This window comes from Tachypleus tridentatus, chromosome 10 (assembly GCF_004210375.1).
Source record: "Tachypleus tridentatus isolate NWPU-2018 chromosome 10, ASM421037v1, whole genome shotgun sequence".
Classification (NCBI taxonomy): domain Eukaryota; kingdom Metazoa; phylum Arthropoda; class Merostomata; order Xiphosura; family Limulidae; genus Tachypleus; species Tachypleus tridentatus.
Window position 1 is genome coordinate 23510875 of NC_134834.1, and position 57743 is coordinate 23568617.

The 57743-nt window shown below is 34.2% G+C and overlaps 2 protein-coding genes across 2 annotated transcripts; both read left to right on the forward strand.

Moving 5' to 3' along the window:
• The first annotated feature begins 2148 nt into the window (after nucleotides 1-2148).
• LOC143228883 (DENN domain-containing protein 1A-like) lies at nucleotides 2149-33301 on the forward strand. The gene is made up of 10 exons (XM_076460306.1): nucleotides 2149-2160; nucleotides 6518-6568; nucleotides 7262-7307; nucleotides 9102-9203; nucleotides 9809-10033; nucleotides 19810-19947; nucleotides 20651-20689; nucleotides 31685-31750; nucleotides 32179-32279; nucleotides 33224-33301. Exons 1-10 carry the CDS (start codon nucleotides 2153-2155, stop codon nucleotides 33225-33227), a joined length of 780 nt encoding a protein of 259 aa, XP_076316421.1. The 5' UTR covers nucleotides 2149-2152; the 3' UTR covers nucleotides 33228-33301.
• Nucleotides 33302-37320: 4019 nt separating this feature from the next.
• On the forward strand, nucleotides 37321-41642 carry LOC143228311 (uncharacterized). Its single transcript, XM_076459584.1, has 3 exons — nucleotides 37321-37326; nucleotides 41021-41158; nucleotides 41415-41642. Exons 1-3 carry the CDS (start codon nucleotides 37321-37323, stop codon nucleotides 41640-41642), a joined length of 372 nt encoding a protein of 123 aa, XP_076315699.1.
• Nucleotides 41643-57743: the final 16101 nt, after the last annotated feature.

Consider the following 57743-nt stretch of genomic DNA (forward strand, 5'->3'; position numbering starts at 1 on the left):
TTTAGTGGATTAGAAAGGGAAGTCATAATACGTAGTTTTAGTGGATTCAGAAAGGGGAAGTCATAATATGTAGTTTGAGTGGATTAGAAAGGGGAAGTCATAATACGTAGCCTTAGTGGATCAGAAAGGGAAGTCATAATATGTAGTTTTAGTGATTAGAAAGGGTCATACGTAGTCTTAGTATCACATGTAGTCTTTAGTGATCAGAAAGGAAGTCATAATACGTAGTTTTAGGGATCAGAAAGGAAGTCATAATACGTAGCCTTTAGTGGATCAGAAAGGGAAGTCACATCATGTGGTTTAGTGGATTCAGGGGAAGTCATAACATGTGGCCTTAGGGATCAGAGGGAAGTCATAATATGTGGTTTTAGTGGATTAGAAAGGGGAAGTCATAATATGTGGTTTTAGTGGATTAGAAAGGGGAAGTCATAATATGTGGTTTTAGTGGATTAGGGAAGTCATACATGTGGTTTTAGTGGATAAGGGAGTCATGTGGTTTTAGTAGATTAGAAAGGGAAGTCATATGTGGTTTTAGTGGATTAGAAAGGGGAAGTCATAATATGTGGTTTTAGTTTAATATGTCTTATGTGTTTTTTTTTTGTTTGCTTGAATAAGTTTTTATTTATAGCTCAGGTGCTTCTGTTATTGTTGAAAGATTTTGTGCAGCTCTGACTCAGCAATAAGTTCGACTTATAACAATAAAATCCAGCACAGATAACCCATTGCATAATTTTGTACTTATCAAGAAACAAACAAACAGCAGTTCTGCATTTTTTTTTGTAATATAATAAAAGATTAGACACTTAATTTTGGTGAAGTTCATGTTGTGTTAAAATCAGTAAATTAGGTTCTGCAATTGTTTTCACATAAGCCTTGTGTCAACTGCTGTATTGGCTTACCTAGTATGGAACCCTTGAAGAACTCCCAGTTACTTTTATTTGCATTTTTTTTCTCAGTAAATTCAAAACAAAACTAAGTGATAATACAGAAGGAGTGAAAAACCTATTAACTTGCTATAAATACTAGGCCTTCATTGCACAGCTTTTGGAAACTTTTCATTTTTTTCTGTACAGAATTAAAAAAATAAAAATTTATTTCTATGAATAGTGAGATTAATCTCTCTACAAAACTCACTAATAAGTACCTGACCATATTAAAACATTTTAAAAATTACCAAAAGTCAAAACACGCGAAGTCGAGACATTTAATGCACACAAAATTCTTGCACAAACATAGGCCAAAACTTTGGTCATCTTCAGGTGCAAGTAATTACAACACGAGGTGAGAAAAAAAAAACAGTTTTATGTCCCAAATAATAGCCTTACCAAGCTAGCCAGTTGATTTAGTTCAAGTTTGAAATTAACCAATTTTGTAATCAAAAACTGTTTCTAAATCCCAACTGGATCACAAGTTGTTGATGCACCAAACGTAATGCTCTGTGGATTAAATAAATGAATAATGGCTGCTTCTGATAGTGTTGAGTACCTGACCTAGTGCATAGACTGCTGTACCCATAACACTGATATCTGTAGGTTACATTTAAGTGGTTAAGTACCAATCTTTCACAGAATTTATTAATTAATTCTCACATTTTACTTAAAAATGCATGTTCAGTATACATTTCAATATCTTCACTTTGAGTTAATGTAAGTCAGTGGATAACAGTATAATACAAGCCATTCTTTTCACCTGATTTTTAAGAAGCTTCAAAATAGGTGGAAAACATAACTAACAATTTATCAACTAAATTATTGTGGTAAACTTTTAAGCATAATTTTCTTAATACTGTCTACTTGTTGATACAAAATACATCTGGTAAAGACTAACAGAGCACAATGCTCACATGTATTTTGTGAAAAATGCTATCAAAGATGAATCTGTAGGATTTTAGTAAACATCAGGTTGAAACTTCTGTTTTTTTTCCTGTTTTTGTTTAGTGCCATAACAATCAAAAACTGTAGAAGTATTTTTATGTATTTTATAACCTTTTTGCTTATGAATATGTTCCTATAGCTGGTGAATATTAGTAACTTCATTGTTCTGTTTCTGTTTCATATTCTAGCTTGCTCCATGAAAGGAGAATAGTTATAACATCCAAACGGCTGAGTCGCTTAAGTGCTTGTGTTCAGGCTGCTAATGTTCTTTATACCCAATGCAATGGTGAGTTTTCATATGTTTTGTACAATGGAAAATTGATACTTTCTTAGTTTAAGAGCATGGGAACAGTAAATATAAAATATGTTCTATGTATTTTAGGTGTTTCTTATTCAAATATAAAATATTTTCTGTATTGTTTAGATGTCTTTTACTCAAAGATAAAATACATTTTATCTGTTTTAGGTGTTTCTTATTTAAAGATAAAATATGTTCTGTGTGTTTGTGGTTGAAGGAATGTATATGTATAATTTTCCATGTTGGACTACAGCAGTGGCTTCCATCAATTTTGGCCCAACATTTGTACATCATGCACACTGTAAAATTTCCCAAAATTTCCTCCCCTGCATTATGTATACACGTATATTTTATTTCCAAACCAAGCCTTAACAACTACAACAGAACCATTGCATATGTTAAAAACATCACCAAGGCAAAGACTGTAATATGGGATACAAGATGTACCCTGAGTTTCAAAGTGACTCTTTAAATAGGATCCACAGAGCAGTAGCGTCATACCACCTATCAGTCTTGACATCTGTTTGCTGGTCTCACATGTAAAAGAAAAAAGAATAAACATAACATGAGTGGGGAGAATAAGAATAAATTGGGAATGCAAGGTGTGGGTGTTCACACTCACAATATCCCACATCTGTAGGAGAGCAAGGTGTGGTTGTTAACACTCGCAATATCCCACATCTGTAGGAGTGCAAGGTGTGGGTGTTCACATTAGCAATTTCCCACATCTGTAGGAGAGCAAGGTGTGGGTGTTCACACTCGCAATATCCTACATCTGTGGGAGTGCAAGGTGTGGGTGTTCACATTAGCAATTTCCCACATCTGTAGGAGAGCAAGGTGTGGGTGTTCACACTCGCAATATCCTACATCTGTGGGAGTGCAAGGTGTGGGTGTTCACACTCACAATATCCCACATCTGTAAGAGAGCAAGGTGTGTGTGTTCACACTCACAATATCCCACATCTGTAGGAGAGCAAGGTGTGTGTGTTCACACTCACAATATCCTACATCTGTGGGAGTGCAAGGTGTGTTCACACTCACAATATCCCACATCTGTAGGAGAGCAAGGTGTGGTTGTTAACACTTGCAATATCCCACATCTGTGGGAGTGCAAGGTGTGGGTGTTCACACTCGCAATATCCCACATCTGTGGGAGTGCAAGGTGTGGGTGTTCACACTCACAATATCCCACATCTGTAGGAGAGCAAGGTGTGTGTGTTCACACTCACAATATCCCACATCTGTAAGAGAGCAAGGTGTGTGTGTTCACACTCACAATATCCCACATCTGTAGGAGAGCAAGGTGTGTGTGTTCACACTCACAATATCCCACATCTGTAGGAGAGCAAGGTGTGTGTGTTCACACTCACAATATCCTACATCTGTGGGAGTGCAAGGTGTGTTCACACTCACAATATCCCACATCTGTAGGAGAGCAAGGTGTGGTTGTTAACACTTGCAATATCCCACATCTGTGGGAGTGCAAGGTGTGGGTGTTCACACTCGCAATATCCCACATCTGTGGGAGTGCAAGGTGTGGGTGTTCACACTCGCAATATCCTACATCTGTGGGAGTGCAAGGTATGGGTGTTCACACTCGCAATATTCCACATCTGTGGAGAGCAAGGTGTGGGTGTTCACACTGCAATATCCTACATCTGTGGGAGTGCAAGGTGTGGGTGTTCACACTGCAAATATCCTACATCTGTGGGAGTGCAAGGTGTGGGTGTTCACACTCGCAATATTCCACATCTGTAGGAGAGCAAGGTGTGGGTGTTCACACTCGTAATATCCCATCCCACATCTGTAGGAGAGCAAGGTGTGTGTGTTCACACTCACAATATCCTACATCTGTGGGAGTGCAAGGTGTGTTCACACTCACAATATCCCACATCTGTAGGAGAGCAAGGTGTGGTTGTTAACATGCAATATCCCACATCTGTGGGAGTGCAAGGTGGGGTGTTCACACTGCAATATCCCACATCTGTGGGAGTGCAAGGTGTGAGTGTTCACACTGCAATATCCCACATCTGTGGGAGTGCAAGGTGTGGGTGTTCACACTCGCAATATCCTACATCTGTGGGAGTGCAAGGTGTGGGTGTTCACACTCGTAATATCCCACATCTGTAGGAGAGGAAGGTGTGGGTGTTCACACTCGCAATATCCTGCATCTGTGGGAGTGCAAGGTGTGGGTGTTCACACTGCAATATTCCACATCTGTAGGAGAGCAAGGTGTGGTGTTCACCCTCAATATCCTACATCTGTGGGAGTGCAAGGTGTGGGTGTTCACACTCGCAATATCCCACATCTGTGGGAGTGCAAGGTGTGGGTGTTCACACTCGCAATATCCTACATCTGTGGGAGTGCAAGGTGTGGGTGTTCACACTCGCAATATCCCACATCTGTAGGAGAGCAAGGTGTGGGTGTTCACACTCGCAATATTCCACATCTGTAGGAGAGCAAGGTGTGGGTGTTCACCCTCGCAATATCCTACATCTGTGGGAGTGCAAGGTGTGGGTGTTCACACTCGCAATATCCTACATCTGTGGGAGTGCAAGGTGTGGGTGTTCACACTCGCAATATTCCACATCTGTAGGAGAGCAAGGTGTGGGTGTTCACACTCGCAATATCCCACATCTGTGGGAGTGCAAGGTGTGGGTGTTCACACTCGTAATATCCCATCCCACATCTGTAGGAGAGCAAGGTGTGGGTGTTCACACTCACAATATCCCATCCCACATCTGTAGGAGAGCAAGGTGTGGGTGTTCACACTCACAATATCCCACATCTGTAGGAGAGCAAGGTGTGTGTGTTCACACTCACAATATCCTACATCTGTGGGAGAGCAAGGTGTGTGTGTTCACACTCACAATATCCTACATCTGTGGGAGTGCAAGGTGTGTTCACACTCACAATATCCCACATCTGTGGGAGAGCAAGGTGTGGTTGTTAACACTTGCAATATCCCACATCTGTGGGAGTGCAAGGTGTGGGTGTTCACACTCGCAATATTCCACATCTGTAGGAGAGCAAGGTGTGGGTGTTCACACTCGCAATATCCTACATCTGTGGGAGTGCAAGGTGTGGGTGTTCACACTCGCAATATTCCACATCTGTAGGAGAGCAAGGTGTGGGTGTTCACACTCGCAATATTCCACATCTGTAGGAGAGCAAGGTGTGTGTGTTCACACTCACAATATCCCACATCTGTGGGAGTGCAAGGTGTGGGTGTTCACACTCGCAATATCATACATCTGTGGGAGTGCAAGGTGTGGGTGTTCACACTCGCAATATCATACATCTGTGGGAGTGCAAGGTGTGTGTGTTCACACTGCAATATCCTACATCTGTGGGAGTGCAAGGTGTGTGTGTTCACACTCGCAATATCCTACATCTGTGGGAGTGCAAGGTGTGGGTGTTCACACTCGCAATATTCCACATCTGTAGGAGAGCAAGGTGTGGGTGTTCACACTGCAATATCCTACATCTGTGGGAGTGCAAGGTGTGGTGTTCACACTGCAATATTCCACATCTGTAGGAGAGCAAGGTGTGGGTGTTCACACCCAATATCCTACATCTGTGGGAGTGCAAGGTGTGGGTGTTCACACTGCAATATCCCACATCTGTGGGAGTGCAAGGTGTGGATGTTCACACTCAATATCCTACATCTGTGGGAGTGCAAGGTGTGGGTGTTCACACTCGCAATATCCTACATCTGTGGGAGTGCAAGGTGTGGGTGTTCACACTCGCAATATTCCACATCTGTAGGAGAGCAAGGTGTGGGTGTTCATACATCTGTGCAATCTTTCACTGCCTACATAATGTCGCTCTCCAAAAATATGTTCCATTTTTTTCGTTATAGGTTTGGTCTTGCTCTTTTCAATACACCCCTTAATTTTTATGTTAATAGTTACCTAATAGTTGAAATAATTATTTTACACATACACATAGTTACATTTCATTTTCTTGTTGAAATTCGTTAAGATATTTTTATTGAAGCTAAAATAAATAAGATTAGTTTTTGTAGGTTAACAACACGTTATTCTAAAACAAATTATGTGAAGGGCTTTGAAGCTAGTTTATTATTTTGAAATCACATTCCATTTTATTTATTTATTCGAGCGTGGGTTTGATACAATTATAGATTTTGTAGCTAATGAACCAGATTTAAATATGTGCAATATCCAAAAGTATTCAACACACTTTAAGCTGTAAGTACATTATAAAAGGAGTTGTCAATCTCTTAAGATTTTTTAAGTGGTCAGTGTCCATTAATATTTATTGAAAACAGAATATTTTTAAAACAAATCAAACATTGAGCATCCTTTCACATTTTAAATTTCAGGCAGCATATAATTATTCCAGTGTTACCAGTGCGTCTACTCGATTACTTAAGGTAAGGCAGTGAAAGGTATTTAAGTGTTATATTTCAAACGTACAGTGTAGTAAGTATCTGGTATGAACTATGTTCTAATGTAGTAAGCTGTGTAAATATTGAAATATATTTAATCTGGTAATCCTTTCTAAAGTAAAATGTTAATACATTTGTTTGAAATATTTTTTTTCTATAGTCCTTGTAACTGTAATAAAGCACTGTGTGAGCCATATGAATAAATGTATTGATAATTACTCAATTTTAGTGATTTTTATTAAAAAATATTCAGAAATTTGGTTATCATATATACCAGGAAACAGTCTTTTTCTTTATTCCAGTTGACTTAAACAAAAGGCTGGATAGTAAACAAAATACATATAGTGAGCATGTTTAGTATTAAATTTGAATGTCTTAAGTGATTTCTTAAGCTATTTGTTGTTTTTATACTGTGTATAATATTGTTTTTGAACTTTAGACAGTTTTCTTTTGTCTGTACACATAATCCTCTAAACCATAACTTCTAATGTTTCTTTAATTACTTGTGTATTTTGATATACATTAAATGATCATAGCTCCATCAAAGCTTGTCTTTTAATTTGATTCTAATGTCTGTATTTTTTTGTTGAATCTTTCCATAGCTGATGTAATTGGAATAAGAACTGCTTGTGTTATCTTATGATTAGGCATCTAATATGTCTCTTATTTGTTCTCTAGTGCTCCAATGCCTTTTTTAATTGGTGTGTCAGAACCAACAATGTCGGTACGTGTTTGTAGTGTTTTGTCTTTTCAACACTCAGTTATACCTTTCGTGAATGTATTACAGAGTTTTTATTTTGCTAACCTCTAGTAGAGAAATGTAACTGTACTGTGAGACACGTGAAGTTTTTCCTGTTGGGCTATTTAGAGTAATCAAAGGTACACATAACACTAAAAAATATGACTAACAATGAAGACATTGGCTGATTATTTTGTGTAAGCCGTTATTTCTTCTTGTTAGTTTTCTGTATATATGTACAAGTCACTTGTATTAACTGATGCTTATTCTATATCAAAGTTATTTCAATTATGAGGTATAGAGTTGCTTACCTTGATGAGAATATCTTAATAATTGGGATCCATAAAATATCTTTGCATAGAGAAAAACTAGAAAAGTAGTAAGTAATAACATTAAGTACTGTTTTCTTTATGTGATTCACTCTGATAGTCATCAGAAAACATACAGTAATAAGAAGTTACATCAAGGATAGTGTTACAACACTTTACTAAAATTACATGGGCCTGAGAATGTAAACTTCATACAAGTTGTTTTGGTTTTAATAACTGATTTTCCATAATTCAGTTGTGCAGATTTCCAAAACAATATTCATTTTCTTTTTATCACGTAAGGATTTCTGACAAATTTGGAACTAAAAATAAAAACTTACTTAGATTAAATTATTATTTTGTTTACTGCAATTAACTTTTTTTTATCATGTTTGTTAACAAAAGTACAAACAAACTGAAGAACATTGATATCAAATAAATATGCATCCTGATTTCTTTTGTATCTTTTAGTCTCAAAACTGTGCATTATTATTTTTCTTTAAGTATTTGTGATGTGACATTTTGTGAAAAGTCTTTATGTGATGGAAAAAAATGGATATTATGTTTGGATTCAATGTACATGAAGTTACCAAAGAAATGTAAAAATTTGAAGACAATAAAACCACCACAGGCCTGTGTTATCAGTATTATCTTCACTTATGATCCTGTTTCTTTAGTTATAAATTCACACATAAAACTATAAGAGAATTTCATGTAGACTATTATTCTAGTTGAATACTGTGACTTTTTACAATATTATTTCTTGAAACTGTAAATGGAATTTATTATTGAAAAAAACACCAAAAAAGAAAAAACTTTCCTCATCAGTTATCATCGCCAGGTCCACAGTTTTGAGTGTTTGAACTAGTTTCTAGCATAAGGACATCATCATACAGCAATTTATGATGTATCAAAATATCTAAGTGATTAAAGTTGAGGATAATTTGAAATAATGATGTAATTCTGTTTTATGTGAAAGTTGTGAACTTTTGAATAACTGAGTTTTTTTTTTACCTATTTTTCATCATTAGTAAAACTACATTATTGGCAAATAAAAAAATAAGATGTACAACTTAATCACTTTTGAAAGATAGACCATTTTTCATCAGGAATAAAATCAGTAAATTAAAAAAAGGTTTTTTTTTCCTTGATGTGTTTGTAATTTATTTCGGTTTACTATTTGTAGGGCACTTTTAAGAATGTGTTAAAATACCTTTTTTAAGTCATTTTTTCTGATATTAAAAGTACTGTTTACATACATTATGTTTCTTTGGTCTTTCTGTTATGTTTTTATGTAATCCGCTGAATAATGACCTTTTCTTTCATGCATTTAATCAGATGCATTCTGATGAAGTGCATTCTGGTGCAATCTTCATGGAATAAAAAAAAAACTTGTTGTGTTAGTATTTAAGGCAATAATAACTTGTGTTATTGGAATCCCAAAAATATATAAAAGTCATTGACCCTGCAGCAGGTCGACCAGACTGAACTGGGAGATGTTGTACTCTTGGATGCCGATGCAAACAAAATTTCCACTCCTTTTGATGACCTCCAGACACTGCCTAGTGAAATAGTAAGTCTAAGGGCAAGTTAGGGTTAATATAGCAAGTGTTTTCAACTGTTCGTGTGAAACTTGTTAAAAATACTGCCAAATTTTAAAACTTGATCTCATTGGTCAAATAGATAAAAAAAACAGTTATTGTTCTTGAAATGTGCAATATGTCAAATAATAGTCAACCTAAAAAACGTTGTACAAAGTGAAAGAATTTCTAGATAAATAAGCTAATTAATATATATATTAATAGAAAACAAAGTAATCATGGTATTAAAAAGAAGGATTTCAATACTCATTCAGTGACTTTAAAGTGATAATGTTACGTTACGGATGTTTGTTATGAAATACTGCTTTAAACAAGTTTCCATTTTATTTGATAAATATTTTTACTTTGATTTCAAACTATATTTGCCATTTAAAATGTGATTCAAAAATTTATATTTACATACATTTGTTACTTAAGTTCACCAAAAACAATTGTTACATTAGTTGTTTATTCTAAGCACAAATAAAATTTTCTTTCTTTTATAAATTTTTAAAGAAATAATTTTTTATCCAAGTCTTAAGGTAAAAAATATTTTAAAAATATATATATATTTTTTTGTCCACCATCTACACCAAAGATTACTTCTTTGAAAAAGAACCTGAAGAATCCAAATGCCATGCTAGGAGACGGAGTAGCTCGTGCCTTTTTACGTGCTATGGTCCAGTTGATTGGAGGTTATAGAGTTGCTCTGAAATTGCAATTAGGAGAAAAAATCAGCTTTGATCCACAAAAATTTATCCAGTCGAGGCCTTCTATGCAAACATTTTTAGAAAAAATATTAAATCTTCAGTTGTTTCAACAGGTAATGATTTAATATCATAGAATATTTTAATGTACTCTAAGGACACAACATCAGTTATTCACTGACTGCATGCATGTTGATTTAATATACACATTGAAAAAGGCTTAGGAATAATTAAATAAACCTATACATATGCTAATACTTTGACATTTGGGGGGATTTAGTTAAATGGGAAGTTTAATAAGAAAAAAATGTAAATTCTAGAAAGAATTAAAATCAAAATATGTTGTTTGTTTTAATTTGATGATTCTAACAGATAGAAATGGGATTTTCTATCTTGTATCTTGGATATTAGTTAATTAGGGTTAAAAAGTATCAATTTAACAAGTAAGCATTGGTCTGCAAACTTGTGACATCATAAAATTTGAATTAAAAATTAAACTTAGAATTCACTTTGTAAAAAGTAGGCTCAAATTGTTATTTAAAAAGAAAAATGCTTTAGAAGAAACAAAATTGTTTGAAACTGCAAATAAACAAAAACAAAACACCAAAATAATGATGAAATTGGAAACCATGAGGTTTTTTGGGTCAGCTGAACTGTTTTTAAAATGTGGGTCACAGTTATAAAGAAATTCCAAAGGAAGTCATAGTGGAAGCAGAAAAATGTAACAGATCTCTCTTTTTTGTGGTATTTATGTGAATACTAATGTATTAAAAAAGATATATGTAATCTTCTCAACTTCTTCACAATCTGTCTTGGTTTTTCTTGTTATCTTTCCATAAAGATTGTATGCTCATAACTGTCTCTTAAGTCTGAGTTGATAGATCTTAGAATAAGCGTGTTATTCAATAACACCTTCATATGTCCCTTGTGCTTCTCTTGTATGATTTAAAAATGGGATTTGATTGTCATTGTTATAGTACACAAACAATTCCAAGGTACAGAGTGCATATTTGCAGAAATGGGACACAAGCTATGACTTCATATTCACTATCCGGGCATGAGAACCACACATTTTGTGATCAAAAGTTTAAAGTTATAGGAGGACATAAGATAATGTTAAAATCTTTGTATAGATCTGTGTTATTATACTAGCAATTTTTGTTTTTATAATGGTTCTAATCATTTTTATTTTTTGTTATCTCAGATATGTGAGAGTTCTTGAGTGTACCCCCTTCCTTACAAACCATTACGATTTGAGTGTAATCATTACGATTTTGGTGTATACATTACGACTATACGCTCATACAGACCAATATTACGACTTGTTGCAACTCCCAAATTATTATATATTATATAGGCCTATACAATAAAGTGATAAATTGTTCCCTCAGGACTTGAAAGGGGTGAAAAGAAAATTTCTAGTGAGATACAAACAAATTTTGATAATAAATAAAAGACATAGTCCAAATGGCTACTTGTGATAATCATGTTTGTGCTTGAAATAATAAAAAATATTTGTATCTCCGACATCTACCAGTAGTTTGAGGGAGGTGCTTCTCCATACTGGATACGTGGGGGAATCCATAGTTACGTCATCAGTGCTTGTCAGCCAGTCAACACTCGCGTAGATGGATATTTCTCGTTTTCTAAGCGGCATAGAAACACCAATGCGATCGTTCACAAGATGGAAAAAAAGAGGCCTCGTTCACCAGATTGTCTTGTTTCTGGCAAATCTAAAAGGACCAAAACTGTGAAAGGGCTCTGTCTACAATCATTACGATCAGTCATTTGAAATAGTTGGCATATCTGCAGAAGGAGGTTTCAGCTACTGAACTGAAAAGAAAATTGAGAATTACCACTTAAGATTATCTTAATTGTATAAAAACAGGTGTGGGAGTTTTCCATCTTGGGAATTCCAGGGGAATCTATAAAATATAAGAAAAACATTTCTTGTATTACTGCTCATTTAAACTGTATGAAACAAATTTTTGTACTTTTTTTAATGTGCCTCAAGGTTTTGAATATATTTCTGTTAATTTTCGTGTATTGACCTATTTATTATGCTTATTGTTTTTTATTGTATGACTGTATGATGTGCATTTCATTTTGCCAGTTTTCTTGAAACAGAAATGACATGGCACTTAGTGATATATCTGTGAAAAACAAATAGTTAGCAGTGGTGTGAAGAAAGATATTATTCAAATACTCTATGGACAGTGGGTACAGAAAATTAACATATTCCAACACTGTCTTCATATTGTCTATAATTGCTATCTGAATGATAGAAGCAAAGACCTTTCATAATCACCAAAGGAAAAAACGATTTGTATAACAATTTATTTTCAGCATGAGTAAGTAACCAAACTCCACAATATCTACAAGTACAGTCATGAAAGCTTGCCTAAGGAAAAAATAAGGCAAAGAAAGAAACTACAGACAATTGCTTCAGCCCCCCCAGTGGCACAGCGGTATGTCTGCAGACTTACACACTAAAATCCGGGTTTAGATACCCGTGGTGGGCATTGTGTAGGTTTGTGCTTAATTCTAAACAAACAAACAATTACTTTAACAGTAAGATTCCAAGCAGAAAATTGATGAAAGTCTGTCAATAACCAATAAGAAACAAGACTTGCTGATGTCCTAAAACAAAAGTAACGGAAACGTGCAAGAGAAAAGGATCTCATCAGAACACTGTCAGCTTGTGAACTACCTAAGACAGAAGTGCAAGTGAGAAACCAGGTGAAAAATGCATTAACTGAGGAGGTTACCTTGGTATTGTGGAAGTTACCAGTTAGTTCATTGAAGTCCAAGAAGTCGAGAATGACCTCAGTTAAGGACTGGACTAAGACCACGAAGTATTAACATAAAGAAGACTACAACTTCAACCAATTTCATTGGTTTGTTGGTTAATTTCAAAATCCAATTAATCTATTTCTTGATGAATTCTAAAGACAGCTTCAACAGCATGATTGGACAGTTTTGTTCCAGACACTCGTTTCTCTTTGTTTAAAGAAATGCCTCTTGTTATTGGTCCGAAATGTACCTGTATCTAATTTTCAAATGGCTTTAATAGTGACTTTTTGTTTAATGGTAATAGAAGAAGGAGGTTCTTACTTATAGCACGTGTTTTGGTTTTGGTAATTTCTGCACTGTTTTTGTACAATTAAGTTTTTTTTTGTTTGTTTGCAATTATTATGCATATATGCTTATTTGTTGAATATTTCTAGTGAAACTATTGAGATATAAAACTGCTAAGAATTTCTTACTCTGCTTAGCAGCTTGCAGTTATATGTAAAGATATCTTTATAATGACCACCACTGATCAAACATACTACTTGTCTGAGTTAGAGCTGGGTGATTAGTGGAACTGGGATAATTAAGTAATTGTCAAGCTTGTTAATCAGTTACATTCACCTGACTGATTATTCTTGGGAGACTTGAGTACTTAAGTTAAATTTCAAGTAGCTTATAATTTGCATAAGTATAACATTAATCAAGTAACCTGAACCACATTTAATTCATCAAAAATAATGGTGAGTAATTGGCATTTCAGTCACTTGCATAGTTTGAATAGTTTAAATTAGAATAATAGATAACACTAGTTTTGATTAATCAATTATTTTATGTAACACTAACTGAAGTTATCAGCTAACTAAACTAATTGACCACTTTTAGTCTTAGCTCATACGTGATGTGCTCCTAAAACACATGTTCTCATTACCTAGTTTATTGATGTTCCTGAAACACATGTTCTCAATATCTAGTTTATTGATGTTCCTGAAACACATGTTCTCAATATCTAGTTTATTGATGTTCATGAAACACATGTTCTCAATATCTAGTTTATTGATGTTCATAAAACACATGTTCTCAATATCTAGTTTATTGATGTTCATGAAACACATGTTCTCAATGTCTAGTTTATTGATGTTCCTGAAACACATGTTCTCATTACCTAGTTTATTGATGTTCCTGAAACACATGTTCTCATTACCTAGTTTATTGATGTTCCTGAAACACATGTTCTCATTACCTAGTTTATTGATGTTCCTGAAACACATGTTCTCATTACCTAGTTTATTGATGTTCCTGAAACACATGTTCTCATTACCTAGTTTATTGATGTTCCTGAAACACGTTCTCATTACCTAGTTTATTGATGTTCCTGAAACACGTTCTCATTACCTAGTTTATTGATGTTCCTGAAACACATGTTCTCATTACCTAGTTTATTGATGTTCCTGAAACACATGTTCTCATTACCTAGTTTATTGATGTTCCTGAAACACATGTTCTCATTACCTAGTTTATTGATGTTCCTGAAACACATGTTCTCATTACCTAGTTTATTGATGTTCCTGAAACACATGTTCTCATTACCTAGTTTATTGATGTTCCTGAAACACATGTTCTCATTACCTAGTTTATTGATGTTCCTGAAACACATGTTCTCATTACCTAGTTTATTGATGTTCCTGAAACACATGTTCTCATTACCTAGTTTATTGATGTTCCTGAAACACGTTCTCATTACCTAGTTTATTGATGTTCCTGAAACACGTTCTCATTACCTAGTTTATTGATGTTCATGAAACACGTTCTCATTACCTAGTTTATTGATGTTCATGAAACACGTTCTCATTACCTAGTTTATTGATGTTCATGAAACACATGTTCTCATTACCTAGTGTATTGATGTTCATGAAACACATGTTCTCATTACCTAGTGTATTGATGTTCCTGAAACACATGTTCTCATTACCTAGTTTATTGATGTTCCTGAAACACATGTTCTCATTATCTAGTTTATTGATGTTCCTGAAACACATGTTCTCATTATCTAGTTTATTGATGTTCCTGAAACACATGTTCTCCTGATTATCTAGTTTATTGATGTTCCTGAAACACATGTTCTCATTATCTAGTTTATTGATGTTCCTGAAACACATGTTCTCATTATCTAGTTTATTGATGTTCCTGAAACACATGTTCTCATTATCTAGTTTATTGATGTTCCTGAAACACATGTTCTCATTATCTAGTTTATTGATGTTCCTGAAACACATGTTCTCATTATCTAGTTTATTGATGTTCCTGAAACACATGTTCTCATTATCTAGTTTATTGATGTTCCTGAAACACATGTTCTCATTATCTAGTTTATTGATGTTCCTGAAACACATGTTCTCATTATCTAGTTTATTGATGTTCCTGAAACACATGTTCTCATTATCTAGTTTATTGATGTTCCTGAAACACATGTTCTCATTATCTAGTTTATTGATGTTCCTGAAACACATGTTCTCATTATCTAGTTTATTGATGTTCCTGAAACACATGTTCTCATTATCTAGTTTATTGATGTTCCTGAAACACGTTCTCATTACCTAGTTTATTGATGTTCCTGAAACACGTTCTCATTACCTAGTTTATTGATGTTCCTGAAACACATGTTCTCATTATCTAGTTTATTGATGTTCCTGAAACACATGTTCTCATTATCTAGTTTATTGATGTTCCTGAAACACATGTTCTCATTATCTAGTTTATTGATGTTCCTGAAACACATGTTCTCATTATCTAGTTCATTGATGTTCCTGAAACACGTTCTCATTATCTAGTTTATTGATGCTCCTGAAACACATGTTCTCATTATCTAGTTTCTTGATGCTCATGAAACACATGTTCTCAATATCTAGTTTGTTGATGTTCATGAAACACATGTTCTCATTATCTAGTTTATTGATGTTCCTGAAACACATGTTCTCATTATCCAGTTTATTGATGTTCATGAAACACATTCTCATTATCTAGTTTATTGATGTTCATGAAACACGTTCTCATTATCTAGTTTATTGATGTTCATGAAACACGTTCTCATTATCTAGTTTATTGATGTTCATGAAACACGTTCTCATTATCTAGTTTATTGATGTTCATGAAACACGTTCTCATTATCTAGTTTATTGATGTTCCTGAAACACATGTTCTCATTATCTAGTTTATTGATGTTCATGAAACACATGTTCTCATTATCTAGTTTATTGATGTTCATGAAACACATGTTCTCATTATCTAGTTTATTGATGTTCATGAAACACATGTTCTCATTATCTAGTTTATTGATGTTCATGAAACACATGTTCTCATTATCTAGTTTGTTGATGTTCATGAAACACATGTTCTCATTATCTAGTTTATTGATGTTCCTGAAACACATGTTCTCATTATCCAGTTTATTGATGTTCATGAAACACGTTCTCATTATCTAGTTTATTGATGTTCATGAAACACGTTCTCATTATCTAGTTTATTGATGTTCATGAAACACGTTCTCATTACCTAGTTTATTGATGTTCCTGAAACACATGTTCTCATTATCTAGTTTATTGATGTTCCTGAAACACATGTTCTCATTATCTAGTTTATTGATGTTCCTGAAACACATGTTCTCATTATCTAGTTTATTGATGCTCATGAAACACATGTTCTCATTATCTAGTTTATTGATGCTCATGAAACACATGTTCTCAATATCTAGTTTGTTGATGTTCATGAAACACATGTTCTCATTATCTAGTTTATTGATGTTCATGAAACACGTTCTCATTATCTAGTTTATTGATGTTTCTGAAACACATGTTCTCATTACCTAGTTTATTGATGTTCCTGAAACACATGTTCTCATTATCTAGTTTATTGATGTTCCTGAAACACATGTTCTCATTATCTAGTTTATTGATGTTCCTGAAACACGTTCTCATTATCTAGTTTATTGATGTTCCTGAAACACATGTTCTCATTATCTAGTTTATTGATGTTCCTGAAACACATGTTCTCATTATCTAGTTTATTGATGTTCCTGAAACACATGTTCTCATTATCTAGTTTATTGATGTTCCTGAAACACATGTTCTCATTATCTAGTTTATTGATGTTCCTGAAACACATGTTCTCATTATCTAGTTTATTGATGTTCCTGAAACACATGTTCTCATTATCTAGTTTATTGATGTTCCTGAAACACATGTTCTCATTATCTAGTTTATTGATGTTCCTGAAACACATGTTCTCATTATCTAGTTTATTGATGTTCCTGAAACACATGTTCTCATTATCTAGTTTATTGATGTTCCTGAAACACGTTCTCATTACCTAGTTTATTGATGTTCCTGAAACACGTTCTCATTACCTAGTTTATTGATGTTCCTGAAACACATGTTCTCATTATCTAGTTTATTGATGTTCCTGAAACACATGTTCTCATTATCTAGTTTATTGATGTTCCTGAAACACATGTTCTCATTATCTAGTTCATTGATGTTCCTGAAACACATGTTCTCATTATCTAGTTCATTGATGTTCCTGAAACACATGTTCTCATTATCTAGTTTATTGATGCTCCTGAAACACATGTTCTCATTATCTAGTTTCTTGATGCTCATGAAACACGTTCTCAATATCTAGTTTGTTGATGTTCATGAAACACATGTTCTCATTATCTAGTTTATTGATGTTCCTGAAACACATGTTCTCATTATCCAGTTTATTGATGTTCATGAAACACGTTCTCATTATCTAGTTTATTGATGTTCATGAAACACGTTCTCATTATCTAGTTTATTGATGTTCATGAAACACGTTCTCATTATCTAGTTTATTGATGTTCCTGAAACACATGTTCTCATTATCTAGTTTATTGATGTTCCTGAAACACATGTTCTCATTATCTAGTTTATTGATGTTCATGAAACACATGTTCTCATTATCTAGTTTATTGATGTTCATGAAACACATGTTCTCATTATCTAGTTTGTTGATGTTCATGAAACACATGTTCTCATTATCTAGTTTATTGATGTTCCTGAAACACATGTTCTCATTATCCAGTTTATTGATGTTCATGAAACACGTTCTCATTATCTAGTTTATTGATGTTCATGAAACACGTTCTCATTACCTAGTTTATTGATGTTCCTGAAACACACGTTCTCATTACCTAGTTTATTGATGTTCCTGAAACACACGTTCTCATTACCTAGTTTATTGATGTTCCTGAAACACATGTTCTCATTACCTAGTTTATTGATGCTCCTGAAACACATGTTCTCATTACCTAGTTTATTGATGCTCCTGAAACACATGTTCTCATTACCTAGTTTATTGATGTTCCTGAAACACATGTTCTCATTACCTAGTTTATTGATGCTCCTGAAACACATGTTCTCATTACCTAGTTTATTGATGTTCCTGAAACACATGTTCTCATTACCTAGTTTATTGATGCTCCTGAAACACATGTTCTCATTACCTAGTTTATTGATGCTCCTGAAACACATGTTCTCATTACCTAGTTTATTGATGCTCCTGAAACACATGTTCTCATTACCTAGTTTATTGATGCTCCTGAAACACATGTTCTCATTATCTAGTTTATTGATGTTCCTGAAACACATGTTCTCATTATCTAGTTTATTGATGTTCCTGAAACACGTTCTCATTATCTAGTTTATTGATGTTCCTGAAACACGTTCTCATTATCTAGTTTATTGATGTTCCTGAAACACGTTCTCATTATCTAGTTTATTGATGTTCCTGAAACACGTTCTCATTATCTAGTTTATTGATGTTTTTGAAACACGTTCTCATTATCTAGTTTATTGATGTTCCTGAAACACGTTCTCATTATCTAGTTTATTGATGTTCCTGAAACACGTTCTCATTATCTTGTTTATTGATGTTCCTGAAACACATGTTCTCATTACCTAGTTTATTGATGTTCCTGAAACACATGTTTACATTACCTAGTTTATTGATGTTCCTGAAACACATGTTCTCATTATCTAGTTTATTGATGTTCATGAAACACATGTTCTCATTACCTAGTTTATTGATGTTCCTGAAACACATGTTCTCATTACCTAGTTTATTGATGTTCATGAAACACGTTCTCATTATCTAGTTTATTGATGTTCATGAAACACTTTCTCATTATCTAGTTTATTGATGTTCATGAAACACGTTCTCATTACCTAGTTTATTGATGTTCCTGAAACACACGTTCTCATTACCTAGTTTATTGATGTTCCTGAAACACACGTTCTCATTACCTAGTTTATTGATGTTCCTGAAACACACGTTCTCATTACCTAGTTTATTGATGTTCCTGAAACACACGTTCTCATTACCTAGTTTATTGATGTTCCTGAAACACATGTTCTCATTACCTAGTTTATTGATGTTCCTGAAACACATGTTCTCATTACCTAGTTTATTGATGTTCCTGAAACACATGTTCTCATTACCTAGTTTATTGATGCTCCTGAAACACATGTTCTCATTACCTAGTTTATTGATGTTCCTGAAACACATGTTCTCATTACCTAGTTTATTGATGTTCATGAAACACGTTCTCATTATCTAGTTTATTGATGTTCCTGAAACACATGTTCTCATTATCTAGTTTATTGATGTTCCTGAAACACATGTTCTCATTATCTAGTTTATTGATGTTCCTGAAACACATGTTCTCATTACCTAGTTTATTGATGTTCCTGAAACACATGTTCTCATTATCTAGTTTATTGATGCTCCTGAAACACATGTTCTCATTATCTAGTTTATTGATGTTCCTGAAACACATGTTCTCATTACCTAGTTTATTGATGTTCCTGAAACACATGTTCTCATTACCTAGTTTATTGATGTTCCTGAAACACATGTTCTCATTACCTAGTTTATTGATGTTCCTGAAACACATGTTCTCATTACCTAGTTTATTGATGTTCCTGAAACACATGTTCTCATTACCTAGTTTATTGATGTTCCTGAAACACATGTTCTCATTATCTAGTTTATTGATGTTCCTGAAACACATGTTCTCATTATCTAGTTTATTGAAGAGCGTCTTGAATTACTGAATTCTGGAAAAGGATTTCAAGATGAGTTTGAATTTGAGGTCAACAGTTATGAAGATAAAAACACTAGCGGACTAACAACTCAGTACAAAGAATGGTTGTTTACCATGAAGGTTAGTGTAATATGTGTTTGTAGCTGTGGAGGCTTAATGTATTTTATCTTTAAATTGCAGTTTATTGTAATTTAGCTATCGTAAGTTGTATCCACCCATTACAGGTTTTCTTACGGAAGAGTACATTATCTTTTTAACATTTCAGTGGAGACTGATTCCAATAAGGTTGTTTTAGTTGAAAATTAAATGCACACATATATATTAACTTGTATGTAGCTAATATAAATTTTCCCCAAAGATGATGAAAATATTGTTATTGTTTTACCATCTTCAGGCTTGTGCCCCATTGTTCCTTTAATGTATGAATATTATATCGACCAGGAGTTAATTTTCACTTAAATGTATAAATTTCCTTAGACAAAGTAAAAATTGTTAGTTTCTATAGTGTCTAGTGAAATTAATGTATCCCTTTAGAGAAATAAACATGCAGTTTAATTGCAATATACAAGATAAAATTAAATAGAAAAATATTTTTTTAGTACTGAACTCTTTGGACAGTTTGTTGTTAAACTAACCACTCAAATTTTTTTGGTTATCCACTCAAACATTTGTTAGTTTAAGTCATTTGAACAAGACTTCATTGATTCATTTCTTATTTTAATAAATTTACATAATTTTATGAAATGACAATTTTGTTGCATTTCATGTAATTGGTTTTTATGACTGAACTCCATAATCTCATTTTAATGGTTTAATTTTTCAGAAAGGTGGTGGTGCATTCTTCAAAAGTGTGAAAAGTAAGGTAAGCCATTGAGAAATGATGATCTATTGAGACATAAGATTAATTTGAGAGAAAAAGTTGCGTGTTTCTTGAGAAGACCTACTTCAAAATTTTTGTTTGCTCCCAGACTAGTTCTTTTAAAATTTTTAATGGCTTGATTTTAAATTGAGATTGGTACTCGTATAATTGATATGTATAGTTTCTGAATATATTTATATAAATGGGTTTTTAAATGCTTTAAAGTTTCAAAGAATTTATCCTACAAGAGTTTGCTCACATATTCATGTTTTTGTAGTTGAATTAAATTTTGTTATGAAAAACTATGTACATAAATAATAATATTACCAATTAAAATTTTAATGTTAACAATTAAATTTTCAGTATAATGCTAACAATGAAATTCTTAATGTAATGCTAACAATGAAATTTTCAATGTAACGCTAACAATGAAATTTTCAATGTAACGATAACAATGAAATTCTTAATGTAACAATAACAATGAAATTTTCAATGTAACGATAACAATGAAATTTTCAATGTAATGCTAACAATGAAATTAATCTAATGATAACAATTATATTCTTAATGTAATGATAACAATTATATTTTTAATGTAATGATAACAATTAAATTCTTAATGTAATGATAACAATTAAATTCTTAATGTAACGATAACAATTAAATTCTTAATGTAACGATAACAATTAAATTCTTAATGTAACGATAACAATTAAATTTTTAATATAACACTAACAATTAAAATTTTAATGTAATGCTAACAATGAAATTCTTAATGTAACGCTAACAATGAAATTTTCAATGTAACGCTAACAATGAAATTTTCAATGTAACGCTAACAATGAAATTTTCAATGTAACGATAACAATTAAATTCTTAATGTAACGATAACAATTAAATTCTTAATGTAACGATAACAATTAAATTCTTAATGTAACGATAACAATTAAATTCTTAATGTATCGATAACAATTAAACTCTTAATGTAACGATAACAATTAAACTTTTAATATAACACTAACAATTAAAATTTTAATGTAATGCTAACAATGAAATTTTTAATGTAACGCTAACAATGAAATTCTTAATGTAACGCTAACAATGAAATTCTTAATGTAACGCTAACAATGAAATTCTTAATGTAACGCTAACAATGAAATTTTCAATGTAACGCTAACAATCAAATTTTCAATGTAACGCTAACAATGAAATTTTCAATGTAACGCTAACAATGAAATTTTCAATGTAACGCTAACAATGAAATTTTCAATGTAACGCTAACAATGAAATTTTCAATGTAACGCTAACAATGAAATTTTCAATGTAACGCTAACAATGAAATTTTCAATGTAACGCTAACAATGAAATTTTCAATGTAACGCTAACAATGAAATTTTCAATGTAACGCTAACAATGAAATTTTCAATGTAATGCAAACAATGAAATTCTTAATGTAACGATAACAATTAAATTTTCAATGTAACGCTAACAATTGAATTTTTAATGTAACGATAACAATTGAATTCTTAATGTAACAATAACAATTAAATGTTTAATTTAACCACAAAAATGTTATCCAAGTTCCTAAAGTTCTTGATGTTTCAGTATGAGCTTGTTCATGTTTATCAGTTAATCCTTTCGTAACAGCATGATAGACTTCACATCACTTAGATTGTAGAAGGACGTTTATGCAACAATACATATGATATCTCTGAAATATCCTCACAAAATCCAGTAATGTTTTGTTAAAAATAATAAGTATCTTGTACGCAAAAGTGACATTATTTTAATTATATCTTTCTAATAAAAATATATTATTTACCTGTTATAGTTATTTAAACTTGAACTATTAATAGTTTGGGTGAAAGTTGATTTTCATTTTAAGCATCAAAATACGTTTCTTTGTCTTTTGGTTTTAGTATTCCATTTGCATGACCTCTAGAACGTAAATAAATATAAAAAGACATAAGGTAAATTTTTATATTCCTCATTTTCTCTGTGATACCACTCGCTCTAGTTGTGATGATCCATGTAAAATGCAATGAAATGATCAACATTAGGAAATAGGAAAAGAAATCAATAAATACATATATTTTAATGTTTTTGTAGAATAGCCTTAAAGATCTTCTGTTTATGTTCATAATTTCAGGTCTTTTCCTTTTCACATACAGTTAATTTTTAATATTTTATTTTACTATCTTGTCCTGTACCATTTCTTATTCCTCTTGTCTCTTGTCATTGGTGCCGTCTGGCAGAGATGCTCAGTCTAATGGCAAAACTTTCTTACACCATAATATTTTAAGCTAAATGTTCATGAAAATACTTTTGAAGTGCCAAAGATATAAGAATACGTTTTTAGACAAATTATTAATTATTTGTCACTCTTTTGATGGATAAGTGACTGAATATTAGTAATAAATTTGATATGAGTAAATATCTTCCTAAGCTTAGGTGTAATAAGAATTCATTGGTGTTATCATCGTGTGCAAACACTTCAATGCAGGATGGTGCAAGATGTAGTGACACAAGAAAGAAAGAATGTATGATGAGGGTTTTATTGAATAAGTTTTACATGGACAGGTAATGAAGATGAACCTAGTGGGTTGTGTGTTGAATGTGGAACATTGTTGAATAACAGTAGTTTGCATCCAGCAAAGTTAAAATGACATCTAGAAGCCAAAAACTCCCAATTAATAAATCCAACTTCCAAGTATTTCAAAAGAAAGTATTTGAAATTAAATGCAAGGAAAGCTACATTTCATTCGTTTGTCCATCAGGACAACGAAGGTGATTTTTTTGCATCATGTCGTGTTAGTTACTACATTGCAAAAGCAGGTAAAGCTCATACAATTGCAGAAGATATGATAAAACCATGTGCAAAAGACTTGATAGAGTGCAAGAAGATGAGAAATTTCTTAAAAACATTAATTCTGTGTCACTTTCTGACAATATGGTTTCTTGAAGAATCAAGGTCATGTCAGCAAATTACTTAATGGAGATAATAAGGCAAGTAAAAGCAAGTACAATTTTTTCCCTTCCGATGGATGAATCAACAGATGTCGTGAGTTATGTGGTGTTGCTTGTGTTTGTTTGCTATATTCATGAAGCTAGTTTTGAAGAAGACATGCTAATTTATAAAACTGCCTACTCAAACAGGTGAAGAAATATTTAAACTAATCCATTTATTTGTGGAAGAACATGAGATTCAATGGCAGCTTTGCTCAAGTATTTGCAGTAAAGGGGGTTGCAGTTATGATTGGAAAATTTCCAAGCGCAATAGCATGCATATAAAAGAGAAACCCAGACATGGAGAGTATCCACTGCTGTCTTTAACGTCATGCACTTGCAATGAAACAAATGCCAGAAGACTTAAACTAGGTTTTGGGTGATGTGAAAAAAATAGTTAATTTTATAAAATCAAGACCACTCAATGCAAGGATTATTAGTTTACTCTGTGAGGATATGGGAAGTTTACATGAAAATTTGCTGCTTCATACTGAAGTCCAATGGTTTTTGCAGGGAAAAGTGTTTGCTCAGTTTTACAAGCTGTGTGAGGAGATAGGCTATTTTCATCTGAATATCATTTTGAACTTGCATACAAATAAAGGGACGAATGCTGGATACAAAAAGTGGCTTACATTTCGGATGTATTTGTCTATTTAAATGAAGTGAATGCTACAATGCAGGGTACCAGGGTAATAGGAACCTCTTCAATGTATGCTAAAACTTTGGGGTGAATGTATACTGATGGAATAACTTGATTGCTTCAAAAATCTCAGTGGTTCTTTTACTTATGAATAAAATTTCCTTAAGTGAAGATACAAAGGTTTCAGCCTTGCAGCATGCATCTGATTTGTGTAAAACTACTGGGGAAGTACTTTACTCCTCATTTAGAAAAATTGCTGTGGATTCAGAATCTCTTTGTTGACTCTACAAATACCAACAATTTGCCTTTGAAAGAAAAAGAATAGCTTATAGAAATTTCAACTGATAACACCCTAAAAACAAAACTTCAGCAGGAAGAAATTATTCAATTTTGGATTCAAATGGTCATAGAATACCCTGAAATAAGTAACAGAACTTTGAAAATTTTAATGTATTTTCCAACTACTTATTTTTGCAAACAAACGTTTTCAATGTATACATCTACAAAGACCAAATTTAGAAACAGGCTAAATACTGAAGATGATTTATGCTTACAAGTAACAACCATAACTCCAAATATTGGACAATTTTGTGAACAAAAACAAATCCATCCAAGCAACTAATAAATAAGTACACTACTTTTTCTGATATAAATTTTGCAAGCAGAAATTTTTGAAGAAGTAAGCAGAAATAAAAATTTGTCTTTAAATATTGATATTTTTAATAAATTTATATTCTGAAAGCTTGAAGTAAACTTTATCTTGTGCTAGTGAACAATTGTTTCTATTTTTAATGTATTTTTTGTGTTGATGCTCCAGAATGATCTTTCTTTCTGATGTGAAGCTCTCCAGGTCCAAAAGGTTTGGGGACCCCTGCTATAGATGATCATGCAGCCAACAATACTGTAGATAGTTGCATAACATAATGTTTAGGGACAACAAGTGGCATGTTGGTCCATCCCATCCTTTAAGCCAAACTGAAACTATTAAATAAATTTTAAAAAAATAAGCTAGCCTTTATTATTCATGTAACTATCAAGCTTTCTTTTAAACTCATTCATATTTACTGCCTTCACAACATAAGAAGGCAGCCTATTCCAGAGGCCACCCACCCTATTTGAAAAGTAAAATTGTCTCAGCTGAAATGGCTTCAACCTTGCCTTAATCTATATTTGTGTCCTCTAGTTCTGTAATTCTCACTGTTAAGTATGAAAACTGTTAATACATCAACATTATCAATTCTTCTTACAAACTTCAATCAGATCCCCCTCTAACCCTTTTTTTCAAGAGAAAACAATTTTAAAAATTTTAATCTCTCCTCATATGACAACCCCTCCATCCCAAGTACCATTCTAGTAATCCTCCTCTGAACTGTCTGCAACAGCTCAGTGTCTTTTTTAAGGTAACAATACTCTAAATGTGGCCTATACAATAAAATTATTGCCTCTTTAGGCTTGTATTCAATATTTCTTTAGATATAACCTAAAATCCTATTTGCCCTACAACTAGCAGCAGCACACTGCTTGGATGGCTTAAGAGACTGATAAACCATTACACCAAGATCCTTTTTTTTTTATGACACTGTTAAGGTTATTCCCATCCATATTATGATAATCTATATGCATTGTCTTACATTTATCACAGTTAAAACCCATCTGTCATTTATTTGTCCAACTTACTAAATGATCCAAATCATTTTGTAAAGCAGGTGCATTTTCTTTGTAGCCAGTAACACCTAAGACGTTTTTCATAAGCAATTTATTGACCATTCTTTGAAAAAGAGCAGTGGTCCTAAAACTAAGCCCTAAGGTACATCACTTGCAACATTAATCCAGTTTGACTGAACACCACTTATAACAATACTCAGCTTTCTTCAGTCAATCCAGTTAGTTAAACCTATAAAGAGAAGCTTCTCTCCAAGTCTTTTATCTGGCACTTTATCAAATGTGCTCTGAAACTCCAGGTACACACACTTACCCTCATTTATGTATGCCATAACATTTTTAAAGCATGTCACAAATTTGTAGAGGAAGATTTTTACCCTAATGAAACTATGTTAACTATCAAATAAAATAGTAAACTTTGTTAAATGACTTTACAAAGTATTTTTTATTAGACTATACAAAACTTTTCCCACAGCTGATATAAGACTAATAAGCCAATAATTACTGGAACAATTGTTTTATCTCCCTTGACAGGAGTAACATTAACTAACCTCCAATCTATTGGTACTTGTCCACGATTCAGAGACTCGCATATATAATCCTTGACCTCTTTTAAAATCCTTGGGGAAATATTATCTGGTACAGGAACCTTATCATTCTTTAAACATCTTAATTTTATTGTAAGAATTTTTAAATTATTGTGTTCATCCTTGTTTTAATCTATCAATTGTTCATGATGAGAAATACTGCTTAAGTCTTCATTAGTAAAAACTGAAGACAAAAGCAGGATTTAATAACCTAATCATTTCATAACCATCAGATAGTTGCCTTCTTTATCATCCCTTAAGGGTCCTCTCCTCATCCTAATGTTTTGTTTACTCCTAATGTACTTTTAACCCTTTCATCGTGGTTGGTGACCACAGTTGACTTGAAGGCTCAGCTCGGCAGGTGACCTTCCTTTTTTCCTGTTATTCTTATGTATTGAATTTAACATGTATAGTATTGGGTACAATCACTGAATATTTCAGGGACTTTTGTTGAGTTATTGCCGAGATATCATGCTGTTAGTACTGATACTGTAATTAGTTGAAGTATCAAACATATATATTCAGCACCATGCCAAACATTAAAAGTTGTTATTCAGTGCCGAAAAGGTTTAAAAAATCCTTAATGTCAGTTTATATGCTTTCAGCCAAATGTTTTCTTGCATCCTTTTGGATGTCTTAATTTTCTATCTAGCAAACTTTCTTGATCTTCAGTAATCTTCTAAATCATCAGTACCCCTCTGCATGGATTCCTGTATGTGGTGAGGGGACCTCTCAGGCAAGGTTCTGTTCTTTTAGTTTACCTCCTCTGGGATCTAAACATCCATAATCGTGTTTGCTATACGTGGGTACCCCTGAAGGGGAGGAGAGGATCCTGGTGGTTTAGGGGTCCAACCCTAACACACCACTTTGGCCTTGAATTTCTGTAGACAGGAAACCTTGGGGTAACCCCCCCCCCACATAGGGTCAGTCAGTTGCTCCTCTTGAGCTAGAGTCAACCAAGTACCAGTATTGGATGTTTTCAGCAGATGTTGTGGGCATTGATGCTGGTGTTTGGGTATAGTGCTCACGAAACCCTGGCATTGCTGCAGTGTCTTTGTTTGGCAATGTAGTTTGTCCCCCCTTAGGGCTCCATGGTGAGTGGTGGGGTCAGTGGTTACAGAAATTTTTTTTATTATGGATCCTTCAAGTAAAAACTTAAATAGTGAAAAAACAGTTCATAGGTAAACGATTGCATCTTGAAGATTCTGAGCAGCAATATTCAACATCTGTAACACATGTACCTCATTTTCATATATTACATTCTCTCTCAGATAAACCTTTAGGGCAAATGTCTCCCTTTTTCATTCAGAAGGGATTAAAGGGACTTGCTGGCTCTCCAAAGTTAGTCAAAAAGCTTTGCTCTGGCAGCATATTGGTGGAAACATTCACATCTAAACACAGTGATCTCCTTTTACATTTAAAGATGATTAGGAATATACCTATTGAGGTTATGCCCCATGCACAAGTTCACAACCAGCATATCTTATTTCACCAGTTCCAAAGTCATATGGGACAAGATTCAAAAGATCAGTGGGCAGTATAATTCTGCCCCCTCTTGATCTAGCTCTCTGATGGCCAGGTAATAGTTGATACCTGGACTATTGCTGATATTCTAGGTGAAAGCTTTTACCAGATATCTAGCACTTCTATTTCATCCTCCATCTTCTTAGCCATCAAGACTCAGGCAGAGCAATAGTCTCTTTCCTTTTGAGCTGATTGTCTCTATGACTATAATTGCCCCTTTACACTGGAACTCAAACTGGCCCTTCATCAATCTGACAGTACATCAATTGGACTTGATTATGTACACTACAAGATGCTGTGCCATCTATATCCTTCTTCTCTTACTATTCTTCTGATTGTATTTAACTGGATCTGGCAGGAGAATGTTTTTCCTGATGCCTTGTGCCAGACATATAGTCCTACCTTTCTCTAAGCCTGGGAAGGATCCCAAGATTCCTTCAAACTACCATCCAGTTACTTTGATGAGCTCTCTATGTAAGACCTTAGAGAGGATAGTTAATGCTTGTTGATTCTGATGACAGTGCTCCACCAAGGACCATCTGATTTGACTTGAAATGTCAATCAGGTTGTTTCTTAAACAACCACATCTTGTATCAATATTCTTTGACATTGAGAAGGCTTATGATACTACATGGAAGTATGGCATTTTGCAAGACCTCCATTTGTATTGGTTACATAGTCATTTGCCCATTTTTATTGACAGTGGACAGGAGATTCCAAGTTTGTGTGGGTTTGACACTTTTCCGTTCTTTCCTGCAGGCACTTGGAGGCCCTCAGAGCTGTGTTTTGAGTGTCACACTTTTCAATATAAATATTAATGCCATCACTGAACAACTCCCTCTTACTGTTGGGAAATGGACTCTATGTCAACAACTTTCACATCTCATGTTAGTCATTGGACATTAAGTATATTGAGCAGCACCTTCAGGCTGCCCTCAGTCACTTACTGAAGGTGGACCACAGCAAACAGTTTTAATTTTTCTCTCTAAAATTGTTTGCATGCACTTTTGTTACCAATAGGGTATTCATTCTGATCCTGAACTCTGTATCGGTGAAGTTGTGCTACCTGTGGTCTCTAAAACAAAGTTCTTGGAGCTTATCTTTGTCCATAAACTAACTTTTATATCACACATCAAGCAGCTACGAGTCAAATGTACATTCCTATTTATATGGATGGTTTGAAATCAGGTGACTGTATGGGTTCTGCCATGGTTTGTTATGGTTCAGTGGTTGCACATAGAATCCCCCTCTGCTGTTTCTGTGTTCACTGCTGAACTCTGTGCCATTTCTCTTGCCCTGGATCACATACAAGCTAAGCACTACTCAAATTACAATATTTATACTGACTCGCTTAGTTATCTACTGGCCATGGAATTGTTTCACATTAGTCCTCATCTTGTTCTCACCAATATTCAAATCTGACTGGTCCATTTCTCCTTAACGTCCATTTCTGTCCAGTTTTTCTGGACACCAGGCCACATTGGTATTTGCAGGAACGGGCTCACCAACACCACAGCTAAGTCTGTCTGCTCTTGCACTAATACTGTTGTGTCTATTCCATGCATGTACTGTGGTCCTGTATTCAAGGCTCGGCTCCATGCCAGTTGGCAGTTGAGTTGGAGTGAGAACGTGACAATAAGCTTTTTCATATAGAATCATCTATTAAACTTTGGCCAGCTTTCTTCTGTAAGGATTGGAAAGAGGAAGTTGTCCTCACTAGAATACACATTGGTCAGTTTTTTGGCTCATTGTTTTCTTTTATCTGGGACTGATCCACCAATGTGTTGTCTGTATAACACTCAGGTCACAATAAGCCACATTCTACTGCATTGCCATCATTGCGACTCTCAATGATGGCACCATTTTAAACATTTTATCCCAAGGTTTATCTGTAACATTAGACAGTGTTATTGGCAATGGTGACACTGTCCACCTTACAAATGTTTAGTTTTTTAAAGGCCATTAATCTTTTTAATGCTATTTAAGTTTTTAATTTATAAGTTAGGCTTTTTTTTAATGTGATTCCCTTTTAAAAATTGAAGTACATCTCGCTCAATTTGAAATTAGAAAACAGCTATATTGTCAAATAACTTGAAACCAGGACTGGAAAGGCCAACTTCAGGTGACTAACGCTGATATTTGAACTACCCGTTAGTCATCCTGGTGAGTTATAATAATTAAAATTATGCTACAGAAAGCCTTTTAAAACTTGTATTACTTTACTTTCTGAAAATGACCATAACGGCAAATAACTCGAAACTGGGACTGGAAAGGCCAACTTCAGGTGATTAACACTAAATTTTAACTTACCCGTTAGTCATCCTGGTGAGTTACGATAATTACAATTATGCTACAAAAAGTCATTTACAACTAGTATTACTGTAGTTTCTCTCTTACTGCTGTAAACTAGATGTAAAAATTGGATTGAATGTTATTTATGTTTATAATTTAAAAATTAAACTTTTTGTTTTACCTTAATTTCTATTTATGAATTTTAATAATTTTACTGTAATTTTTTAACATTTCACTGGATGTTTGGCACAGATAGCCTAGCTGCTTTGCACCATGAAACAAGAAGCCAACCATCCAACTAACTAAATCTTCAGTAATACCAGTGAATTTAAATTTCTTAAACTTGGGATTCTTTTCTTTAATTTTATCTCATACTCTTTGTGAGCCAACCTGGTTTTTACTTTCAGCTACTCTTTTCCTTTCTGTAAGGAATATAATTGTTTTGAATATTGAGAAAAATTTTTATTTAAAAATATTCCCCATTTGCTAAGTGTCTCAATACATATTTACTTCCTGAGATGCCAATTTGGATGCTTGTAATAAGACACCGTAGAATAATGGTAATATTCAGTGTACTATTAAAACAGTACTTATAATGTTGTATGTTTCAAACTTTCAGTCATGTAAAATGGAAATACGAATTATATATTTTTATCAAAATCAACCCAAAATTTATTATGCAATAATTAAGTAATTGACTATTGATTACTGATTTTTTGAAAATTGACTTAAAAGGCTAAAACAGATTTTTCAAAATATTACTGATGGAGAAGGAATAGAAAATGACCTGAAAAACAAATATTTAAAAATTAGGAAAAGCAGTAATATTTTGAAGTTTATTCAAAACTTGTCTTTTCACCTTGAAAATAAACAAGTGTTTTCCCCCAGTTAGAAATACTAACTGTATTGATGATAACACAGTAAGCTTCCATTTTTATTCCTGAAATAACTATACAAGGAAACTTTTAAATTGAGAGAACTATCAAGAAAGTTAACTGTCATTGTATCTTTAAGGCTATTGAATATGGCGTTCGAAACACTGAATTATGCCGTGCAAGCCATTTCATCTTGGAAGTAAACAAAACCTTTTAAATATGGAAAGTTTTGTGTAAGTTAATGGGTTTTTTCTTTTCACTGTTCCGTACTTTATACAGTATCTACCAGTTTCATGTGATCATGAAACAGAACCATGATATCATGGTACAGATCAGTTTTTATTAACAGTTTAACATTTTATCCTCTGTGGTTATATAACTAAAATCAATAAAATACATTGTTTTTTGGTAGTTCAAGGATAGAAGCAAACAAGTCTACAAGGATTTCAAAGTGAGAACTCAGGAAAAACATCACAAGGTATTCTAAATAACTATTTTTCCAACTAGTTTTATGACTAGATATTCAGTTGATATGATGGGTTTTTAGGAATAATGTGTATATGTTGTGAGTAAAATTATTAATAACTTTCCTCAACTTCACTTTTGCTTGCTTGCAGTAAATTGGTAGCCGATATATGTTGTCTGACTGAGACAACACGATATAAAAGTACTCACTTATTGCAACAAGAAAAATTTAGAGATAAAAATGTGTCTCCAGATTCCTGGTATGGACATTAAAACTTTTATTAAAATAAAGTAGATAATGTTTTGATCTGAGCATGATGATTTAGTCGAGATTCTATGATGGTTGTGGATTACTGTTGACAAGTGCTTGGGTAATATGACTTGATATGTTTAAATATGTATTGCTTGTGGTAAAGCTAATTTTTTTACAAAACTTTACAGGACAGTCTAAAAATAAAGAACCAAGATGATATGCAACCAAAAAGTGCTCCTTCAAGCCCAACACTTCACATAATCGTCACACAGTACATGCAACTAGTAAGGTATAAATGTTTTGAGGTGACACTCATCAGTAGTTAGACTGGAATGTAATCAACAGTAATATAAATATTTAGTTTACATGTAAACTGTAAATTAATGAACCATATGATGTTTGTAGTAAGATATTCTGATCATAAAACAAAAAGAAAAATTCTTACTTCGAAAATATTTGTTTCAGACATAAACTGAATGAAAGTTTTATTTTACATCTTACCAACTAGGCTTCCAAAATAATATATTTTTTACCTCATATTTTATTCTATGGTTGACCTTATATAAAAAGTATTTAATAAACTGCATGTTCCTTTCTAAAAGGAGTTGTGCATATAGACAAAGAAAGCTGCTTTTTTTTTTTTGTACTGACTTGTAGGAATTAAAATATACAAGCAATTTTTTTTTAAATATTTTCTGACACATATGATTGGTTCACGTTAAGCTTATGTGTTTCTTACAGTTAGATTTTAAATCATTTATATTTCTTATCCTTATTTATTTAGATTTTTCTTAATTTGTTTCTAAGGAAAAATTTTTTTTTTAATTTTTGGAGAGATGTGAGAATTGTCATTGAAAAGTGTGTTTTTTTGTAATTGTGGATCACAGATAAGAATTCTTTTTCCAATCTCCATAGACGTTTTTTCCAAATTTGGTTCAAGTACTTCAAGTTTTAATGTATATTTTATAATGCTGAATAAAATATTTGTGAACTGAGATATATAGAAAAACCTTGATAAAATCCTCATAAAATTGATTTCAGTGTCTGGTATTAAGGAAAAAAATGTAGGCTTAGTTATCATTGGTGGTTTGTAAACTGTTAATGAGCAAAAAATAAAATATTTTTTCTCTGTAGCTGTGTTTCAAGAGAGAAAATATTTATTTTGGCTTCTGCTTAAAAAATTAAATATATTGAGAATTGAGAGTTGTTGTTTTTTTTCTTATTTCTTTCCAGATAAAGTATACTAAGAACACCAGGTTTTCTTCAACGAGGTCAGCTAACGAACTTGTTAAGGAACAAAATTCAAGTACATCTAGGTATATTATTTATATATTGTAACAATTTTGCATAATTATAAAGATTAATGTTAGTGCAAAACATCACATAGTGTTTATTTTTGGTACTAGCTGTCCCATCTGTTACTTATGGTTAACATGTGGATTCTGATTTTATTATTATTATGCTTATTTAATCATTCAAGAGTTTTAAGTATTTAAGTATTGTGACAATTAACATACCTTTATATAACCATTCAAGTTGGAATGAAAGAAGCTGTTTTTTCCTTGTATAAAATACAATACCTGATTTTATTTTCAGTTCAGTTTTTTTCATCATTGTTATACAAACTGAAATTTAATGAAAGTTCTAAATTTTTATGAAAATAAATGAATTTTACCCTTTCCAAACAACAGTCTTGTTTGTTTGTTTGTTAAATTTCATGGAAAGCTACACGAGGACTATCTACACTATCCATCCTTAATTTAGCAATGTAAGACTAGAGGGAAAGAAGCTAGTTGTCACTGCCCATTGCCAACTAGTGCCTAGGTGGTGAGGGGTAATGAAGTTCTCAGTGTAGTAGAGGTCACCTCTCAAACAAAAACTAACACGTCCCCCTCGGTGTGGATTCCTGTACATGGTGAGGGGACTGCCTAGAGAAGGTTCTGTTCTTTCAGTTTACCTTCTCTGGGATCTACACATCCACCCACATGGTTGCCATGCATGGTGACCCATGAAGGGGAGGAGAAGATCCTGGTGGTTGAGGGGTTCAACACTAACACACCACTTTGGCCTTGAATTCCTGTAGACAGGCAGCCTTGGGGTGGCCCCCTTGGGTCAGTCGGCTTGTCCACTCGGGCTAGGGTCAACCAAGTACCAGTGTTGGATGTTCTCAACAGGTGTTGTGGACATTGTATCTGATGCTAGTGTTTAGGTATAGTGCTCACAAAACCGAAACCCTGACATTGCTGCAATGTCCTTGTTTGACATTATAGTGCTTCACCTCTTAGGGTGCCATGGTAGGTGGTGTCAGTGGGCACCGAAATTTCCCTTTCTTTGTTATGGGTACTCCAATTAAAAATCGTAATAAAATAGTGAAAAAACAGTCTATAGGTAAACGACTACGTCTTGAAGATTCTGTACCACCTGTTGTACCTCATTTTCTTATATTGCATTCACTTTCAGACAAATCTTTAGGACAAATGTCTCCCTTTTTCATTCAGAAGGGACTAGAGGGACTAGTCAGTAGAGAAGCTTCAATCTGGTGATATATTGGTGGAAACATCCACATCTCAACACAGTGAACTCCTCTTGCACTCAAAGGCAATGGGGATATACCTGTTGAGGTTACACCTCATGCTACTTTGAATTCATCATGAAGAGTTATTGTTGAGAAGGATTTGAAGAATATCCCAGAGTTGGAGATTCTCGTGGTATCTCCACCCAAGGAGTTTCTGCAGTGAGGCGTATCTCCACTCGCAAAGATGGAATTATGATATTGATCAATGTCCTCATTCTCACATTTATGTCACCACTCCAGCCTATATCTTCAATTTAACATTTACATCACCCTGTCCACCTGCCACCATCAAGGCAGGCTATCTTAATTGCAGAGTATGGCCATACATTCCAAATCTTCTCCGATGTTTCCATTGTCAACAGTTCGGTCACTGGAAGATGTCATTTCGTGGGTCCTTGACGTGTGCTCATTGCAGTGGCAAGGACCATGATGCCTACAAGTGTGAAATGGACCCTCATTGCATCAATTCCAATGGCTCTCACCCATCCTACTTTCGTTCTTGCCCTAAATGGTTGAAAGAAAAAGAGGTGGAGCGTTTGAAAATGATTCATAACATTACTTATCCTGATGGTTGAAAATTGCGGTTTACCACTGCATCTCTGACATATGCTGCTGCACTTCGTTCCACAACTACAGTAGGAGTGCAGATAGATCTCTCTGTGCCTCCAAAATAATTGTTCTCCAAACAAATGAAAAGTCTTTTGACCTCCATGGTTAAAAAAGTTGATGAATCAATTTCAACACCTATCTCTGTCCCTTACATACATTCCAACAAATCCAAGATCCATATCCTTTGTTTCCGGGTACAGGCATTTCCTTGGATACATCTTCTCCCACTCCAAGATGCAAAACAGTCATTCGTTCACATCCTCAGTCACCGGAATCCCCTTCCAACAGCTAAGACCTACCCAATTGACCCAGGGCAGTATCCATGGAGGTTGATAGATCTCCCTCGAATAAGGATAGTAAGAAAAAAAGATGTGGTCATAAACAGAAGGGTTCTCCACCCAATTTGCCTACATGTAAACAAAAATGGCCATCCTGATACAATGGAATTGTTGAGGTTTATGTTCTAATCTGGATGACATCAAAACACTGATTGCTTCCTACCATCCTGTATATCTTTCCTTACAGGAAACATTTCTGAAACCTGCCAATGCAGTCACCTTATGGCAGTTTTCTTTGTACAGAAATGACAGGCTGAGTGATGGACAAGTGCATGGAGGGGTGGCACTGTTGGTTGATCAGCATGTGCCCACCCTGTCTTTGCCACTCGACACATCCTTGAACGCTGTAGCCATCTGTGTTTCCTTGGGTCATACCATCACTGTTTGTTCTCTCTACCTGTCAGCTGGAGAGATATATGATCAATTAGACCTTGATGCTCTCATTGAACAGTTGTCGTCTCCCTTTTTAATCCTGGGGGACTTTAATGGACATCATCCCCTCTGAGAAAGTTCTGATATTGATAGGAGGGGTTGCTCCATAGAGTGTATGCTCTCTGATCACAACCTTTCTTTTTTTCAATACTGGTTCTTCTACTCATTTCCATGCAGCTAGTCAGTCCTCTACTGCTGTTGATCTCTCAATTTGCTCCCCTTCATTATTCTCCCGTTTTTTGTGGAGGGTTGACAATAATCCACGAGGCAGTGATGATTTTCCAATAATTTTGAGAGAGACTAAACGTGATTGATGCCACCTGATCCACGTGCCCCAATGGAAGCTAGATCAGGCAAACTGGCCCTCTTTCACTGCTCTTGCAGAACTTGATCCTGCCATCGTGTGTAAGCCATCAATAGACAACTGTGTGGCAGCAGTAACTGACTGTATTAAATAAGCAGCTGCTCAATGTATTCCTAAACTCTCAACACATTTTCCACTATATCCTTGTCCATTCTGGAATCCTGCCTGCCACATAGCATGGAAGGCTCATAAACGGGCCTGGGATACTTTCCATAGGTATCCCACACTCTCGAACCGCATTGCTTTCCAGCAGGCCCATGCACATGCTTGGTAGGAAAGACATCAAAGCCAGAAGGAATCTTGGATTTAGTTCACAACCGGCATATCTTGTACCACCAGTTCCAAAGTCATATGGGACAAGATTCAAAAGGTCAGTGAGCAATATAATTCTGTACCCTTCTCAATCTTGCTCTCTGATGGCCAGGATGTATTTGATACCTGTAGCATTGCTGGTATTCTAGGTGATAGCTTTTGCCAGATATCTAGCACTTATACTTCATCCTACACCTTCTTAGCCATCAAGACTCAGGCAGAGCAATTGCCTCTTTCTGTTCGAGCTGATTGTCTCTATGACTATAATTGCCCATTTACATTAGTGGAACTCAAACTGGCCCTTCATCAGTCTGATGATGTACACTATGAGATGCTGTGCCATCTATATCCTGCTTCTCTTGCTATTCTTCTGATTGTTTTTAACTGGATCTGGCAGGAGAGTATTTTTCCTGATGCCTGGCATCAGGCTATTGTCCTACCTTTCTCTGAGCCTGGGAAGGATCCCAAGATTCCTTCAAACTACTGTCCAATTGCTTCGAGAAGATATCTCTGTAAGACCTTAGAGAGGATGGTTAATGTTCATCTTGTTTGGTTCCTTGAATCAAACAACCTCCTCGCCCACCCAGTGTGGGTTCCGAGGACAGCTCCACCATGGACCACCTGATTCGGCTTGAAACGTCAATCAGAGAAGACAACATCTTGTATCAATATTCTTTGACATTAAGGCTTATGATAGAACATGAAGGTATGGCATTTTGCGAGATCTCCATATTTATGGGTTACGTGGCTATTTATCCATTTTTATTAAAAATTTTTAAATGGACAGGTGATTCTAAGTTCGTGTGGATTTGACACTTTTCCGTTTTTTTCTACAGAAACTTGGAGTTCGTCAGGGCTGTGTTCTGAGTATCACACTTTTCATTATGAAAATTAATGCCATCAGTGAACAACTCACTGTTGCAAACAGGCTCTATGTCGACAACTTTCACCTCTCCTGTCAGTCGTTGAACATGATACAGTTACAACAGAAAGTGTTAGTACCCCTGTGTCATGAGTAGTTTTTTCCTCATAACTTAAAAAGTATCACAAATAGGATTTTGAAAGTATAGTGTATTATAAATATTTGTTGTTTAATTTACATAAAAATTTATGTAAATGTGTGTTAGTATAATATTTATAATATATCATACTTTTATTAGCCTAATCATGATACGTTTTAAGTTATGAGCAAAACCACGAGGGTACAAACACTTTCTGTTGCAACTGTATATTGAGCAACAGCTACAGTATGCCCTCAATCATTTACTGAAGTGGACCACAGCAAATGGCTTTAACTTCTCTCTGCATGCACTTTTGCTACCAATGGGGTATTCATCCTGATCCTGAACTTTGTATTGGTGAAGTTGTGCTGCCTGTGGTCTCTTAGACAAAGTTCTTGGGGCTTATCTTTGACCATAAGCTGACCTTTATACCATACATCAAGCAGCTACTGAATCAAATGTACAAGAGCACTGAATATTCTCTGTGTCCTCTCTTCCACCATTTGGGAAGTGGATTGACATTCTGTGCTAAAGATATATCATGCTCTTATTCGATCAAAACTTGACTATTGATCACTGGTGTTTGGCTCAGCCAGACCATCAGCCTTAAAGATGCTGGACTCTATTCATCATCAAGTATTTCAGCTCTGCACTGGGGCTTCCCACACTTCCCCCAGTTCAGATCTTATACGTAGAGTCTCATGAACCTTCTTTGCACCTCTGTTGTTTGCAATTGTCTTTACTATATGCTTTGAAACTTCGTTCCTTACTAAAGCATTCCACCTGGGGTTGCTTTCCTGCATCTGTGGGCCATACTTTTTCAGAACAGATGGTCTGCCATTGCTCCTTTTGGCCTTCGTATCCAGGCACAGTGAGATGAATTGGGTCTGTCCTTGGATAACATTACTCTATCCACTGGTCAGCCCATCCCACCATGGCTTCTTACTGCCCCAAATGTGACCTGTCTTTAAATCATCTGAGAAAAGCAGACAGTTCCAATTGGAAATACTGTCTACTTTTTGCTGAACATTTTTCGAACCATCCTTCCATTTCTATTTATACTGATGGTTCGAAATCAGGTAACTATTTGGGCTCTGCCATGGTTTGTTGTGGTTCAGTAGTTGCACACAGAATCCCTTCTACAGCTTCTGTGTTCACTGCTGAACTGTATGCCATTTTTCTTGCCGTGGATCACGTAGAAGCTAAGCAGTTATCAAACTGCACTATTTATACTGACTCGCTTAGTTCTCTACTGGCCCTGGAATAGCTTCACATTGGTTCACACTCTGTTCTTGTCGATATTCAAAAAACTGGCCCATTTCTCTTTAACATCTACCTCTATCCAGTTTTTCTGGATACCGGGCCACATTGGTGTTTGCAGGAACAAGCTCACTGACACTGCAGCTAAGTCTATCTGCTATGGCACTATCACTGCTGTGCCTGTCCCATACATGTACCATGGTTCTGTATTCAAGGCTCAGCTTCATGCCAGCTGGCAGTCGACTTGGAGTGAACATTGCAAAAACAAGCTTTTCCAAATAAAACCCTATATTGGACTTTGGCTGTCTTGCTTCGATAAGGATCAGAAAGAGGAAGTTGTTCTGACTAGACCACGCATTGGTCACAGTTTTTTAACTCATCATTTTCATTTATCTGGAACTGATGCATCTGTGTGTAGTTTGTGTAACACTCAGATCACAATATGACACATTTTACTTTCTTGTTGTCATTACAACTCTCAACAACGGCACCATTTTAAACATGTTCTGTCCCAAGGTTTGTTCATACCGTTAGACAGTTTTATTGGTGATTGTGATACTGTCCACCTTGGTAATGTTTGTTTTTTAAAGGTCATTAATCTTTCTAATGCCATTTAAGTTTTTTAATTTATACATTACACCTTTTTAATGTGGTTCCTTTTTAAAGATCACAGTTCAACTAGTTCGATTTGAAATTAGAAACTGGCCATACCATTAAGTAACTCAAAACAAAAACCGGAAAGGCCAACTTTGGGTGACTAACACTGCTGTTTGAACTACCCATTAGTCATCCTGGTAAGTTATTATTATAATTTAGCTACATGTCTTTTAAAACCTCTTTTTACTTTCCTTTTTGAAAATGGCCATAACGTCAAATAACTTGGAACCAGGACTGGAAAGGCCAACTTCAGGTGACTGACGGTGGTTTTTGTACTTACCTGTCTTCCTGGCGAGTTATGATAATTAAAGTTATGCTACAGAAAGTCCTTTACAACTTGAATTACTGCAGTTTTTCTCTTGAAAAACTTTTCTCTTTGTAGACTAGGTGTAAACATTGGTTTTATGCTATTTATGTTGGGTTTTTTTAACTTTGTTTTGTTTTACCTTAATTTCCTTTTATGAATTTTACTGAATTTACGTATAACTTTATACCGGATGTTTGGTGCAGATAGCCTAGCTGCTTTGTGCCACAAAACACTAAATCAACCAACTAGCATGCCTTCCTCCCATATCCAGAGCCTGTCTGTGCATGTGCTTGGACAGTCACGTGCTCATTCCTTGTGACACTAGGCAGTCTTTTGTCTCTATCCCCTTACATCCCAGGCAAAAATTATACCCTCGTTGAGACAAAATGAGGTCTTTCACAGGTGTGCCACAATAAATCCTCTGCCATTGGCTATCACATTCAGTGAGCTTCTTTCTGGGTACTTTCTGAAGGAAGTCTGTGTAAGATTTGTAAATTTGCAAAGCTAATGGTATGCAAATCTCATAGGCAGATGTGTAAGGAAGATAGCATTTGTATGTGGAGGTATTATGAAAAATACATATCAGAGTAGGTAAACGTTAACTTTCAGTTGGTAAGTTTAATTTTAACAATTTCACTGACCAGAATGTTTAATTAAAGAAGTTAGAAGAGTATTTTCTGTTGTTGTTTGTTTGAATATTTTTAATTTATGTTTGGGACTCCCAGCTGAATGTAGGTTCAAGAAAAAAATATGCATTGTATCACCCTTGGTCACCTTTGCAAATTGAACTCGTAAGAATTGGTGCTATATCATCATTTTTGATGGTTTACTCAGAATCAGTAATAAAAATAGTAGAATATTTTCTTAATGCAATGTATATATAATTATTTATTTTTTAAATTAATATACTTAATTGCAAAATTGTTTTTCCCTTAAGCTGAAATTGCTATAAGGATATATTTATTTATAAATAATTGTATTATTTAAATTCTTACAACATGATGAAATTATGTCGGTATACCTAATTTGTTTCAAGTTTGTTTGTTTTTTTCCAAAGCTGCTGCTAAGTAGCTCATATATAAAATATTTTTGGTAGATTACAGCAGAGCGAAACTGTTAGATGTTAATGAATACATGGAAGGAACAGAAAATTCTATGTCTGACAACGACACTAGTCCTTCTCCAAGTCTTCAAAGAATAAACTTGGACCTCATGGGGACCTTCAAGATCTGATCTTCAGTCGACAAACCCATGGATCTCTGGAGAGTATTGCAGCTTCCTCAGTAACAAGCGACTCCACCTCTGTTGACCTGGTAATCTTTCTTTTGGTTTGCTTGAGACAGTATGGTGTTCGGTAAAGTTTTATCACTGGATTGTTTTTTTCGAAATATGGTTATTACTTAAATATTGTAAACTAACAAATGTCATAAAGTACATGGTGTTGCTGTTATGTTGGTTAAATGTGCCTTGAAAACATTTTGTTTGTGTTTTATTTAAATACAAAGAATAAAGTAATTACTTTGTGTGATTTAACTTTTTTTTTTTGTTTCCATTACTCTGTTCCTGTAGGTTCAAGCATCCTGTAGTATGGAGAAATTTTATATTGATTTTCTTTCTAGCCAGGATGATCTTTCCCACGATAACAGACCAATTCCTCCACCCAGGTCTAAACGTAAAAATCAGTTAAGTTTGGCAACGACGCACCAGTCTTCCAAAAGTCAGCCATTATTAGATAAAGTAAAAAGTAAAAGTACTTCTATTATTCAGCTACAGTCTCTTACTTCTGATAAAAGTTGAACAACCAAATTCCCACAAATTAGCTTCAGGATCCACAATGTCATTAGTGGTTTCTGATAAGTCCACTGCCAACTCTCAGGATCTCTCTGATGCTCTGATGAAAGAGAGACTAAACCGTCCAACAACTTGTCCTGTGAGGCAACAAATAAATCCTGTAACAGTTAAGAGGTTTGACAGTTGTAGTACTCCACAGCATTCCAACCAGTTAAAGGATTCACAGAGTTCTCCACGCACGTTCGAAGGGTGTAATGACGCCACCCCTTCCCTCTTTTCTCTCCAACACCCGCCAATGATATTGAATTGCTCAAAAAATATGGTCTGAACTTTTCATCGATGCCTTTAAAATCTCCAGGAGCCTCTGCTCGTCCTTTCTCTTCTTGTATGCTCTCTCCTTCCTCTAAGTCAACCACGTGGTTTACGTCAGACACTTCTTTACCGACAAAATCATCCATGCTTTTGTCGTCTTCATCGTCACAGTCACATTCTCTTGCTGACCTTGCTATTCAAAGTAGTTCTGATAAATCTATAAAGGAATCTGAAAGTAAAGAAAAACATAAGAAATTATTGAATATTCCTTAAGTTTTGTTTTATATTACGGTTGTAGATAGTAGATATTAAAATTGTATAGATATTTCTTTTTTGAATCTAAGTCATTAATGGTATTGGATATCATCACGAAAAAGCTACTATGTTTGAAGGTTAGTTAACTGCATAGAAATTTCTGGATGGGTGGGTAGTTGGGTTTTAAATAACTATCCTGTATGTGCTTCCAAAAGAAACTGTTCTGTATAGAAAAACTCAAAGACAGTGATATTGTTTGCTTAGAATATAAAGACTTAATTAATATTATCTGAGTATTGAGAAGACCAACACACGTATGGTAAAATTAAAAGTAATGGTAATGGTTACTTTAGGTATAAGGACATAAATAGTAAAATATAAGTTTCAATAAAGCTTCTGTGTAGTGCAAGCAGAATGTAAGGGCGTGGATAACAAAGGTTCCAGAATTCCTATGTTTGTGAATGTTTGGTATTCCTGTAGGAAGATTAGTATTTTCTCAAGGATTTGATCAGTTTGGTTTTATTACTCAAAAAAACTCAGAAAATGATAGTTTTACCATGATATGTAATGTAGTTATTTGGAGAAATAGTCATGGTTCATGTACTGAAGTCAGTTCTGACTGTTTCTATAACATCTATTCAGTAAAACTTTTCAATAATTCATGAGTCATTATAAAGCACAGTAAAATTGTCTTTACCTTTCATGTATGTTACTGTAAATAGTGCTTTTAGATCAGTATTATATATATATACAATTGCTGGAATGATATTTTGAAATTTAGATTCAAAGTGAAATTATTGACTTTGATGTGTTTCTTACAAGCTAGGCTATAGTTTCTAGTGTAGCAATTTTTGAAATAACTTAAGGTTACCTTTAGGATAATATTTATTAGTGTAAACATATTGATTAAAACATTGATCACTTATGAAATCAAAGGCTGATGGGCATTTTGCTTTAGTTAACACATTTAAAATATTTTTAATAAATTAAACTTTAAAATATTTATTCTAGAATAGTTTGTTAACATCTTCATACTGATGTGTTACACAGACTCTGTTTTTCTAGAGAAATGTTAAAAAGCTCCCCTTAAAATAAAATAATCCTTCTATCTAAAGTAGTAATTGTTATTTTATAATATCAGTGCAGATTGGTTTTGTACACTATAGTTACTTTTAACTAACACAAAAAGCATTTAGAAATTGTTTTTAAAACTATATTTTACAGTTCTGAAATTCTTTTGCCTTTCAAACCATTAAATACTCTTTTTCTTAACTGACAAAAAATCTGATCAGTAGAAAATAGTAAAACTTCATCTGTGAAATTCAACCTGCATCATAAGAAAGATTTGTAGCATTATGAATAATACCAAACTTAGAAAATCTCAAAATCCAAAATGGTAGATAATATTGAGGATTTGTTACAAATATTCAAAACAAATTGATTGAGGTTAATTTTCCTGTTCCCATTTTTTTTCTTGGAGGTTCAGTAGTAAATTGAGGATGTGTAGTGTTGAAGACCAGGCTTCGTTACCTGTGGCTGGCAGAGCATAGATCGTCCATTGTATAGCTTTGTGCTTAATAGTAAACAAACAACTTTATATTCCTCAAATAGCTTTTACTCTATATGATATTGCTTCTAATTGAAAAGTCTGAAGGCTTTTAATGTACTAAACAGCATTGCTTATGAAATATTTCTCTTATTAATTAAATGCCTGTAAATATTAAGTTTCTTCCAACAGGTATTCTAGGTCCCAATTTCATTTGAAAGGGCCCAACAGGTGATACATACTAGCATTGCTTCTTATGCTTATCCAGAACATAATTTCATTAGTACTCTTTTTAAAGTTGTGGGTATTGGTTTTGGTTTTTTTTAAATAAAGTAAGAACAGGCATTGAATGCCTAATTTTCCATTAATAATTGATGAAAAATTAAAATATTGTTTTCTAAACGTTTTACCAGTTGTTGGTTGATAAAAGACTGAAGCAGTCTTTGAACATTCATAAAGTATGGTTTGTAAATAAATGTCGTTCAGCTTGCTTCAGTTGTAACATATTAAAGCTTGTTATTTTGCTGTTGCTTTTAGATCAATGTTACAGTTACAACATTGTACACAGAGTTATTTTTAATAAATTGAACTTTTTTTAATATGCAGCTTATATGAAAGTGTTTTATACGTTAAGTTATGAGCTTAGAGTTCAGTATGGTGTGGAAAGATAGTTTGTAACTGATGTGTGAATCAGTACTTTTGTTCTTCCTTGTTGTAGTGAAGTTGAAAGTATATATATATATATCATAGTTGTCTTCTTATATTTGTACTTGTTTTTGGATGTGTGCACTTCGAATTCAAGACAGTACATCATGTATATTATTGGAGATGAATACAAGAAATAATAATTGACTAGTACTAGGACAGATTTTGATGAAATGATATGAAAAAAAACAACAGATTATTACGTTTGTATTCAGTGAGTGTTCCAACAAAATATGGTTTAAAACGTGTAACTATGAAAACTTTCACAAAACACAGTTTCTAACAAAATCGTGCCACTAAGCTATCTAAATTTTACTATTAGAGTTGTCAATAATAGACATCTTGATGGTAAGTTGATATTTGATAAGCTGAGGAAACGTATTCCAAATAACTAATTAATTAAAAGTCATTATTTGTAGTTGGTATTGATGTATAGAAGACATTTCAATCACAGAAATAAATTACCTTATATTTCCAAATTATTTTTCATTAATTGGGCACCATGTTTTGTTTTACAGCCTTGTTTGGAATATTCCACTAACACACATATGGTGTTTAGTGGAACACCTCTGAAGAAACTGTAAAGTGAAAACTTTGTTACCTAATTTAAAAAATAAATAAATTTGAGGTTATAAGGTCATTTGTTTCTTGTATTATAATTTAAAATGTTATTGGACGAATTGAGTTTGAGTAGGTTTATTATGAGAAAAATACTTTTTTACATTAAAATGTTTGTCAAAATTGAGAGAAAAAATAGCAAACACTGAATAATAATAATCTAACAAGAAGACTACAGTTAATGGAAGATATTTATAAAAGCTGTTAGCTCCATACCAGTGTTTAGTTTATTTGTTGGAGTGCTATTATTGTGTTGTTTTGGTTTTAAGTAATGTTTTGATAAAAATTAGATGCAAAAATGTTCAGAAGTTTAAAACTAGTAATTGTCATTTTGTTCTTTTACGGTTCTTATCTCAAATAGACATGTGGGTTTAAAAGTAGGAAGGCAGAATATGCTAATATGAGAACCTAAAGGGTGTTTGAAATAAAAAATTACGAACTGAAGAGGCCTTATAATTATTATTCTAAAATATATTGCAGTTGCAAATTCATTTTACAAGCCCTTGTTTTGCTTTTACAATATGATTTTTAAATTAATGGGTAAAAAACACTATGTGATGAAAAATATTTAAAATATATCTTCAGTGTAAGTTCGATATTATTTTATAAACCGACACGAGCTCAGTGTTACATAAGTTGCCCTAAATTGGCTGTTGTTCTAAATTGTGACTGTTTATTGTTATCTATATTTATTATCTTTTAAATGCTGAGATGGAATGCTATATGACACAAACCATTTCATAACAACGTAGTTGGAGCTTCTTGGGAATGAAACTGTTTTAAACTTTTGTTTTATAAATACGCTTTAGAAAAACGGTCACTAAACCCTAATGGTTCTATTATCACTTTTGAAATAGACTGATAACACATAATGTTTATGATTTAAACTACATTAAAGAAAAGTGGTTGTTGGAGACAAACTTTTATTCGTCATTGAATTTTTAAAATGATAACTTAGTATTTTTGTTTTATGTCAGAAGTTATTTCCCATTCTCTATGGATATTTATGAATATTGGTTTTTACACAAAAAAAAAGGAAAAAGGATGGTTATCATCTGTTGTTCGGTGCATGTTTTATGTCTGATGTTACATTTTGTTTGGTTCTTATACGAGGTAAAAGTAAGCAATCAGTTCAAACTTATTGTTTCAGTAAAGCAAAAATTAACGTACAGTGTCGTATATCTCGACGTAACTACTCGTAGAACAACTGCGGTAGAACAAAATGATTTTTAAAAGATATTTACTGCTTGACACACAATGTTTTTATGAACGTAATTTTAAGGATGTGTGTAGCAATAAATTGTGGCTGAGTTCAGTAAGGATTCTTTGATAAAACTGTGATAAAATATATTTATTTTCATTTTGTTTCCAAGCAATAAAATGTAGCATCACGGTTTCTTTTTCAGTCCACCAAAGTCATGCTTGCAATTTGTGCCACAGAACGTAATGCAGATACAATTTCTTAAAACCCGGTAACAAAGGATGTGTTCATAGTTACCGGTTTTTAAGCCATTTAATTATTTGTATTGTAAATGTCTAGTAGTTTAAAGACTTTGAACGATTACGTTGCGGAACACAATAGCTTGTGATGCATTACAGGTGTGTTCGCATTTCTTCCTTATAAGTTTTTATAGAACGGTGTGTGTACACAAACAAGTTCTTTGTATCAGTATGCAATTCACATTTTCTTTGAGCAGTTACGTAGCCTCATTCAAAACGTACACGAGGTTGCCATCAATGTTTGTTCAGCACACGTACTTGTATATACCTAACATGTATTTGTACACAAATAATTAAATAGCAACTTTTTTCATTTCGTCTTCTTTTGATTAAATGCTGAATATTACTAAGAATTCAACATGGAATCAGTTTTCGAAGATTTAACTTGAATAAGAAATATTTAGAAATCCTAATCAGTAAATCTTTAATAATGCTGTCAAAATGTTAACGTACTTTTCACTTGGGAATACTTTAGTGTTTTCTAAACGATGAAAGTTTCCATTCTGGGATTTTGTTTGATTATTATTCCCATATGATTTGTTATAACATTCGTCATCAATGATGTGTGTATTTTAAACTGCACTTGACGTTCAGATGCCAGTTCCTGTTTCACTGTAACAAATAATTATCTTCTATAGTTTTAATTACCAAAAACCGTAATAAAGAATTATACTGTGTATTAGTTGTTCGATTGTTTATTAAGTTCTTGGTTATTTTATATCGAACTATAATTAATAGTCTTGTTTACTGTTACAAGTATTCAAATCAGTTTTGCAATTTTTTTTTTTGTATATATATATATATATATATATATATATAAAATATTCAGTGCGACGAAAAACGAAATAAAATATATTAATGTAATGATTAAAATAATCGCAAATTTCTTTCCTTCGTAATAAGTTCAAAATTTATTTTCTCAAGGTTTTTTTTTTTTTTTAAGATTATCGTATAGATTTCCTGCTCATAGTATGATATTCTTGTTGCATATAAGGATAAATTCCTATGACATAATGATAGGGGAGTTGTTTTGAGAGAGTCGTGAGTTTCTTTTTTCCTCCTCTTATTTAAAGGCTTGGTTGTGTAAACGATCCTTTAACTATGGATCGTTTGGACAAGCGTTCGACTCGTAATCCGAGGGTCGCGGGTTCGAATCCCGCTCGCACAAAACATGCCCTCCCAGCCGTGGGGGCTTATAATGTGACGGTCAATCCCGCTATTCGTTGGTAAAAGAGTTGGCAGTGGGTGGTGATGACCAGCTGCCTTCCCTCTAGTCTTATACTGTTAAATTAGGGACGGCTAGCGCAGATAGCTTTGCGTGAAATTAAAAATTCGATTGAATTAGTTTAGACAACCAGTGATTATTGAATTACGGATTGATTGTAGTTTATTTGATGATTTAGCTACAATCAGTCCTTAATTCAATAATAACTGGAGCATCCAGAGTTACCAGATCCACAAATATGATCCTTCTATACAATTACACCAACGTTCTTATGTTGACAGACACACTGTTTCCGGATGTTTCAAACAAAATTACTGAAAGAACTTTATCATTCGTCGTGAAAACGGATGTAAATACTTCTTACCGCTAAATGTTGTACATTCTTTAATGTAACATGTGGCCACCTAGTGGTGGACAAACCAGCAGCTAGATATATTTTATTTTATAAATTTACTTTTATCGATATTTATTGAACTGTTTGAGAGAACATGACTATATATTCATAACGATCGAAATAAACTGAAATATTTGCTGGAAAAATATATGTATGTGTTTCTACATTCATGAACATGACCTGAAAAGGGTTCACTCGCGTGTCCGTTAACCTACGAATGAATTGTGGTGTTATAACGGGTTTTCATAGCTACTGGACCGAAAAATATCGGAAAATAATATAGGCCTGCTTTACTATGTCGAAGTTATGAAACAGTACCCAAGGAGGAAGATCCAGGGTGCGCATGATTCTCTCAGGTCAAATAAACATATATTCTCGTGCTCAGTTGAGTTTAATTTTCAGTAACAGCGTTATATAAATCTTATCCGTGCCACTGACATTTGAAAATTTCATTTTTTACAGAAATTTGGAGGTTTGTTTCTTCGTTTTTAATTTCGCGCAAAGCTACTTGAGGGGTATCTGCTCTAGCCGTCTCTAATTTAGCAGTGTAAGGTTAGAGGGAAAGCAGCTACTCATAACCACCCACCGTCAACTTGTTTGTTTGTTTGCTTTGGAATTTCGCACAAAGCTACTCGAGGGCTATCTGTGCTATCCGTCCCTAATTTAGGAGTGTAAGACTAGAGGAAGGCAGTTAGTCATCACCACCCACCGCCAACTCTTGGGCTACTCTTTTACCAACGAATAGTGGGATTGACCGTCACATTATACGCCCCCACGGCTGGGAGGGCGAGCATGTTTAGCGCGACGCGGGCGCGAACCCGCGACCCTCGGATTACGAGTCGCACGCCTTACGCGCTTGGCCATGCCGAGCCTGTTTGATGTGACGGGGATACGAACCAACCTGGCCATACCGGACCAAATTTGGAGGTATTGTAAAACTTCAAAGTTCTTTGCACAGTTGACTGACTTTGTTAAATTTTGGAAACTCAATCAAAACAAAAGGAAACGGTGAATGGGTGAAATGCGGTTGTTCATTGGCAAACCTATATTTAACCACTCTCACCGCATTAAAGTAGTGTGTTGTCTGTAAGTCGGTAGACTTTAAAATTACGTCACATGAAGGACGCCTGAAACTGAAATTTGTGCTGTCGTGACGTTAGTAAAACGTACATATGCTACGAATCACGAATATAATTAATTATGCACTCTCTAATCTACAACACAACATAGCAAATATGAGCTTCAAAGGTAAATAATAAAATATTTGCTACTCCTAATTTTGTCCTATTTACTCTTGAAACAGAACATTTTCAGGGACCTAGCGGAAGTACATCTACTTTAACTGCAAAAAAATTCCTCAGCGACACGTTTGCAGCTTACGACGCTAAAATTGTGGTTCGGATACACCTGGCAGGCAGAACAGAGCACAAATAGGTCATTGTGTTTCTTTGCGTTTAGGAACAACCAAACCAAATTTAGATGTAAAAATCTGAAAAACATACGAAGAGGTTGTTCCGGTTATAAGTTTAAATACACATTTTCCCTTGTTTTTCAGTGACTCCAACTTGGCCAAGTGGGTTAAGGGTTCGTATCAAACACGCTCGCCCTTTCAGGTGTGGGGGCGTTAGAATGTGACGGTCAATCCCAGTATTCGTTGGTAAAAGAGTAGCCCAAGAGTTGGCAGTGGGTGGTAATGACTAGTCTCACACTGCTAAATTAGGGACGGTGAGCGCACATGGCCCTTGTGCAATTTTGCATGAAGTTCAAAACAGGCTGCAAATAAAATTTTACACTTAAAATTTTTCTCTCCAGAATCAGTATCTACCTGTCTGTGAGGTTTGTTTAAGTCTATCAGTCACTTTAGCAGTTAGAGATTGATACTAGGGGCACTGAAAAAAATATTTATCAGTGTTCCTTTTAAAATATCGTGCTTGAATTTATTGAAGGGGATCCCAAATCCCAATTAAATCGGTCAATTTGACCGACCATGTAACTTCTCCATACTCAATCAAAGTCTTTATACTTTTGATACTGCAAACTTTTAATATAGTGTGTATATTTTACAAAATTTAGTAGACTTTCAATTAACATACAAAAATTATACTTTTAGTGAAGTATTTTCAATAAAAAAATAAGACATTCATGAATATTATCGAGTAGATGACCATGCATCGTAATATTTGTTGTCTCTAAGCTCCATCTCTCTCTCATGCACCTTGTACTACAAGAATGGCCCTGTATATTTCTTTCTATGGCAGAAGATCGTTGAAAAATATTAAGAAAACAAAACGAAGTAAAGTTAAAAATTTGTGAAATTTAAAAAAAAACACCCGTGGCTCAAGTAAGGTGGTCGAATGTTTCATGCTGTTCTCTTATTAGGCCTATTTTATTGTTTGTATTCCTTGGCGCTCAGCCACTAGCTGTGACGTCTAACTGGGTGAACTACGTAAAACTGCTTTTTGATGAGATTGTTTAATCTTCGTAATTCTCTGTTCTCGTTTCAACTTCATTATGCAAGATATGAGTCGCTCAAGTTCACAGAACTGAACTTTATTTTTACCGTGTTTAAAATATATATTCGTCAATAAACTTGGGTTTGTGACGTATTTGATGATTTCTCAAAAGTAATGTAAAACCAACTGCATATGAGGACTATTAGCACACTGGTATGTTTGCTCACTGATACTTAGCTTTGTGCTTAACTACAAACAAGGAAACAGCGTTGCAGTCAAATATGAAACCACCATTTTCTACGAGATGTCATTTTTTTATATTTGTATTGTTGTCTGTCTCGAACAGTAATACATTTGAGGGTTTGAATTTTGCTATTTTATCTCTGTGAAGGAGCATGTCCCAATTAGAGAGCTCTGTCCCCTCAGCTGAGAAATTAGGAGTTAGTCTTCAATAGTTTTAAATTATTCCGTTATCCGTCTGCTATTCGGTTGTTAATATGTCTTCAGTAAAAATATATCTCAGGACGGCTGATATGGGTATTAACACTTTTACTAATAATCTAAAGATGATCTAAGAAGATCGAAACATTGTTCTCTGCTTTATTCAAGTGGGTTTCTCGTTATCACAAATCATGGATATCTCTGTAGACTTAGAACGCTAGAAACCGGATTTCGATACCCGTGATGAGAAGAACGTAGATAGCTCATTGTGCAGCTTTGTGCTTAACTACAAAACAAACAAACAGTCAGCGGGACAGGTAATCAAACTATGCACCTTCAAGGGAAAGAAGTATCAGATGGAACGTGGGTGAAGGTTTAATGATAACCAGAAGGACATCAGACGACCACGAAGCTGTGCAAAGAGAGCCTGGTTTTTTGTTATTAACAAAACGAATTGACACTTCTTAAATTAAAAGCGAAAGAAACAGTTTTATTTTGTATGAAATAAAAATTTGACCCTATTTCTACCACTCTAAATAAAAGTCTTAGATATAGCAGGGTAAGATTAGAGGGAAGGCAGCTAGTAATCACCACCCACCGCCAATTCTTGGGATACTTTTTTTACCAACGAATAGTGGGATTGACAGTCACATTATAACACCCCCCAGGGCTGAAAGGGCGAGCGTGTTTGGTGTGACAAGGATTCGAACCCGCGACCCTCGGATTGCGGGTCGAGTGTCTTAACCACCTGACCACGTCGGGCCAGTTTTTCTAGTCACGTATACTGAAATTCCTGAACTTCGTAAATGAAATAATTTCCTTTTACACGCACTGAAAGCTTGGAGTGGAAGTTTAACTTACGTTATAAAAAAATTAAACATTTTGATCTCTGATAACTTAAGTTACGAAACATTTATTCGTACTCCTTCATGTATATACACACACTATGCTATGAAAACGCACTGAGAATTTTTGTTTGCAATAAATATGTAGAAGTAACATGGAAATTAAATATTTTACTACGCATGAGTAGCCATTATTACAATACTGAGGGCTTTTGCTTTCCGTAATAGAGCTAATGACGAAACTACGTGATGTGCGTGCAAGTATATATGTAAACAAATTGTTGAGAATAAGGCATAAGTGGAAGAAACGTTCTTTATAGTGCTCGTTAAAATGCTTAAAGGTGTTGTTTTAAAAAGTATTAAAGCTGCAAGTACCCACTGCATGTATGATCCATTTGCCGATGACGAAGAACAACAAACGCCAGATACCAGACAAAGAAATTCAACGAAACTATCCCCTAAATGATAACACACACGCCATAAACCATAATGACGTGTTGAATTCGAGGGAAGCGAAGACTGCTGACGTGTCAAACAGCGGGAAAGATCCTGACTTCAGCGATGGTGGTTTAAGTTCTCTCTTGAACAGACGAGTTATCGGTGTTGTTGTTTTTTGTGCCCTGCTCTCTGAACTCATAATTAATTGGGCAAGCTATAGCAAGTTATTAAATATATGAGACGAGGGCTTAATCAAATAGCACTCCTCGAAGTTGAGGTGTTAATATGGATTAAACTGATTATACTTAAGTTTATGTCGGTTTAATATATCGGTATTTAATTATCTTTTTTACAATTGTTCGACTAATGCTGATAACATATAAAGTGATATTGTATGATGTACAATTATTATTCCATAACCGCATGCCTTGTCTGAAGAATATTGAATTTGAAGTTTGAAAAGTGGCTTATGGAAGGTTTAAGTGTATCACATGTGTAAAACTATATTTTCTTATGGTGATTTTTCCCCCGATGTATACTTTGTAGTTAAATTTGTATTTTTATAAATGGCTGCTTATTCATGACTAGTTTATTGATTAATAATAGTAGTGGATAAATAGTGATGTATTTCAAGTGCTATTGTGTCATGTGAAAAATGTTTAGACATAAGTAAGACTATTAAAATTTCAGACCATAAAAGGAAAATAAGTGAAGTATTTCAAATTCTATTGTGTATAACTTACGGTGTGATATGTCATCGTCAGAATTTTTTTAAAAATAAACTATCAAAGTTCCACTAATTTATATTCCCTTTTACCAAACAAGCGTTGATAAATAATTGTCTATTCTGTTCTCAGTTCATTTCGATACTATATTTCTTTGCCAGTGTGGTGCATATTTATATAAACTTCCATTTTCTGTGTAATTTTTCAAATTATTATGTATTTTTAAATTCTAACCAGGTAACAATTATTATTATTTAGTCATTGGTTAAAGTTTTAACGAATAAGCAACTATGTACTCAATACTGGTAGGTGTCCATAACGCACATCTTGTTGTTGTTCAGCCTGTACCAAGTTCACATATTTTGCTTAAATAATAATAATTTTGATACGCAAAAGAAACAGTTTTCATATTTAAAATTGATATACTAATAATTAATAAACAAATTAAAGTTCGATTCTCCACTTGTCACAGAGTTAAAACCAATTTCGGAGAATTCGACTTCTATCACTAACCCCAAGCAATAGCAAATTGGAAGAACACAATTAGACTTTTTATACTAATGGGATGTCTTTTTATATATCTTTTGGTTCATTGTGGTAAATAAAAGACAACTAAAAAACTCCATACATATGCTGTACTAAATTTTTATTTTAAAAAACGTTCTTACTGCTATAATCATCTATTTCTTTTCATTTTGAGTAATATGACAAAACAATATATAAACAAACACAACTTGGAAAATATTTTAGTGGTGCTTGGTCGTTTTCGGTGCAGTTATGACGTTGATATCCCAGTGTGCACTATATTAGCTGATGTCTTTAATATTCATATTTAAATAACAGAATTATCATATTCACCTCATTCTTATTAAGACTTTAATACATATCTACATTTATAATATGTGGTACATTGTGATAAAACTAAACCAATGGAATAGTTCTGATGAACAATAGGAGTTTTGGTCAAGATATTTATTAAGAAGTAATGCTGTATCTTTTGAATGGTGAGGATAAACTGGACAAGAAATGGACAATCTTTATTAATATATATTTAATACAAATGCAGCGTGTGTACTTGCCTTATTTACATGGAACTATCGCTTTCACTGAATATTCTAGCTTCAACTAGTCAGGCTGAACTCAAAGATCAGATAATCTCAATCAAACGTTTCTCACTTCATATAAAATGACACATTTTTTACAGAGTAAATAATAATACCTAAATGTCGGGTATTCTTTTTGAAACATAAGTGAGGCTGCAACTTGATTATCTGAATTACCATTGAAGAACACTGGTGAATGTATCTTGGCACAACGTGTAGCAATACAACAATACTTGCTATGGGCAAACCAGATATCATCTGTTCAAGAATAACAAGGGAACAAAATAAAAAGCAGCTAGAACGAAAATCAACTTAACGTCTTTCTCAACCACCCATTATATACAATTTGCACATAGAAATAATAAGTTCAGAATAAATACTAAAATAATACAAGACGACAAAAACACGCGCTAAATTCATGTGGTACAGTTACTTGGTGTCTCAGGAGTTTTCCAGAGTAGCATGCTATATCATTCATAAACAAAACCTCAATATTCCAAAGAAAAATGCAGCTCAATTCTACTGAAATTATACAAATGATGTGACTGTGAGCTTCTGTTAATCTAGTGCTAATCTTTACTCTTCAAAGCTGTTTTTTAGTTAAATAAGGTTTGTGACAAACATATCAACTGAACTGCTACTTTAAGTAATAAGCACTAGTCATTATAACACTACAAGAGTGTGTAATGCTGAAATATTCGTCTGAACAATTGATAAAGAATTTTACTTGGTTTAACTAATTATATTGTGATAATAGAAAAATACTATGATTGTTTTCTCTTTATTCCTGGCCTGGCATGGCCAAGCGCGTAAGGGGTGCGACTCGTAATTCGAGGGTCGCGCCCGCGTCGCGCTAAACATGCTCGCCCTCCCAGCCGTGGGGGTGTATAATGTGACGGTCAATCCCACTATTCGTTGGTAAAAGAGTAGCCCAAGAGTTGGCGGTGGGTGGTGATGACTAGCTGCCTTCCCTCTAGTCTTACACTGCTAAATTAGGAACGGCTAGCACAGATAGCCCTCGAGTAGCTTTGTGCGAAATTCCAAAAAACAAACAAACAAACTCTTTATTCCAGAAAGGTGAACAGTTTAGTTCATCAGACCTCCAGCAAAGTGTCACACGTTACGTATTCGTTGCACACATTGTATTAGTATTTCCCATGTTAGTCACTTATTGTCATAGGTCACTTCCCCACAGAAGTACTGTAGGGTCTTTGGTCATATTCAATTTTAAGAATACTGAACGTCTCGTGTCTTCTCTTGTGGTTTGACTAAATGATGTGGTGTTTGGTATACTCTATACATATTGCCTGTATTGGGAAATTAGATAATAGTTAGCTCTCAGTCTTGTTTGTTTTAGTCTTATTCAGGTGTTATACTGTGATGGTCAATCCCACAATTTATTGGTAAAGAGTAGCTCAGGAGATGGCGGTTGTTGTTGACTATTTACCTTCCCTCTAAGTCCAGCAGGCGGTTAAGGCACTCGACTCGTAATCCGACGATCGCGGGTTCGAATTCCCGTCACACCAAATATGCTCGCCCTTTTAGCAGTGGGGCGTTATAATGTGACGGTCAATCCCACTATTCGTTGGTAAAAGTAGCCCAAGAGTTAGCGGTGGGTGGTGATGACTAGCTGACTTCCTGTAGTCTTACACTGCTAAATTAGGAACAGGTAGCGCAGATAGTTCTCGAGTAGCTTTGTGCGAAATTCAAAACAAACCCTCCTGTATATCACTTGAAAATTAGTGATGGCTAGTGTAAATAACCTTAAGTAGGTTGACACAAAATTCATTAAATAAACGCAACTAAAATCCAAGTTTGATCTACCTTTCTCTCAGCTAGAACAGAACTAACATATGTGTTACTTCCATAAATTTACTGAAATAGCTGGTCATGAGCTGCATTGGCAGCTTAACTTCAGAATTATCTCTTCCACCGATATAAAGTAAATTCAGTGTTATAACTATTTTTAATGAGTATGCATATCAAGATATACAATTCAACCTTGAAGAACAGTAGTAATTTAGTAGTTTCATTCAACTAAAATAGTTATTTATATCAGATATCACAATATATATATTGCTGAGTACGTTATATTGAGACATGTGTGCCCCGGCATGGCCAAGCGTGTTAAGGCGTTCAACTTGTAATCCGACAGTCGCGGGTTCGAATACCGTTCGCACGAAATATGATCGCCCTCCCAGCCGTGAGAGTATTATAATCTGACGGTCAATTCCACTATTCGTTGGTAAAGAGTAGCCCAAGAGTTGGCGGTGGGTGGTGATGACTTGCTGCCTTCTTTCTAACCTTACACTGCTAAATTAGGGACGGATAGCGCAGATAGCCCTCGAGTAGCTTTGCGCTAAATTAAAAAAAAGACACTTGTAAGATTTGTCTTAGTACAATTTTTATAGAATAAATGATGTTAATTATAAACGTTTTCATCACATAACGTGACGCATGTTAGACAGCCTTTATAACAAAATGAGAGGTTCTTCACTTGGAGGTTTGACAAGTGTATTGAAACCTCGGCAAATAAAAATGGTAAGACGTTTAACTTTCACATTCTGGTATGTTAACGTGTACATAGTTTGTGTTTGCACAGTAGCGAATAAATTTATTCAAGACGTAAAATTCAAAGTATAAACACATCACTTGACACAGAGAAATGAGGACTTAGAATTCATACAAATATGTTAAAATAAGAACTTACGTAACAGGTAAGTTTAAATTATCAACTAGGTTTTAATGCTAAACTTATTAAAATACATAATTAATAAAGATTTTATTAATAATCTGAATGCAACTGTAGAAGGATTATGACATGCACACTGTGAGTGAGCCATGATCACAAGTTAAATTTGGTTGTCTAGTCAATTTCCGATTTACTCTAAAATTATCCTGCACAAATCTCCTGTTATACAATCTAGTAATATTTTTTTGAAGAAATAAATTCAAAAATACCACAGAGTGCATAAGACGGAGAAATTATTGTGCCACGAACACAGAATATATTGTACAGTTTTTTGTTTTTGCTAAAATGCACATCGGCCATTACTTGATCTCTTGTATTAAGCGAACTTAAAGGAATGTCCTAACTTCAAAGCAAAGGTTCTCATGACAAGAGGGGTCTGCTGCTATATAAGATGGGTGTAAAAGAGGTGTTGAGTCCTGGACAGAGGACTTTGATTATATCGACAATCTACAGCTGCAGACTTGGGAATATTGTCTGATGTCTATTACATCCAGACCTTGTCCACAAGGATTGATCTTAGTTCAAAGAACGTCAGTTATTTTACAAACTGGTGTTTGTGAAAGAGTAGAACGGTGCCTTGTGAGTCTGAGACCAGCAAGAATACCACAGTTCTACCCGATTACGATCACCCATAACCAACTATAAAGAAAGAACAGTGATGTTGGCAGATTAATTTCACCAGCAGGGAACTGATTTCCCAGCAGGTGAGAGAGGAGGCACCCATCAGCACAAACTACGAATCAGTGGGCAGTTATGAACTTTGTTTTAATCAGGGCAGTATCTCACAATAACAAA

What these genes read in the sequence shown, in the direction of transcription:
- LOC143228311 (XM_076459584.1), top strand. An exon ending in ACTCCACCTCTGTTGACCTG is followed by an intron (nt 41,159 to 41,414) that starts GTAATCTTTCTT and finishes CTGTTCCTGTAG; the next exon opens with GTTCAAGCATCCTGTAGTAT.
- LOC143228883 (XM_076460306.1), top strand. An exon ending in AGACACTGCCTAGTGAAATA is followed by an intron (nt 9,204 to 9,808) that starts GTAAGTCTAAGG and finishes TCTACACCAAAG; the next exon opens with ATTACTTCTTTGAAAAAGAA. An exon ending in AATGGTTGTTTACCATGAAG is followed by an intron (nt 19,948 to 20,650) that starts GTTAGTGTAATA and finishes TTAATTTTTCAG; the next exon opens with AAAGGTGGTGGTGCATTCTT.